Genomic DNA, 72089 nt, shown 5'->3' with positions numbered 1-72089 from the left:
TAATAAAAGAAGTATATGCATATTAGAGTTTTCCACAACTTTAATGTTTATTGGCAGAATTAAACCATTTCCACAACTTTGTCTATACCAATTGTTGCGGCAGAACTCACAATAAATCAAACCTATTCCCACAACTTTGCCTATACTAGCTGGGATTGGGCCCCAATATTTCTTTTGCTTCTTCAATGCCTTTGAAACAGATGTTGACATGCACTTCCATCTAACCAATAAAATCCCATTCACTAAAACTTGGTCACTAGTGGAAGTCACCTTTCAATGAGCTTAATTAGCCCACATGTTAGCATATACTAAAGCCAAAATGAGGGCTTAAGCCATCATTTTATTCCTTTATCACCATTTTCCAATCAAGTTTTCATTGCTTAATAACCATGATCAAATCAAAATATTGGCAATGCCTAGTTTAAGAAGTTTGCTCATTCAAACATGAGTGGATGGACTAATCAAGTATATGCTTATTTTAAAGCATCGATCCCTAGCTTGAATAGATTAATTAAAAAGCAATTAGATTTCTTTTAAATAAATTTGCCATTTTTATCATGAAACCTTTGAAACAACTAATTAAAAAGCATTCTAAAAAAAAAAACTAATATCCAACAAATTAGAATAATTTTTACTAGTTATTCTTCAATTTTGGAGGTGCTTCACTTTTATCCCTTATTTTCATTTTGTTACCACAAAATCCTTAAGTTTAAAAAATGTTACACTAAAAAATCTGATCAAATTTTCAATAAGATACTTAAATGAATGTGCCATGCACGTGTCAACAAATAAAGTAAAAAAGAGAAATGCCATGTGGAAAGGGGCTAGTGAAATGTGTTATATAGGTAGATGGAGATCGGTAAGGGAAGGGAGGGGAGGTCTAATCCGTGAGAAGAAATTGTGGCAAATGAGTTATAATGATAATTTCTTTTTTATTTTAATTTTTGATAGTATGGCACTGTCACGTCAGTGTCTTGTTTGAGAATTAATAGGATTCTTGTGTAAGAGATTTTTGTGTAATATTTTAAAATTTAAAAATTTTATGATAACAAAATAAAAATGAAAAACGAAAATAAAATATCTCATAATTGAGAGACAACTGATTAAAAATTACCCAACAAATTAATTGAACTCTTTTTCATCGTTAAATTGATCATAAATTAGAGCACAGAATAATATTCTCAATGTGGGTATTCTTTAATTGGATTGCCTTATCCCTTCCAATATATTGCTGAAGTAGAGAGTCATCAATTCACAATTCAATAAGTGACATGTAGATTGGTTATATATTTAAGTGCAACCATTGCTTTTTCCTAGATAATGACTCCAATAAACACTATGGACCTCTGGTGGATATATCATAACCAGTTATATTTCATCTCTTACTTTGCCATCATCATTATCATCTCTTCAGTTTGATTTTGCTCTATATGAACACTAAAAACCTACCCATTTATGTCCCTTTCTTCCACAAAATTAAAATTTCATTGGTGGGTGTAAGGGCAGCCCACTTGTTTCGTGCTACTAAAATATATATAAGTTTAACGAAAATTAATTATTTCGCATGCACACTGCACTAAAATTTATACATGCAAGTAGACTAGAGAAAATTAAAGGGTGAATGTTAATAAAATCCAACCTAATAATTTTATTTGATAGTTTATTTTTATCGAGTATTGTGAGGAAAAAAAAAAAAAAATATATATATATATATATATATATATATATATATATATATATATATATATATATATATATGAATTAATACTCACTTTCCTTAACGCCTTAATTAGAGTTGCAAAATGAATTAATAGGTTTTCTTTAAAAAAAATGGCGGCAGCCACCCCACTAATGATAACTTGATATTATTAAATTTATTATTAAATGACAATCTGACTAAAATTCTCAAGTGTCTATTTTCTAATTAAATTTGATAGTTCTAATTTAGTAGACAATTAAATTATTAATAATATTATTGTTATTAATAAAAATAGCTGATAATTATATAAAAATCTATTTCAAAATAAAAGGTAACATAGGTAGAATTTCATTTTTATACTGAATTTCATGATATGAATAATATCACAATAAAATAATCCAAATCGTAAATTAGTGGGGTGGTCCAAATATTATATTAAAATTTTAAATTTTTTTATATTTTTTATATTTAAAATTTTTAATTTTTGACACTCAGGTAAACACGATTTAAATATTTAATATGAACACTCTCTCTTGATATAGGCATGATACACATGATGGAACATTGGGGACACTAAATTTAAGGTGTATTGACGATTTTAAGATCATGTCAAAAACTTAATTCAACTCAAAAGTCTAAATTAATGGGAGGATGAGACCTAAAAAATATATTTAATATTTTTCTTATATAGTTGATAAGTATATTTCTTTTTGTATTATTAGTTATTTGTAATTGTAATTAATTTTAATGTCTTATTTAATTTAAACATACATATTTTTTAAAAGAAATAACTATTTGTGAAGTATAATTATTTGCTGGATTGGCTACACCCAAAAAGAAAAAATCAATGTGAACAAAATCCTAGTACTTATTATAAGATGTGAGACATTATAGGAGTTTTCTTATCTCTCTCTCTACTTTTAGAGAGAGAATATTTCTCTCAAAGTTTTTCTTTGTCGTTTCTCTCGAATCGTCAAGCTTTTCATCTGTTGAAGGCTTCCCTTGCCCTTCAGGGTAAGGAATACTCGCCTAACTGTGGTTTATCCCTCCTGCAATTGGGTTTAGAGTAAATAGTCTTTTAGGTGTTGTTTCTTGCAGACCTATGAGTCTTCATGGTGAGGGTGATAAGGAATAGATCTGTGTAGGGATTGCCATGGTCGAATCAGAGAATCGTTGGCCTTTCATGGTTGGGGATGAAATCTGGTGGGGATTAAAAAAGCTATAGGTGGTAGGTCCTTATGTCGTCCAATGTCCCCTTTTGACACCGATTCTGTTGTTCTCGACGGGTGGCTCAGCAAGGAAAGCTCAGATCTTTGAAGGGCTCATTGTCTTCTCAAGCGACATGAGAGAATGATTTGGCTACTAGAGTGCTCTCTTTGTTTATAGGTATCTCTGTGTTGATATTCTTTGTTTTGGGTTTGACTGGGTTTTGGTGTTACTGTGTAGTATGATCCATAGATATGGGGTTTGCCTATGGGTGAACTTTCAATCTTCTGATGGTGCCATATGGTAAAGCTATAGTTAAGGGTTCTATTTCATCTTCTTCAGCATGTTCTTGAGATTTCCTCTTGGGTTTAATTCAAGAAGACAACAACTTGAGTTCTTGAATTTCATCAAGGATGAGGATAAAACTATGGAGAGGGAGAAGACGAAGGGTGGCCGGCACAATAGGAAGAAGACTCATTTTCTTCTTCCTTATCTTCACTTAAATATCTCAATTAATATTAGTGAGCAAATATTGAATTCTAATTAGATAATTAAAATTCTTGTCCAATTTTCATTGGACCATTTGTCATCACTAACCATTAATTAAGAAATTAAGCCTTAATTAATCATCATTAATTATGCTAACTTTCAATCCTACCAATATTACTTATTTTTAATCAATATTCTTTCCTTTTATTAAGTAGGTCTTTCAATGGTTAAACCGACCAGATGAATCTATGGTTGAACCATTAAATAAGATTATGCTCATGGGCTATTCGAAAACCCCAGTTGCTAGGTTTTATATATATATATATATATATATTGAGGAACTATATCATTAGTTCCCTCTTCGAGTACGAATTTTTAAGTTCATTGTACTTAGACAATAAAATTTTAGCTATCACCTTACAATTTTTAGAATGTCGACTGCAATGACCTGAAAATTTAAAATATAGATTTTATATTTTTTTATAGCATTTAAATATTATTTTAATATTATTTTGTGATTTTAATATATTTTATAAGATTATTATAAAGTTTTAGATTTAATCTTTGGGATTATTAAATTTAGATTATAGTTTTATGTTTTAATATATTTTTTTAAATTTAGTATAATTACTAATATTATGAGTAATAATATTATTATGTTTAATTAATTTATTAAGTAAGAGTTTATTTTAAATATTAATAATAATTATATATTATTTTAAATTGGGATTTAATAAAGTTTTTTTAATAAAATATTGTATATTTTAAATGTTATATATATATATATATATATATATATAATGAAAGAAATGAAAACTTGATGGAAGTGACATTGTTGCAGCTTGGGCAGCGTGAAATGCAAGAATTAAAAAAAAAAAAAAAAGAAGGGGGAGAATTTTGAAACAGACCCATGCAACCCCCGCCCCCCCCCCCCCCCCCCCTCTTCTCAACTCTCTCTTTCACCCACTCCTTCTCTCCCTTTCTAAGCTTTTCCGACTGGCAAAGGACATCACTGCCAACGATGAAGACCGGTGAGTCTCCAGCACACTCCGATGAGCCTCAACGGCAGCAGGCAAGGCAGCAAAGGGCGGCAATGGAGGCTGGTTTCAAAGAGAGAGGGAGGTGGACGCATGTGCGAGGCCGCCACTTTCAAGCTTCGTTCCGATGTCATCCAGTGGTTGTTTCTAACGAGGCTAGGCTCGTTCAATTCTTGGCACAGCAAGCTTCAAGACTCAACCAGCCTCGCCTCCAACGGTGGTTAGAGGGAGAAGATCCGGTGAAGGAAAATTGGAAGAAAAATATATGGGTTTCAAGCTTTCCGGCCATTTTTTCGGCGATCCGACAGTCGAATCGGAAATCTAAGGCCACCAATGAACTCAGGGTGACAAAACCTTCAAGATGAGACTAGCCTCGCGCCGACCAGACGCCGTTTTAAAAAGACGATCATCGGACGGTCTAGATCCCTTGGTGAGAATTTTGAGTTTTTTTTATTCCCAAAAATTAAAAATAATTTCATGATAATTATTAATAATTTTTTGGCATAATTTAGGTGCGATCGGATTAAAGATAGCTCACTAGCGCTGGGACTGCATTTTCGACCAGATCCCGTTGTCCGGTAGCCTGTCTTGGAATGTGGTCGATAGTATAGTCAATCCTAGCATTTTCAGACGTTCTGGACACGTTTCAGGTGTCAGATTTGACATAGGTAAACCCGAACTCTATGTTGCTCAATTTTTGCTTTGTACTCAGTTAGAATAAAATTCATAAAATATTCGTGGATGATCAAGAAATTATGATTCCTTCTGCAATAGCCTTATAACCTTATTAAGGGCCATAGGGCAAAATTTTAGAATTTTTAGAGCTTGTTTGAGTGGATTTTTATAAAATATCAATTGTAGGGACTAAAACGTAAATTTTCAAGTTTATAACTATTGTATGATTTGAAGGGCCCATGAGGGGCCATATGATGTTGATGAGATGTGATTGTGAAAATTGAGATTTAAAAGTATTATTTGAATCTTTTTGCAGGTTAGGTAGGTACTAAGTATAAGGAAAACTCTGCCGAATTTTCGGCATAAATTAGGTTGTGTTTTCCCTTTAAAATTTATTTTTATTTGAATTAGCACTAATAAATTCATAATAAAATTATATAGGTGATCAAGGTCAACCATATTCCTTCACCCAACCTCTACAGTCGTCTCTGGTGTATTGTGAGTAAAATATTAATTTTACCTATAATTTCAATATTATTATATATCTTCAGGCCTGCCCATGGATCACTTATAAATATATATATTTATGTAGTTAAATACTAGGCACATTTTATATTGCATCTTTATTTGATAAAATGTTATGGATGTTGTTTTATAGTAATTTAGAGCAGTGTGCGTGTGATATTGGTTATAGACATGACGGGTAGACATGGCTGGAGTTTGACTTGCTGGGACTCGACCCTTTATGAATAAGTAGGGGTAGGCACGGCTCAAGATGATCTCGCTGGCCCCCACATTTGGTCTATTAAGAGAAAGTCTGGCTTGAGATGTACTCGCTTGCAGAGGTTGGATTTAAGAGAGCTATACAGGGAATCAGCTCCTATATATATATATATATTTTGCGAACACTATATGGGTGTGTGAGTGCTCCAAATTACTTTTTATTGTTTATTATGTGATTTGTATGAAAACTATAAAGGTGTTGCATTGCACTCTTTATGATGCATTAGCTTTAGATAGCTATAGAAATTGTACTTAAAATTAGTATTTTACTCTTTGAGTCGAATGCTCACTCCTGTTCACCTATTTTTCCAAGCTACAGGAGGAGACATTTTTTCGAAATAACCTGCTTCTTTCCTTGCAGGTTATCAATAATTACTTGATTGTATTACTATTCTCTAAATTTGTAATTTAGAACTCCGCATGTACTAGCAGTAGCATTAATCTTATTAGGGATTGCATGAATTTAAGTTTTTGTATTAATAAATGAAAAAAATTTATGATTTTTAAATAGTTTGTAAATGATGTAACAGGGTTGAGCTTGGCTCCCCTAATTTTAGTTTCTGATAATTATTGGGTTAAGGTGGCCCAAAATAAAATTATAATAGTTTAATTTAAATTATTTTATATGCATGTTGGGCCTAAATTGTGGGCCTAGTCATGGGTTTGGGAACATTAAAGCTTACAACGAGTCTCGAGGGTTTTATGCTGATCCAAGTCCTAGTGTCGGTCCGGTCCATAGGTTGGATCGTGACAAGAGTGGTATCAGAGCTTAGGCTTTAGATTCATGGGAAAGTGTGCACCTAGAGTTGTCACATGCGGAGTATAGGATTTTGTTTCATCTTCTTCTGTAATTCCTTGCTTCTAGATTCTGCGTTATTCCTCGGATAGTATAAGAGTGCTTCAATTTAGCACATTAGTTTTGTGAAGTGCATGGTGATGTGAAATAGATTTAGCAGATGTGTTGAGCTCTACCATGGAAATACATACTCTAAGGAATACTATGTTTCTACCAGTCTGGGTCCAAGTGGTGTGCCTATCTAGTGCAAGGAACGAGGACCTAAAGGTAATTTTTTGCAGTATAGCTGACCTAAACGGGAGTGAGAATATCGTTGCGGGCAGTGATCAGTGAATAGCCAGTCAAAGTAAGTTCATAGTATCTGTGGAGTCAACATAGATAAAAGAGTGGGTATCTTGGAGAGGATATAAGTTCTATTATAGGAACCATAAATTATTAGATCACGATGGATGTAAAGCCTTTGAATTGAATGATGGGGTTGGGTGCCCAGTATCTTAAGTTTTGGCTAATTGAGTAAACATGGAAAAAAAATAAAATAAAATAAAATTGCTGCAGAATCAGTTCTTGAGGTAGTAAGGGTATTATGTAGGTTAAAGGATAAGAATAGAGATCACACAATAAATGTATGATTGCAATTTCTTGAGTTCCTTTCTAACTTCATATTATTCAAAACAATAATATAATCTAATTATAATAGTGTTAAGAGTAATAAATTAGAGAAGATAAATCACAGAAGGCCAGTACATAGAGAAAGTGCAGAATAAAATTTTGGACAATTGATTACAGATGCAACATAATCTAAATGCCAGTGGAAGTACTAGCTAGAGTGGTCAAAGGACTAAATCTAAGTAGCACAGATATGTGATAACCTGGTAGAGACTCTGAAAGATATAGTTAGCAAGCACAGCTATCATATTAGGAAGAAGAATGGAACCAGGGATAGAATAGTCAAGTTCTATTATGGGTAAGATAAAAGAAATAAATGAAAGGACAACCTAAAGGGCGCAGAATAAAAGGAACAAAGTTAAGATATAGGGTAGGCTAAGTGTCATTCTTGGCAAGGTGAATGACAATGATGGAGTAGGTAGCAATGGGATAAGAACTATTTAAACTTCTAACAGTTTGAGGAAAGTTAGTTGAGGAATGCAACCAGAGCAAGTGAAAGTTATAGAATGTGCAATAATGTCTTGAACTATCCTATCAGAAAGAGGAGCGAATTAATAAGTAATAAGTTAAATAAAAGTAAATCTAATGGTATAACTAGGCATGACAAGCAAAAGGGATGGTGGAAAATGGTACATAGGCTTAGGTCCTGAGTAGAGATTATGAGATAGCAGTTATGGGGTCTCCGATCAAGGGTTAGGTAAGCATTTTCAGTATGACCAATATGGTCATTTTATAAGAAAACATGAATGAAAATAAGTGACAGAACGATAGTAGGAGATAGAACAGGAAGAGATACGTATGAGTGGTAGTCACAAGTCACTGAGAAGTACAAGGATAAGAGTTGCGGCAGTATATGTGAATATATTAAGGAGAATGAACACGTGAAGTATCTTGTCAAGAATTAAGGCATGGCACACATTTCCCACAACCATGTTAGTTTAAGTGAAACTTATAGTTTCAAGGGCTCCTATCTAACCATGATGAGTGATTTCCTACACAGGGTAGTAGGGAATGATAATATTCTGATAGTCAAGTTGGGAAAGAAGATACAAGAAGAATTTTCTATGGTCAATTACAAGTGTTACATGATATGAAGGATGTGCTTGTAGGAGCCAATTGTAAGGTTAGAATTTTAGAAGTAATAAAACTAGTAATTAAGATAGGACTAAAAGATAAAAAGAAAGTCAAAGTAGATGTTGGGATAGATATCCTTGAAGGAAAGCTATAAGGGTGAGAAAGGACAAAGGTTAAAGAATAAGTACAATAAGTTGGAAAGATATCAACACTAGCAGAAAAAAAAAAAGAAAGTGGATAAAATCCAAAGGATAGGTGAAAAGCTCAGCAGAGTTGGTTACAATGAGGAGGATAAGAAGGAATACGTATGTTAGGGACACACTACGGGATGTTTAAAACAAATTATAATAAAATGGTTAGTTAAAGGAATGATGGAGCCTCGATTTAAGTACCAATGTGTCAGGAAGCATGTTAGATAGTAAGAAGTTTCAAGCAAAAGTCAAGGAACTCTCCTTTCAGAAAAGAAGTAGGATATGATAAGTTATATTGACTAGGTGGTTTGGGAATACATAGACTTTTATCAGGTCAAAGAAGAGACCCAGTTCACTTTTTAATGTTGATAAATGGTACCTTGGCCCTTGGAGGGAACTCTACCTAACTAGTTACATAAGATTGACAGAGGTTGGTCTAAGTACCTTAGTAATGACACAAATAGATTGGAAATTTGAAGTATCATGAAAGTGAGAAGATGCACAGGTTCTAACCATTGAGGTCAAAGGACAAGTAAAGATTTAGAATAAGATGCCTATGATAGGTGCTATAGAAAACATCTTATAGAACATTGTAGGATAAAGAACATAAGTCTTATCCTTAGGAAGCAGAAGGTTAAGGGGTAAGCACCAAGGTTGATTGAAGTTATGAGACATCAAGTCAAATACAGAGAGGTATATACTTAAGATGTTAGAAAAATTGTCAATGAATAGCTAAGAGATAAGAGCATCTCTAGTAAGAGATGATGATAGTTAGGACACTACAGTAAAATCAGAGAGCAAAGGAATGTGATCTATAGTACACGAAGAGTTTGGAGAATAACGTGTTTTAATCATCTTTGCTTAGCTCGAGGAGTAAATGCTCGCACCTATCCCAATAGCCCTCTTTCCTTATTTCTTGTTTATTCGAAAATTCGCAGACGAATTTTTCTTAAGGGGGGGAAATTGTAATAAACTGAAAATTTAAAATATAGATTTTATATTTTTTTATAGCATTTAAATATTATTTTGTGATTTTAATATATTTTATAAGATTATTATAAAGTTTTAGATTTAATCTTTTGGATTATTGAGTTTAGATTATAGTTTTATGTTTTAATTTTTTTTTTTAATTTAGTATAATTATTAATATTATGATTAATAATATTGTTATGTTTAATTAATTTATTAAGTAAGAGTTTATTTTAAATATTAATAATAATTATATATTATTTTAAATTGGGGTTTAATAAAGTTATTTTAATAAAATATTATATATTTTAAACATATATATATATATATATATATATATATATATATATATGAAAGAAATGAAAAGTTGATGGAAGTGACATTGCTGCAGCTTGGGCAGCGTGAAATGCAAGAATTAAAAAAAAAAAAAAAAAAGGGGAGAATTTTGAAACAAACCCATGCAACCCCCCCTCGCAACTCTCTCTTTCACCCACTCCTTCTCTCCCTTTCTTCGCTTTTTCGGCCAGCAAAGGATATCACTGCCGACGATGAAGACCGATGAGTCTCCAGCACACTCCGGTGAGCTCCAACAACAGCAGGCAAGACGGCAAAGGGCAGCAATGGAGGCTGATTTCAAAGAGAGAGGGAGGCGGACGCATGCGCGAGGCCACCACTTTCAAGCTTCGTTCTAATGTCATCCGGTGGTTGTTTCCAACGAGGCTGGGCCCGTTCAACTCCTGGCACAGCAAGCTTCAAGACCCGACCAGCCTCGCCTCCAACGGTGGCCGGAGGGAGAAGATGAGAAAATTTGAAGAAAAATATATGGGTTTCAATGTTTCCAGCAATTTTTCTAGCGATCCGACTGTCAGATCGGAAATCCGAGGCCACCAATGAACTCAGGGTGACGAAACCTTCAAGATGAGACTGACCCCGCTCCGATCAGACACCGTTTAAAAAAGACGATCATCGGACGGTCTAGATCGCTTGATGAGAATTTTGAGCTTTTTCGATTTTCAAAAATTAAAAATAATTTCATAATAATTATTAATAATTTTTGGGCATAATTTAGGTACGATCGGATCAAAGATAGCTCACCAGTGCCGGGACTGCATTTTCAGCCAGATCCAGTTGTCCCGTGGCCTGTCTTGGAATATGGTTGATATTATAGTCAATTCTAGCATTTTTAGATGTTCCGGACGCGTTTCAGGTATCATATTTGGCATAGATAAACCCGAACTCTATGTTTCTCAATTTTTGCCTTATATTGAGTTAGAATAAAATTCATAAAATATTCGTGGATGATCAAAAAATTATGATTCTTTCTGCAATAGCCTTATAACCTTATTAAGGGCCGCAGGGTAAAATTTTAGAATTTTTAGAGCTTGTTTGAGTAGATTTTTAAGAAACATCAATTATAAAGACTAAAACATAATTTTTCAAGTTTATGACTATTATCTGATTTTGAGTGCCCAGGAGGGGCCATATGATGTTGATGAGATGTGATTGTGGAAATTAAGATTTAAAAGTGTTATTTGAATCTTTTTACAGGTTGGGTAGGTCCTGGGTATTTGGGAAACTCTGCCGAATTTTCGGCATAAATTAGGATGTGTTTGCCTCTTAAAATTTATTTTTATTTGAATTAGCACTAATAAATTCACAATAAAATTATGTAAGAGATTAGGGTCAACCATCTTCCTTCACCCAACCTCCACAGTCATCTCTGGTGTACTGTAAGTAAAATATTGATTTTACCTATAATTTCAATATTAGTATATATGTTCAGTCCTGCCCATGCATTACTTATATATATATATATATATATATATATATATATATATATATATATATATATATGTTGACCCCGTGTAGCTCAAAATGAGCATTGATTTTGATGATAACAAAACTCAAAGAGAATCTATCTAACCTAACCTTAAAGTGATGTGTAGATTCTTTGTCTTATGCATAAAGAACCTTTGAAGTTGTATCTAAGGAGAAAGGATACTCAAAGGTATTTCACGACAAATCCAAAATGAGAAAAAGGCTATGGAAATCAAGACTCAAAGCAAAGGTATGAAAAGCATAGTGTTAGAGTCTTAGGTCTTTTTGTGAAAAAGAATGGATGAGAATTTAGTCATATGGAGCTCAAAAATGAAAATTTATTTTCTGATTACTTTTTCTCATCATGACCTTGAGCACAACTATTGAAACATTTTTTAAAGGTCTAAATCATTTTGCATTGCAAGTTGAGACATGCAGCTGTTGACTTAGTTTGCTAACTGGTTTGCTAAATTTTTTAGTTTGCTAATGAGTTTGCTAAAAATGTTAGTTTACTAACCAGTTTACTGACTGCTCCTAAAATTTTATTAGTTTGCTAATTTATCAGAGCTGCTCAACTTCGCACAAAAGGACAAAATAACGGCTATTTTGTCTTGGGCAGTGTGTATAACGTTCCAAAAGGGTTTCAAACGGTCTAAAATGATTTGGGACTATAAATACACATTCTTCACTTCATTTACACTCAATGAAAGCTTACATTTGAACTCCAACATTGATTTTTCATTTATTGCTTTCATTCAAGAGCTTTAAAGATTTTGAGCTACCATTGGCAAATCAACTCATCTCTTCTTTATAGTTTGATTTGTATTGTGTAAGAGTGAGTGTTGAAACATTGAATTACATTCAAGAGAGGTTGTACAAGCACCTATTGAAGCTTGGGAGAGTTAGTGCTTGTGATTGCACTTGAGAAGGTTTCAAGCTACCTTGGTGTAAAAGCTTAGTGTTGAGAAATTGTAAAGGGCTTTTGGTCTCTTGCCTTCAAAAGAGCAAATAGTGGAGAGAAGACTCAAAGAGGGTTCTTTGAGAGAGTGGATATAGGCTAGTTAAGCCGAACCACTATAAAATCCTTGTGTTTGATCTCTCTATCCTTTACCTTTTACTTTTGTGCAATTTAAATTTTTTCCTCATATACATGATATTGAATGTTGGTTAAATAGATTGAGTTGATAAATTTGTGAACATATTGAGTGACTTGAGAAAATTGGTTGATGAATGCTTTGTTAGATATTGCCATAAACATTGATTGAGAATTGAATTGCAACTTAGGAACACATTGTTGAAGCACATATCATTTTCTTTTTATATAGAGAAGCACATAGTTGAACAAAGCCTCAATTTTTCATTAGGCTATAAGCAAGGGCCGAAAAATTGTTAAAGTCCAATTCACCCCCCTCTTGGACTATTTTGGGACAACAAATTGGTATCAGAGCCTGACTCTCTTGCTTAGGGTATTACAACCTTAGAGTGATCCATAATGGCTAGTTCATCTAGTAATACTGCCGGTATACCTGCACCTTTAGTTGAAGGCTACTCAATCACTAGACCACCACTTTTCAATGGCACTAATTATTCATTTTGGAAAGTAAGAATGAGAAATTTCATACAATCTGTAGATATTGATGCATGGAGAATTATTAAAAATGGTCCACATGTTCCTCAAAAGAATGGTACTGGAACTACAAAAGTTCCAAAACATGAAGATGAATATGATGACAATGATTGGAAGAAAATCTCTATAAATGCTAAAGCTATTAATATTTTGCATTGTTCACTTGACCTTAATGAATACAATCGTGTTTCAGGATGTCAATCTGCTAAGGAAATTTAGGATAAGCTTGAAGTGACTTATGAAGGAACTGATGTTGTTAAAGAGTCCAAAGCAAACCTTCTTATTCGAGATTATGAGCTGTTTGAAATGAGGCCAGGAGAATCAATTGCGGATATGAGTACAAGGTTTACTGATCTTGTGAATCTTCTCAAAGCGCTTGGTAAAAGATTTGAGGAAGCTGAACTTGTGAAGAAAATTCTTAGATCACTTCCAAAATCTTGGGAAGCAAAGACTACAGTTATCCAAAATACCAAGGATTTTAAGACTTTCACCTACGATGAACTCATTGGCTCTCTTATTGCACATGAGATGGTATACAAAAAGGATAAAGTTGAAAATGAGCAAAAGAAGAAGAAAAGCATTGCTCTCAAGTCAAACAAGGATGAAGATAAGAAGAAAGGTGTTGCATTCAAAGTTGACTCAAGTGACAACTCAAGTGTTTCAAGTGATGATGAAGATGAAATGGCTGTGCTTGCAAGAAAATTTAAAAGAGCTTTCAAGAAGGGTGGAAGCAAATACAAGAAATTCTTGAAAAAGTATACTCCCAAGGATAAACATTTCAAAGATTCAAAAGAAGAAATTGTATGTTATGAGTGTCACAAACCTGGACATATCAAGCCCAAATGTCCACTACTCAAGAAGAAGAAAGAAAAAGAAGATAGGAGCAAGAAAGCTATGAAAGTAGTATGGAGCAACAGTGAAGAATCTTCAAATGATGAATCAAGTGACAAAGAGGCTGCTCTCCTTTGTATGATGGCACTTGAAGAGAAAATCGAAAGTTCACAAAAGGAAGAAGAAAGTGACAATGAGGTAAACTCTTATGAATCTCCTAATGTAGAAGAACTTGAACTTGCATTTGCTAGAGTATATGATGAGTATAGAAATTACAAAAGAAAGTGCACTAAAATGAAGTTAGAAATTGAATCATTGAGATCACAAAATATTGCCATGTCCAATGTGTATAAAGAAAATGAATTTTACAAAGGACAAATTGCCATGTTTAAAGAACTAGATTTAGAGTTGAAAATCTCAAAAGATACTTGTGAAATGCTCATTGAGAAAAATAAAGTTCTTGAAACTAAAGTAGAGTCTTTGACAAATGATTTGGCAAAATTTACAAAAGGAAAAGAAACTCTAGATGTACTTCTTGGAAACCAAAGAATTTCAAATGAGAAATATGGAATTGGTTTTGATGGTTTCATGAACTATGACAAGTACAAGAATCATTTCATTAAAGCATCTACATCTTCCTTGCCTAATGTTACATGTTATTATTGCAATAAAAGAGGTCATATGATTAGCTCTTGTGCATTTAGGAAAGGTCATCTTAAGGTAAAGAAGGTATGGGTACCAAAGGGAACCTTACCTAAGGTCACTAACCCCCAAGGACCCAAAGTTGCTTGGGTACCTAAAGCTAAATGATTAAATTTCAGGTTTGTTGCAAAGGGATGAAGGAAAGTGATAAATGGTATATAGATAGTGGTTGTTCAAAGCACATGACTGGTGAAAAGGACAAGTTCTCAAAAATCACAATGAAAGATGGAGGATATGTAAAATTTGGAGATAAAGGGAAAGGAAAAATAATTGGAAATGGCACAATTGGAACCAAACCTTGTATTGAAGATGTATCACTGGTTGAAGGTTCGAAATACAACTTGCTAAGTGTAAGCCAACTCTGTGATAAAGGTTTTGAGGTAAAGTTTACTTCTTCTCTGTGTACAATCAATAACTTAGATAATGATACATTGTTCATTGCCAATAGATCCAATAATGTTTACTTGCTTGACATGAATAATTTTGAAACTAATCATGGTACATGTCTAGTATCTCTTGATAACTCTAGTTATTTGTGGCATAGAAGACTAGGTCATGCAAGCATGCATACACTCTCAAAATTGTCTAAGAAAGAACTTGTTAATGGTCTTCCTAAGATTAAGTATGAAAATGAATTTCAATGTAGAGCTTATGCACTAGGAAAGCATACTAGAGCATCTTTTAAATCTAAAAATATTGTGTCCACCACTAGGCCATTAGAATTGCTTCATCTTGATTTATTTGGACCCGTAACTCCTACTAGTCTTGATGGAAAGTCATATGCTTTAGTTATTGTTGATGACTATTCAAGATATACATGGACATTTTTCCTTGCTCATAAAGATGAAACTTTTGAAAAATTCACCTCTTTTAGTAAAATGGTTCAAAATGAAAAAGGCTTTTGCATATCATCTATTAGAAGCGATCATGGAACGGAATTTGAAAATCATTTATTTGAGAAATATTGTGATAACCATGGAATTAATCATAATTTTTCAGTTCCTAGGACACCACAACAAAATGGGGTAGTAGAAAGGAAAAATAGGACTTTGCAAGAAATGACCAGAACTATGTTGAGTGAAAATAATTTGCCAAAATACTTTTGGGCTGAAGCTGTTAATACATCTTGCTATGTGTTGAATAGAGTTTTGATTAGACCAATTTTGAAAAAGACCCCCTATGAGCTATGGAAAGGAAGGAAACCAAATATCTCATATTTTAAAGCATTTGGTTGTAAGTGCTATATTTTAAATAACAAGAAGAATAACTTAAAGAAATTTGATGCTAAATCCGATGAAGGAATCTTTCTTGGGTATTCAACAAAGAGTAAAGCCTATAGAGTGTTCAATAGAAGAACTTTGGTTATTGAGGAAACTATTCATGTTTTGTTTGATGAGACTAACCCTTCTATTAGAAGGAAAAATGCTTGTGATGATAATAATGAGCAGATTTTTGGAAAAGAAAATTCAATATCAAGTCAAGAAATGGAACAAGTTGATGACAAAGATGAGGAAACTCAATGAGAAACTACAATAGATGTCCATGATGCCAATGAAGATCAAATTAATGAAGAAATGCCAAATTTGGAAGAATTACAAGTAAATGAGCCCCAACATGAAGATTTACCTAAAGAATGGAGATTCCATAGAAATCATCCTCAAGAAGACATTATTGATGATCCATCTCAGAGGATGATGACTAGAGCTCAATTGAGAAGATATTTTGGTAATGTTGCTTTTGTTTCACAAATTGAACCTAAATGTTTTGAAGATGCTCAAAATGATGAATGTTGGATTCTTGCTATGCAAGAAGAACTAAATCAATTTGAGAGAAATAAAGTTTGGAATTTAGTGCCTAAACCAAAAGATCATTCAATTATTGGTACCAAATGGGTTTTTAGAAACAAAATGGATGAAAAAGGCAATGTTGTTAGGAATAAAGCTAGACTAGTGGCTCAAGGCTACAACCAAGAGGAAGGGATTGATTTTGATGAAACCTTTGCTCCGGTTGCTAGAATTGAAGCTATTAGAATGTTGTGTGCCTTTGCATGTTACAAGGATTTTATGCTTTATCAAATGGATGTCAAGAGTGCATTTTTAAATGGTTATATTGATGAGGAAGTGTATGTTGCACAACCTCCAGGCTTTGAAAATCATGAGCATCCAAATCATGTTTATAAACTTACTAAAGCCTTATATGGTTTAAAGCAAGCTCCTAGAGCATGGTATGAAAGGCTTAGTAAATTCCTTTTACAAAATGATTTCCAAAGAGGCAAAGTGGATACAACACTTTTTTGTTAAGAAGCATCATAATGATATGCTCATTGTGCAAATTTATGTTGATGATATAATTTTTGGTGCTACTAACGAATCTCTTTGCAAGAAATTTTCTAAGATTATGCAGAATGAATTTGAAATGAGCATGATGGGTGAGCTCACATTCTTCCTTGGACTTCAAATTAAACAAATGAAAGATGGCATCTTCATAAATCAATCAAAGTACATCAAGGATATGTTAAAGAAATTTAAGATGGAAAATTTGAAGAGCATGGGCACCCCTATGAGTTCAACAATTAAAATGGACAGTGATGAAAAAGGTAAAGAAGTAGATACCAAGCTTTATAGAGGTATGATTGGCTCTCTTTTGTATCTTACTGCATCTAGGCCAGATATACACTTTAGTGTTTGCTTGTGTGCAAGATTTCAATCATGTCCAAAAGAATCCCATTTAAGTGCAGTTAAAAGGATTTTTAGATATCTCATAGGCTCACAATCAATTGGTTTATGGTATCCAAAATGTGAATCATTTAATCTTGTTGGCTATAGTGACTCTGATTTTGCTGGAAGTAGACTGGATAGAAAAAGTACTTCAGGTACTTGTCAATTTCTTGGTCTTGCACTAGTTTCTTGGCACAGTAAGAAACAAACTTCAGTAGCTTTATCTACAGCTGAGGCAGAATATATAGCTGCTGGTAGTTGTGTTGCTCAAATTTTATGGATGAAACAACAATTGGAAGATTTTGATTTAAAATATAATCTTGTTCCAATTAAGTGTGACAACACAAGTGCCATAAACTTGGTCAAAAATCCAGTCCAACATTCAAGAACTAAACATATTGAGATTAGACATCATTTTATTAGAGATCATGTTCAAAATGGAAATATCAAAATAGAGTTTGTTGCCTCTGAAAATCAACTTGCTGACATTTTTACAAAGCCTCTTAATGAAGAAACCTTTTGTAGAATTAGAAGGGAAATTGGTATGTGTGAATCACTTGCTTGAAATCTAAGTCATAATAACTTCATGTATCTACATTTTATTGAATGTGTAATTAATCTGCTGTGATATTAGTTTGTTGAAAAATCCTTAAAGCATATTAGCTGACTTGTTTGTGTACTCGCGAAATTAGTTTACTAAGTAGTATGCTAATATTGCGTGACGAAAATTAGTTTGCTATATCTTGTACTGTTCAAATTTCAAACAGAAAGGTGATTGTTCTTGAAATTTTTCTGCATGTTCAGCAATGCATTTATCTTTTTTTTGATATTACATTCTCAGTGCTGTGTCAGTCATATAAAAATGTTTATATGTGTATATAGGGACAGATAAACTTGTTTGAAATATAATAAAATAAAGAGTAAGAAACCTGGTTCAGTTGAAAGTACAGTGACATTGAAAAGCGCGGGACTCAAGAGGACTTAAATCCTCTGCCACACGAAACCTCACGCGTTCTCTCTCTCCTCTGTATCGATTGCCGTCACCTCCCAAAACCATACCCAATACCTCTTTCAGGCGAAGCATACCCTAACTCACCAAAAAATCTTGTTTTCCTTTTCTCTTTCTCTCTTCACCCACCGAACTACCATTACCCGATTTCATTTTGTCTCAATGGCTCGCACCAAACGAAAATCCCCTGTTGTTGCCGCTGCTTCATCTTCCTCGTCCGCCTCCGATAATGTTCCTATCGCGGCATTGCGGAAGAAAATGAAAGGTAAGCAAAATGTGCCGCAATCAAAATCAGCTAGTGAGTCTTCTCACTCGTCCAAGGGTGTCGAATCCCCTAAATCGACGCCAGAAAAGAAAACAACAGTACAGAAGCAAGGGATGGATGCCAAAAGAAAGATGGGTATCGAAAAACTTTCGGGTTCAGTGGATAAAGCACTGTTGGATTGCAAATTCGTCAAATGGGAGAACTTTAATCAGGTAAACTTTCACTTTAAAGAGCTTTTTGAGTTTCAAGGCTGGTTGGATGTGTGCGAATGTGCAAATGAGTACTACCCTAGGCTTGTACAAGAATTTTATAGAACCATGAGAACTATTGATAATGAGGATCGATTTGAAGTGATTTTGAATACAAATTCATATAGTGTTTCTATTGAACTGATAGCCACTGCCTTGAAATTGCCCAATGATGGAAATAAAATTTCCTCCCATAAGGATGTTGCTAGGGTAGCAGGGTTTTATCTGGTTGAATTTGAAAATGAGGTGTTCCCTGCTAACACTGCCAAAAATGAGAAAACCACCAGTACCAAAGCCCTCCAGCATATCAAAATTATTCACAGTATGGTGAATTATGTGTTCTATCTGAAATCTGGCAGTTATGGCTATCTGAGTCACTTGGACATGTGTATTATGTGGCACATTGTGAATAAAGTTAGGTTGAATTTAGCTTACTTAATCTTCAAAAACATGTGCAAAGCCTATGGGATTGGGAAACTGCCTTATGCACATTTGTTAACTGCTGTGTTTAAAGAGCTAAAGGTGAATGTCACTAAGGAAATCTCTAGGGCTGACTTGATAGTGCTTAGAGAAATACATTCCGAAACTGATGGGAGAAAAACAAGATTTGAAAAGGGTGGTTCCTCCTCTGCTAAAGTTGATTCTGGTTCTGCTAGTGAAGTTTTGAATGAAATTCAAGGGATAAAGGCTACTGTTAATGAACATTTTAGTGCAACAAGTCAGTCCCTTGACATTCTCAGAAAATTTGTGGATGTGGTTGACTATAAAGTGAGTCACCTGCTCACTCAAAATGAGGAGTTAAAGAAGCTGATTCTGGCTCTTCAGCAGGCCAAGGAAATTGGAGTTCCAACTAAAGTTGAGGCTGCTACTCAGGTCTCTGCTGATAAGGGAGAAAGCAACAAAGTTGAAGAGTCTCCTGCTGATATGGCATGTGAAAATGGTCAAGTTGCTGAAGCAGAACTTGAACCTGTAGTGGATGCCCCTGATGAGCAAGCTAGTGACCAGGTTCTTGAACCTGAGATTGGTCCTACAACTGATGTACCTCCTGACCTTAATGGTAAAAAAGTTGTAGCAACTGAAAGTGAGTTGCCAAAGGAAAGTGAAACAGTTCTAGAATCTGAACAAGCTGTTGAACCTCCACCTGCACCACCAGTTGAGCCAGCTGCTGTTCCTACACAAAGACTGTGAACCTTCTCTCAAAGAACACCAAGCTAGTGCTCAAACTCAGCTATCTGCAGCTGTTGCCCCTGCAGCAAAGAAAGGTAAGAAAAGGTACAAGTCAACCGTGTCAAATCCGTACCAGACCCTCGCTGCTGCTCTTCAACCCCCTTCTGAAGATGATGAGGCCGAGAAAAATGATCAAGTGGCTGACCAAGCACCTCCGGCACCTGTTATTAAACTGCCTAGGAAGAAAATGGTGCCTTCAAAATCCACTCGCAGGAGTAACAGAATTAAATAGCATCTCATCTGGATTTTTAGTTTACTGATTGCATTTTTAGTTTACTAGTCTGTGTGCTACTTTTGGTTTTTAGTTTGCTACTGTCTACCTTACTGCATTTCCATTTTGGCTAACATGATTCTTTTTGGGTATTTTCTCCTGTTTCCTTTTTGATTGATGACAAAAAGGGGGAGAATGGTTATGGATATGTGAATATGTGTTGATGAACATGAGACTATGGAAATGTGTTGATATACTTGTGAAGTGTGATGATATGTGAATGTGTGTTGATGTTTGTGAGATATATATATGTGATGATACTTGTGTTGCTGGATATATGCTTATACTTGTGATTGATACTTGTGAAGTGTGAATATGTTTGATAGCATAATTTCAGGGGGAGCTTATGTACAGAAAATGGATTTCTTGGATATTGTGTGCATATATTTAGGGGGAGCTTTTTCGGTATACTATACTTGGATTTACATACTCACATAAATTCTCACACACTTTTATTTTTGACTGTTGATTCAGTTGAGTTTTGTCATCATCAAAAAGGGGGAGATTGTTGACCCCGTGTAGCTCAAAATGAGCATTAATTTTGATGATAACAAAACTCAAAGAGAATCTATCTAACCTAACCTTAAAGTGATGTGTAGATTCTTTGTCTTATGCATAAAGAACCTTTGAAGTTGTATCTAAGGAGAAAGGATACTCAAAGGTATTTCACGACAAATCCAAAATGAGAAAAAGGCTATGGAAATCAAGACTCAAAGCAAATGTATGAAAAGCATAGTGTTAGAGTCTTAGGTCTTTTTGTGAAAAAGAATGGATGAGAATTTAGTCATATGGAGCTCAAAAATGAAAATTTATTTTCTGATTACTTTTTCTCATCATGACCTTGAACACAACTATTGAAACATTTTTTAAAGGTCTAAATCATTTTGCATTGCAAGTTGAGACATGCAGCTGTTGACTTAGTTTGCTAACTGGTTTGCTAAATTTTTTAGTTTGCTAATGAGTTTGCTAAAAACGTTAGTTTACTAACCAGCCATCGATCGCTCCTAAAATTTTATTAGTTTGCTAATTTATCGAAATGCTCAACTTCGCACAAAAGGACAAAATAACGGCTATTTTGTCTTGGGCAGTGTGTATAACGTTCCAAAAGGGTTTCAAACGGTCTAAAATGATTTGGGACTATAAATACACATTCTTCACTTCATTTACACTCAATGAAAGCTTACATTTGAACTCCAACATTGATTTTTCATTTATTGCTTTCATTCAAGAGCTTTAAAGATTTTGAGCTACCATTGGCAAATCAACTCATCTCTTCTTTATAGTTTAATTTGTATTGTGTAAGAGTGAGTGTTGAAACATTGAATTACATTCAAGAGAGGTTGTACAAGCACCTATTGAAGCTTGGGAGAGTTAGTGCTTGTGATTGCACTTGAGAAGGTTTCAAGCTACCTTGGTGTAAAAGCTTGGTGTTGAGAAATTGTAAAGGGCTTTTGGTCTCTTGCCTTCAATAGAGCAAATAGTGGAGAGAAGACTCAAAGAGGGTTCTTTGAGAGAGTGGATGTAGGCTAGTTAAGCCGAACCACTATAAAATCCTTGTGTTTGATCTCTCTATCCTTTACCTTTTACTTTTGTGCAATTTAAATTTTTTCCTCATATACATGATATTGAATGTTGGTTAAATAGATTGAGTTGATAAATTTGTGAACATATTGAGTGACTTGAGAAAATTGGTTGATGAATGCTTTGTTAGATATTGCCATAAACATTGATTGAGAATTGAATTGCAACTTAGGAACACATTGTTGAAGCACATATCATTTTCTTTTTATATAGAGAAGCACATAGTTGAACGAAGCCTCAATTTTTCATTAGGCTATAAGCAAGGGCCGAAAAATTGTTAAAGTCCAATTCACCCCCCTCTTGGACTATTTTGGGACAACAAATTGGTATCAGAGCCTGACTCTCTTGCTTAGGGTATTACAACCTTAGAGTGATCCATAATGGCCAGTTCATCTAGTAATACTGCCGGTATACCTGCACCTTTAGTTGAAGGCTACTCAATCACTAGACCACCACTTTTCAATGGCACTAATTATTCATTTTGGAAAGTAAGAATGAGACAATCACTAGACACGTTTTATATTTTATCTTTATTTGATAAAATGTTATGAATGTTGTTTTATAGTAATTTGGAGCAGTGTGTGTGTGTTGGCACGCATGTGATGTGTGATATTGGTTATAGACATGACGGGTAGATGCTGCTGGAGTTTGACTTGCTGGGACCCGATCCTTTATGGATAAGTCAGGGTAGGCACGGCTCGAGATGATCTCGCTAGCCCCCGCATTTGGTCTATTAAGAGAAAGTCCAGCTGGAGATGTACTCACTAGCAGAGGTTGGATTTAAGAGAACTGTACAAGGGATTAGCTCCCATATATATATATATATAGTGTTCACACAATATATATATATATATATATATATATATATTGTGTGAACACTATATGGGTGTGTGAGTGCTCTAAATTACTTTTTATTGTTTATGATATGATTTGTATGAAAACTATGAAGGTGTTGCATTCCACTCTTTATGATGCATTAGCTTTAGATAGCTATAGAAATTGTACTTAAAATCAGTATTTTACTCTCTGAGTCGAACGCTCACTCCTGTTCATCCTATTTTTTCAGGCTTCAGGAGGAGATCTTTTTTCGAAATAATCTGCTTCTTTCCTCGTAGGTTATCAATAATTACTTGATTGTATTACTACTCTCTAAATTTATGATTTAGAACTTCGCATGTACTAGCAGGAGCATTAATCTTGTCAGGGACTGTATAAATTTAAGTTTTTGCATTAATAAATGAAAAAATTTATGATTTTTAAATAGTTTGTAAATTATGTAACAGGGTTGAGCTGGGCTCCCCTAATTTTAGTTTCTAATAATTATTGGGTTAAGTTAGGACGAAATAAAATTATAATAGTTTAATTTAAATTATTTTATATGCATGTTGGGCCTAAATTGTGGGTCTGGTCATGGGTTTGAGAATAGTAAGGCTTACTACGGGCCTTGGAGGCTTTATGCCAGCCCAAGTCCTAGTGCCGGTTTGGCCCATAGGTTGGGTCATGACTGGACTATCACCTTAAACTAGAAAATGGTAGACTATCGCTTTAGCTGGATTTTTACATTTCATTTACTTATCCTGGCGGATTATTGCCTTGATTAGGCTAAGCACTTTTATTTTTTAGCCCTAACGGACTATCGTCGTAGATGGGCTAAGCATTCTTAGTTTATTTAGCTTGACGAACTATCATTGTGAATAGGCTAAACACTCTTTGTTTTATTTACAAAAATAATATTTTGTATAAGCATTTTGTAAAGATAATTCTATATAATATATGTTTTGAATTTGCTCAATAATTTCATCAAATAATATGATGTATAAAGTGTATATTGCACATCTAACAACTAACAAATTAGATGGCAAATTTACAATAATAGACTAATGGCATCATAAAATGTAATATCACAATGTCCAATTGCCCATCAGTTACAAATAACATAAAAAAACAGTTGAAATTGTAAATAATTTGGTTCTCATATTTATTTTTTTATTTTTTTAAATGTCAAATCTTTGTAAAATAAAATATGAAAATATCGCCTGAAGCACGTAGGTTATATATAGGCATGTAATAGCAAAAAAGAAAGAGTGATGCAATGATAAAGTATTTATACTCACTACAACAAGAATGTCATTGATTGATGGCAAATATAAAACAAAACTCATGTGACTGTAAATAGATTTTTTATATTGTACCTGAGTAAATTTAGAAATTTATTAAGCATGACAAAAAATTTTTGGCTTGGTTGTTGCAAACCACAAGTTGTCTTTTCACTTGGTTCATTCTCCAATTTCGAGTTTAGAACATAAAAAATATAAAAAAGAGACACATCTTTTTGTGTTGTTTTCTACAGACAGCGCAATTGCTGCGGTCCATGGAAATTTCTTATGGGTATGGATCTGCAAAATAGAAAATAAAATGGGTCAGAGGTCCATCGAATATGAACCCAGTGAGGACCTTCCGACGCTCAAGTTAGAGCTAATATGAGAGAATAGTATATCAGATTGATTAGAGAGAAAGAACATATCTTCATAAATGATCTAATATAACAAACATCCATAGATGATCTAATCTCTTTATATGGGATATAGAAAATAGTTTGTTATGATAAATCAACTATGTAATTATATAAATATTATTAGCTATCATAATTATAAGATTATATTTTTATTTATAGTGTATAATTATAAGGATTGCTATATTTAGCAATCTTACCAATATTGCTTATCATTAATCAATATTCTTTCCTTTTATTGAGTAAGTCTTATAGTAATTAAACTGACTTAACGAATCTTATGACTAAACTATTAAATACGATTACACTCATGGATATATTGAGGAGCTATATGAGAAATAAAGAGAGATAATGGGTGAGTTGCAAAAAGGCCTCAAATTTTTAGTGGTCCAGACCAAAAGAAAACAATTATCTGTCATAAGGATATGGTAGTAGGTTTCCCCTGACAATTATTTTAGCTTCCTTCTCATGAAATTGATTGATCAGTAACTATTATGGGATGCTTTCTAAGAAAAGCGTGGGCCATGTATGAATGGGTTGCCTCTTTAAAGGTCAAATTTCACCATGTACTACTCCTGCAAACACCACCACTGACTGGAAATTATTACCATTTACAATAAGCAAAGGGTGAAATTCCAGGAAATTCCAGAGGTTTTTTTTTTTTTATAAGCAAGAAAATTTTATTAAAGAGCTAGAAAACAGACCAAAGAGGAAAAAGAAACAGAAAGCAAAAAAAAAAAAAAAACAAAGAAAACAGAAGCCACAAAGGAAGGATCCCTTGTGTTTGGACTTGTAAAACCTTTAAAGCTATGGCTGATCCTTTGTGTCTGGAAGGCCTTGCTTGCCATGAAGCAATTCTACTAGCTAAAGGTTTTCGTAAGGTGGTTATTGAAGGTGACTGTCAGATAGTCATCAGGTTAATCCAAAGGAGTAGTGTTTCGGTGTCTATTCAGGGCATTACTTCTGAAATCAAAACTCTATCTGCATCCTTTGTCTATCTCTTTCCACTTTGTTAAGAGGAACTAAAATCGTGCAGTTCATACTTTAGCTTTGCGAGATTTATCTTTCTTGTGTAATCCTTTAGAGTAAGTGTTCTTTGTTTCAACTCTTTCACCTTTGTATTAGTTTATTGTAGGTTGCTATCTTTTAAAAAAAATTCCAGGAAATTGAAGATTAAAAAAAAGGTTCTTCATGTCAAGATTACACTGACAGTTACCAAGATTCATGATAACCTTTTTTTTCTCATGGAACCACAAGAGTCCAAAAGTAAAAGATGTGATAAAAGACAACTTGAAGCCCCAAACGTGATTGAAGAAAATCCCTAGAAGGAGCTAGCCTTCAAATTCTACTAACAGTGGGACCTCCTAAGGCCTATAATTTTTGAACTTTTATTAGGGCTATATATGTATTGACTAGATATTAACTCAATTGAGGATCAAATTAATTATGAAAAAGGGTATTTGGGTAGCTTTACCTTTTCAAGTGTTAACCATAGAAATTTTGATGCCATCCTACCTAGTTGTTTAAAGAATCAAGATCTAGTAGCTAAAGGGGAAAATCTTTGTCAAGAAAGTAAAGAAGAAAACGGCAATGTTGTGCTACTGTTAACGAAGTGTATATTGAAGCTAGCTCACCATTTGACTTGTAGCAAACAAAGTGAAGATGAAGCATGCATGAGCTGGTTCCAAGCTTAATTAGAGATGTGAAATCTCTACCAGATATCCTTTTCGGTAAAGTCCAACTTGTTCCTAAAGCTTTGTTTTATCTTATCAACTTTAAATAACCCATCAAAATATGCTCATCATTATTAGTATTATTATTCCAAAAGCTCTTTCTTGAATAAAGGAAGCTACATTGCAGCTGACACATGAAGCTTTACTCATTTTGACGTTCACATGCAGCTAGCTAGGTTATATTGAAACAAAGTAAATGTAAATTTAGTCTAAAGAAAGGAGGAATTAAAGAAGTATATTCAATTGTTGGGATAAAAATCAATGCCTCTATGTTATAGGCAACCATGTAAATTAGTTAGGCTGTCTTTTTCTTGCGGAGAAATGAAATGGCATGGGACCGGACATGAAGCTTTGGAAGTAACTTAGAATCTATTTGGAAATGTTATTCTAATATGTTTTTTTGAAAAAACATCATTTGAAATGTCATTGAAAAAAAAATAATTAAATTTTTTTAATTATTTTAGAGTTTTTTATGACTATAATATGTTAAAATTAATTTAAAACTAATTTTAAATGGCTTTTAACTAATATATTTAAGGTGATAATTTTCTAATTAGCAGTTTAACTAATAATTCCAAATAAATTATTAATATGTAAAAAATGTAAGAGTGATGGATAGGATATTTGTCCAGGAAAATAAAACGTAGAGAACCCATCAACAATGTACCTGCAGGCTTCTACCATCTATTATCTTTTCTGTGTAATGTTTCTATCACTTTAAGATTCTTCATGGAACCAATATGCAAATTAGAAACAAGAACCTTTTACAAGGACAGCCCCTACGCTTTCTCCTTTTAAAGAAATGCGGCAAGCTCCTACAAATTTAAGGCATTAAATGTGTAGGCATATGCATGTACTCTTTGCTTTTTATTCTTGATAGAGATTGTGTCGAAGAATAATGTGAAACCATTTTACTGCTTTTCGAAGTCTCTAACCATGGCTTGATCTTCGAAATTGGAACAATGTCTTAACCAATATCTATGAACTTATTAGGTAGGATTTTTATTCCTCCAATGCAAACTTCAGCACCAGAAACAAAATAATTAACAACCATAACACCATAACCCATTCAACTGGACGAGAATATATAAGGGTTACCAACCCATATATTTCTGTAGTGCATACAAAAAAAAAAAAGAAAAAAAAAGATTTTGCACATCTAGAAACCGAAAAAGAAAAATGTTGAATCCTATATCGTTTCTTGTCTCAAAGCTAAGCCACCAAATTTCACAAAATAAAAGAGTATAAATCAATCAAAATGTAGGCTATCAGTAACGGTTATCATTTTTGCAACTGGGGTTCTTACTCTCCTGCAAGTGGGGCTGGCCCAGAATAAGGCTGTTCATCAACTTGCAGCTGGTATTGGGTTTTGTTCTACTACAACAGATGGTGCATCTTATTCTGGTTCAATTGGGACTCATGGTCTACTGACTGTTTTCTTGCCCACATCCATAAATGCAACGCCTTTTTGCAGCCAAATCAGTCCAGCTCTTGAAAAATCCTAGTTTTTCCTTGCTATGCTCTTTCCTCGATAAGGCCCAGTGCACCCTGTTCTGTAAACTGTAAGTCCAGCCCTCTTCAAAGCCTTTGTCTTTTAGCTTGCTGAAAAACCTGTCCAATTGCAAATATATTCTTCAAGGAAAATTTCAACCAAGAAAAATAAAATAGACGTTTAAAATCATTTCTAAAAGAGTAAATGAATTAAATAGTAGATTTAATTAAATTTTAGCAATTAAATTATTAATAAAATAAAATTTAAATATTAAATTATTTTAATATTAAAAATAGAGCAGAAGACATTTTAATTTTTTTAATTATAATTAATGGTAACTGTGACTAAAATAAAGATAAAAGATAGGTAGCAGGTAACCGAATAACAGACCTTAATATCCGGATATTTAATCAAAGAAATTACTCTCCAAGATACACCAAGCGATACTTGAATCACTACCAAGTATAAGGATCCCGAGATATCCTAATTACACTCCATGTCAGAACTCATAATCTTAATAGGAAACTATCTTAACGGCCTATATATATCAGGTATGCATACTAAGCTATTTGATTATTATTGTGATTACTACAATTCAGTCATTCTATTATTCAACTCTCATTACTAATTTAAGCATTGGAGTGATAATCATCTAACTCACTTAGTGTTCTTTTTATTTGTAAATTCGATCTATGAATTCAGTATCCATTACCAGCCAAAGAGGATAATAACATCACTTAACTAGATTCTAAAAGTATAAGCTAATTTATATGATTAATAAATATTAAAAATTAAATTATAAATTTAATTAAATTTTAAGAACTAAATGATAATTTATGTAAGTTGGACGTATGAAATGTTTTATAACATCATCTCCCTCTTAGGCGCGGATGAGGCGACCCATGTAAATTACGTATTGTCAATTACGGACTGGGCTTTATTTGGACCAAACTGTTATTTTAAACCGCTCGGACCAGTTTACCGGTTTGATCAGTTACATTAGATTTAGGTGTTTTCGTCTTTTTTTTTTTTTTTAAAATTTCCAAATTAACAGAAAAAAAATTGAGAAGAACATAGTTGAGAATTCAAACTTCATATTTCACCTTCCAATTTCAATTCATTTCAAAAGATTACCCAATTTTAATATAATTACAAGATGTTTCTCTGACTGAATTTAACCAATTTTGGATAACAAAATTAAAAATAGAGAAAGATGATTAAATAAAAAAATTTAAAAAATGTGACATGGCATGCCATAAGTGTAAAAAGTTAAAACTCCCACGTTGATTTTTGAATTTTAGATAAAAAATTTTTAATTTTGAAAGTTATTATTAAATTATTTAAAATTAATAATTTTAAATATAATTAGCAATCAAAATAAAGATTTGGATTTATTTAACCAAATGACTTTTTTTCAATTATATTTTATAACAATACATTATTAGCCTAAACTAAAATAAAAATAATTTTTTATGATTTTTTTTTAAAAGAAATTTTCTTTAAAATATTTTTTTTAGAAAAATCAAAATTGTTTTTGTAATTTTTCTTTAGGAAAAAAAAATCTTATTAAAGGATGATATTTATGAAATTTTATAATGTTTTAAATATTTGATGGTTTAATAATTATACATATTGAAATTAAAAGTTTTTTCAAATTATTTTAAGTGTATATTCATCCATATAATCTAATTAATATATTCAAAAATTTTTAAATGCTTCAAATGAAATTAAATTATGACGAACAAGGAGACATTCTTTTCTATTGACTGATCTCACTCCCTTACATTATGAGATGTGAAAAAATAATAGAAGTTTATAAAAATAAAAAAGAGAGATTAATAATAGGAAAAAGAATGGCTCATTTTCTTATCAGTTAATTCAAAGAAATAAAAATTTTTCTCCACACAACAGATTTGACAACAAACTAAAAACCCCAGAAATATTCTCCACAATATATAAATTCCGTGGAGATCATCAGCACCATTAATTGAAAAAATAAATAGTCAAACAAAGAATTTGGAATTGAAATTTTCAGACGCCATTATAGCTAAATTGATTCCTGCCTTTGCATTCTCATCTCTTGGTAGAACCTCTCAATAAACCTCTCAGCCCTCTGATCAACGGACTCTTCCTGATCATACCCTAAATCCAATGGCTGCAAATATTCCTCAGGAATGGTAGCTGCAGGAAGTGTTTGCAATGGCAATGCAAAATCTACTACTTCTCCTTCTTCGGCTTTCATTCCACCCAAGCGTCTACAGAGGAAAAACATGGAGTATATATTATCTTTATAGCTACCATTCTTGAACTTTTTTTTGTAGCGGCGAATGAGAGGATTACTTGAAGGAGAGAACTCATAATCTTTGAGAAACCCATAGCTGTTGTTCTGCTTGAGTAACATGAACCTTTTAAATTTTCTTGTTTTCTTGAGGAAAATGAGCTTGGGAATGGCAGGTTTCCTCATTTTAGAAACAAGAATGGAGATTCTAAGAAGATTTGAGACCTTGTGGAAAATGAGTAGTCTCTTTTTGGGCAAATTTTGCGGCTGCTGCATGGTTTTTGGGAGAAAGGAGTGCAATCTTTTGAGTTGCAGAGAGGGATTGATGATGTTGTTGGTAGGGGTTGAGTCATGAGTCATGAGCAAAGGGAGCTTTTTAAGAATAGAGAAAAGGGAGAGCGGAGTATGAAAAATCAGAGTTGGTGGTGGGGAGCCTTTTTGCCAAGCTGTAAAAAGTTAAAAAGAAAAAGATGGTCGGTTGCAATTTGGATTTATTATAAAGGAATAAGCAAGTAGCCGTTGGTCTTGACCCTCTGCGACGAGTCTTCCACGTTTGAAAGAAGTTGAAATTGGACAGCTTTAAGTTATTTCCTGTTGAGGAGGCAGCCTCTCTTAACTGATTATAATCATAAATATTATTGCATTAATTTTTTTTCCTTAATTAAATTTGGAATTCATTAGTGAGTTTTCAAAGAATTAATAAATAATAATTAAATATATATATATATACTTATCAATCATGTGATAAATATATAATATATAATATTAGGATATATAAATTTTATATAATTTATATGAGTTATTCATATAATAAATATTGTGAAAATAAAAAAAATAAAATATACAAGTTTTTTAATAAATTTTTATAAAATTATTTTTCTTTTTCTTTTCTCTCTTTTCTTTATGAAAAGAAAAATAAAATTGTAGAATCATATATATTTTTGTATTGAGTTTTTTTTTTCTCATTTCTCTTCAATTAAAATTTGAACTTTAAGGAGTTTTTCAAAAATTTAGTTAAAAATCAATGAAAAATTTTTTATTCAAGTTTAATTTATCATGAAATGTAAATATCCATTAAATAAAATATACATGTTAATTGCATTAAATTATATATATAACAAACATTTTATTTAATGGATGTTATAATTCATGTGTGATACATTCTTTTTAATTAAATATTCTTTTTAAAATTACTTTATAAAAAGGTATAAATTTATTTATATTTTATATTTAGATATATAGATTTATTTAGCTCGATTCAAAAGATAATTATATTAATTAAAATTAATAAAAATATTTTAGTATAAAGTTTCAATTAAAAATAAATAGAAAATATATTTTAATTTTAAATATAATATTTAATCAACAGATTCAAAATTCCAAATATTTATAATAAATTACGATTATATCCAAAACTTTTATTTGTTAATCAAATAAAACTTTAATAACTATATTATAATTTATTGTTAACTTTTAAAATTTAATTTACCTACAAATCTTAAAGATTTTACTTATTTCACACAAAATTAAGAACTATGAATATAAATATGAATTGATATTATAAACGTTTAACATTTTTAACTCAATTGGCCTTATTTTTATTGAAATTTTGATAGGGCACAAAGCTTAATTTGTCATTTGAATTTATAGTCTATGTATAGTGTTGCTCAAATAATTTTCAGTCAAATTAGGACATAATTATCCCAATTAACTCATTTAAATTCAATTAAGGGTGCGTGTTTCTCATAATCTATATATAAAAAAAAAAAAAACAGGTATAGAGCAAGATATCCCTGAAATTCTACGTGTGTTTTACCTACAATGCTCTTTGAGCTTAAATGAGATTATTGGAATAAGTGTGTCATAAATTAGGATGAAAAGTTTGATTTAAAAGGAATTTTTTTCATCTATACCAAGGTATACAAACATCTAATCAATAAAAAAATTATATTCATATATTTTTAAATGAGATTCAACATAATTTGAGTTAAAATAGCAATCGATAAATGACTGAATATATACAATCGGATGTAGACAATAATTAATCATTTTAAAAATTTTGGACATAAAATATAAGTCTAATAGTCAAATTAAACTTGTTAAATTACAAGTTAATTTATATATTTTATATTTTTAGATAAATAATTTAATTTCTTAAATTTAATTTCGTTAATAAATTAATCATTCGTCCAAATTTATTGAATCAATTACATATTTCAAGTTTTACTTTGTTAACAAATAGTCTCTCCTTCAAAGTGAATCACATAAATTAGAACTCTGTTAAAGAATCTCTATTAAAGAATCTCTCTCATATTAGCACTCTATTAAAGAATCTCTCTCATACTCTACTTCGTCTTAAGTGGCCCTTTGCTTCTTCTTCTTTTTTTTTTTTTCTTTTTTCTTCTTTGGTTTTTAACTATTTTCTTAGTTAATAAAAATAATTGTTCCATATTGATGAACTCTCATGGATTTACATAGCTTTTTTTTTAGATGACCATCTATTTCTTTATTTCTATCATTTTTATAGGATTTCCATTTTTTTTTTAAGTTCTTTCTACATTTTTTAAGATATTTTCACATTTTCTTGAATGTTATTGCCTCAGTTTATCCGATAGATAATGTGATTTTCAAGTAAACTGTAGACATTTATATTTTTTTGCCCTTATAATGCAAGATTTGTAAAAATAATGAGGAGCCATGTGATGAATTGATATAACGAGGAATCTTAAAGTACTCAAAAAATTTTATAATGACAGAAATATTTTTAGTTAATCTATTTAATTTGATTTTGATCTTATAATTGGGAATATAATTTTTTTTTTTTAATTGAAAGAGTCTAAAAGCCCAAATTATTTAATTAGACTTAATTTAGTATTTTTAAGACTTCATGTGAGCCTAAAAAGTAATTAAAAAAGTTTAATTGAATATCTAAACACATTAAATTTATTAAAATTTTCTAATGTAAAAGTGGATTTTTAATGAAATTTTGACTTAATTATACTTTAAAGCTTTTTAAAAATATTTTAAGATAAAAATGAAAAAAAAAATATAAAAAAAGAACAAAAAAATATATATTTAAGTGATAATTATCCCCTATAATCAATTAATTAGAGAAATAATTATTTCCTATTTATCTATTTTAGGCAAAATTTTGAAATTATACGAGGGATAACTATTGTCATTTATTTTATTTTTTTTAATTCAAATAGATTGTAAGATTTTTTTTTTATTATTATAAATATCCTTATCCAGATCATCTGAAGAGGAGTACTTTAGGATATTCTAAATTAACTAAAAAAACTCTCTTTTGAGCCATTAGAGCTATAATTATCCATCTTTATACAAAAATTACTGTAGTTAATTTTTTAAATTTAATTTCAGCGCAGCTATCAAATTGACCAAAATCACATATCCATTGATATGGACATATTCTCATTATTTGGAGGTATTCATGAGTGCTCTAAGAATATTTTAATCTAAGAATTGAAGATCAATTACGAGGTAAATATAATTAAGTAAATCTTTTTTTTTATGTATTCAAATATATGAATCAAATTTATAACTTTGGGTAAAAGGTTTTTATTTTAGCATTTTAAAATTGTTTGTTAATATGTCAATCTTAATTCAATGTCTTTAGATTTGCAATAAACTTAGTTTTTTTTTAATATATATATAAATTCAATTTGATTGATATTCTAAGTTTCGCATATGCAATAAATATGGTATGTCACTCTCATTTGATTTATTTTATTGGCCAATCAATTTCTTGATAGTGTCATATTTTATTTATTTATTTATTTATTTTTATCTCATTGTACATTAACCCATTTTTTTTTATTGATTTATTCTACTATTTTGGATAATTTTAGATGTAAACACAAAGCAATAGCCCATACATTATATTTTTTTTCTTATATTGTATTTAATTTTTTCTTATTTTGATTCCATACTAACTTTATTTATTTTGCTGTGTATGAGTTCAATATTTATCTTTTGAGAACATTATACGATTGAACAGAGAAATTGAGATTGAAGTTCTAAATTTAAGATCAAATATTTTAAATAAGTTTTATTTATTTTGAGCTTTTTTTTTATTGTTCTTTTGGTTTTAATATTTTTTCTTTTGAAAACAAAATATGGTTAAAAGAAAAAATGAAATAAAGATTAAAATGAAAAACTGAAAACTTAAACAAAATGAGCTATATCAGAATTGTGGGCCCCTTGTATGGAGTAAAATTTAAAAGGTCAGATAATAATTGTAGGATTTTTATTGGGTTTAAAAAAACCATTTTAATTTTAGATCTCTTTTGTCTTCTATTTTCTTTATTTGTAGGTTTTATTTATTTTACTTTAATCTTTTAATTATTTTAACCATATAGAAATGGACTTAATTAATAGTTAATTCTTTTTACTTATTGTGTGAATGTAAAACAATTTGTATGAAATTAAACTAATTAAATATACATGGAGGATAAGGTGGTAAAAGGGTAATATTATTAAATTAACAACTTGGCATATTAGGAATTACTTGTGCATGTACATAGTTGATTTATTTAAATTAATTGTGTGTGTACCTTTACACTATGTTTGGGAAGGGGGAAGGAAAATAAAAGAGGGAAGGAAAATAAAGGAGAGAAAATAAGGAATGAAAATAAAAATTATTTTCCTTCCCCTTGTTTGGATTGGGAGGGGAAAATATTAGAGGGAAAGTTGTTTTATGAATAGTAAAATTACAACTTTACCCTTAAATTAAAAAAAAAAACTATTAAGTATAGGGATATTTTTGTATTTTTTCCTTACTTTCCCCCCATTTTGGAGAGAAAGGAGAAAAGGACAAAAAAATTTTATTTTCCCTCCAATATTTTCCCTCCCCCTTTATTTTTCACTCAATCCAAACAAAAGAATGGAAAATAAATTTATTTTCCCTTCACATTTTCCTTCCCCTCTCACTTTCCTCCCTTCCCAAACATACCCTTAGACTTACATAAAATGTATAAATAAGAAATTAAATAAAAATAATAATAAGACAGAATTTAGAATCATTAGTAGAAACTAATACTTGTTATAAGATGAGTTCAGGTAAAGAGAGTGTCTAACACCTTTTCTCTTTTGTACCCACTATCTCGAACTTAGGTTATTGGGCTCATAAAAGAAAGGTAGTGGACCTCTGTAAGAGTTAAGTTGTCACCCACATCCCTTTTTACGAATTTGTCCCGATTATTACTGGAATGTCAACTCCTTTCTCCATCTATCATGGTAGTGCTATAGAAAGATATGCTAAACCAGATTCGAGAGTCTCACATAAATATTAAAGTGAGCTTTTGTGAAACTATCAATCTACAAATTGTAGAGAATTTTTTGATTGATCTACACGGTGATCAACACGTTTCTTACCCATTTACGGTATTTATTTATGTATAAGTAGATAAATTATTTTTTAATTCTCTAGATCTTTATAAAGGATCTTTTTTTTTTAATTTTTTATGAGTATAAATGTATGAGTAGTTTATTGTTCTTTATTTTATGAATTTTATCCTATTGTACTTTAATTATATGTATGAAATTTTCTATCTTGAGAAAAAAATAAAAAAGTGTCCCTCCTAAATTTTATTTTTAAACAGTTATGAATTTTTAAATATTATTTAGAAATTTAATTAACTCTTATGGTATATAATTATTTAAATATAAAAATATTTATACGAACATAAATTTGTTTATAAAAATGTAAAAAAGTATTTGTTATAAAAAAATCCTTATATAATTGTTTAATATATATATACATTTATTAAATAAAAATAATTATATAATAATTAATAATTTATTAATCATATTAATAAATATAAAATTAAAAATTTATCATAATTTATATATACAAATGAAATTTAAATTAAACTATAATTTTTAGATTATTTATAATTACAAATAAGTTAAATTTTTAAATAATATATGTATGATTATATATTGTCAAAATAAATTACATTAATCACATAACAATGATGTTGTTTTAATTTTGCTTTATAATGATAATAAAATTATTTTCAAAATTAATTTTTATTAAAAATATAACTATTAGACAAAATTATAAACGATAATATAAGAAATTTAATAAATAAAAAAATATATTATTTTCTAATTAATATTTAAATGAGTATATTATACATAAATAATCAAATATTTTAATTATATGATATTTTATAATGTAAAATTATAATATAAATAGTTATTTATATACAAAATTTGAATTACTGGACTTTTTTTTAAACAAATTTATATGAAATTTAAACAAATTGATAACGTAATTTCAAGCTTAACATTTCATTAATTAATTTCTTTTTTTTTTGTTTATTTAAATGTTATTTAGTTGGCAGATTGAAGAGGTGTTTTTGCATATTGATTCATTAATGCCCACCTGAGATTTCTTTCCTTTTACACATTCTTTCTGTTTGTGTCACTTTCATCAGTTTATTTATTAGCAATCTTAAGATGCTTTGACGATTTGCTGAAGAATGAGCAAACTAATTACTAAAGGAATCAATTAATCGACTCTAATTCAGTTTGTTAAAACTTTTTCTTCCCCCACATGAACATTGGCAACACACTTTCCATTGCTTTGCCTACACTCAATCTCTCTAATTTGTTTTCCTCTGGGCTTACATAATTAAAACTTAATTTCACCCCAAATAAATTTAATCTATAATTACCGAATACATTTCGATTGATATATATATTTTTTTTAATAGATAAAACATATGCATACAAGAATTAATGATAGAAATAGATCGCTATTAAAATCATGATAATTTTAATAAAATTTTTATTCTTATATAACTCACATACATATATATATATATATATATATATATATATATATATATATATTCTACATTCTACATAAAATCTTGAAAGATTAATTTTTGAGCACATTTAACTCACTCGTAAACCTCAACTAGGATTACACCTAGATATTTAATTTTTCTTTGTCAATTGATAAATAATTAATTATTTACCTCTTAGCCTACAATATGAGAACAAGGAACGACAACTCTTCTTAAATATGAATACAAATGATTGGAATGTCCTACAAACTCTTCTTAAATATGAATACAAATGATTGGAATGTCCTACAATGGAGTTAACGTGCACACTTGTATAAGGGAAGAATTAGGCTAAGAGAGGCTAACTAAACATATTTAGCAAGGAATGACACCTAATCAACAATTCACATCATATTCTTTTCTTTCACCATCCATCTCAACCATCCAATTTTTCCCAAGATATATGTATTGAAATTTGTCAATTAAAAATCAATTTACTCTTTATTTTTTTTAATTAATATCCAAATCTTTGGATTATATTATAAAAAATGATTTTGACAATTTAATTTAAGTATTTACTCTTTATTTTTAATTACCTATTTTTTAAATGCTTTTGTGTTGTCACTGTAAACTCATTATCTGAAGAGATTTAATTTACCACTTTGATTAGTGATTCAAAACTCTCCATATGGAAAGTTATCACTAAATCAATACATGAGGTTATGAGCACAAATTTTGATGGAAATTAAATTAATTATTTTTTTTTTAATCAATTAGCATTTTATGTTCACGCAAATTCATTTCTTCTAAAATTTGAAAGCGCTTCTCCATTATATTTTACTTTTGTGATTTAATTGTTTAGGTTTTACTATTTAAATTTCAGATATTTGATTTAAAATTTAAAATTAAAATTTAAAAATTTAAAAATATTTTATTTGATTAATAAAAATAATTTTTGTAAGGTGTCTAAAAATTATGATAGCATATGAAGCTGGTACATTTGATTATAGAAAGATAAATTTTAAATGATAAGGTGAAATTAATTACTTTAAATTTTTAATTTTTAAACTTGTTAATAAATGAATATATGGGATTTGAATTAAATTCAAATTTTTTTTTATTTAGAATAAAATCTACATAATATATTTAGTCAAAATTTAAATTTACAGGATTAAATTTCTCAATTCAAATGTTGGCTTTAGTCACCGACCGATTTTAAATCAAAATCAATTTTAAAATATTAATAATTCATGTATTCGAATTAAATTAAAATCATTTTAGAAGAAAATTAGTCCACCAATGTCTCAATTCAAATAAGCCTTCTAAAAAAATTTAATTAATGAATTGACTCGATGCAAATCAAATAATAATTAAATTAAAATTAAACTGAATTCGAAATTGATCCCTGCAGTATGATCACTAAACCTTTAATTCTACAAACTGAAATCATTGGCGTTGACGAAGAATCGACCCATGGCAGCCTACCCCAATCAATGAAGAGAAATTATTAGGTGCACTCACTGCATATGCATCATTTCTCGTAATCACGTGGAATGATTCATTTTTTTTTGAAAAAGAAAGTATTATTTTTTAATATTTTTGGTGTATCTAATAATTAGCCATCTATGAAGAAATTATTAAGTGCACTCAGTGTACATACATCATCCCTCGTAATCATGTGAAACTCACTTTCTATATGATAGGAATAACTCACTTTTTTTGTGAGAGATGCAACACTATTTTTTAGTGCTCCCAGTGTATCTAATAATTAGCAATCGACGAATAAATTATTAGGTGCACTGAGTGCACATACACCATCTCTTGCAATCATATGAAATCTATTCTCTATATAATAGGAATAGCAATCGACGAATCATCTTTTTTTTTTCTTGCATAAAATAAAATTTATAATAAGAAAAATTATTCAGGATTTCTAACTCATAATTTTGCAACATTAGACAAATTTAAACCCTTCTCTTTTGTAATTTTTTTTAATAAAAGAAAATATTAATGATAAAAATAAAAGTTCTGAATTTAAAATTTAGTTACAATTTTATCCAAACCATCAAAGTTGTTTATCATCATTTTAAATTAAAAAATTAATCAAAATTATAAAAATATTATTCATTTTAAATTTAAAACTTTATCTAGTTTCAGTCAATTAAATATTTTAAAATAAGAAAAAAAATAATATTAAAAATTTAATAAAAAAAAAGGCAAATAAGGGGAAACGTGGAAAATTAAATATTACAATAGCTACAAATGAAAAATATCTAATAATAGATTTTGCCCACTTACCTTGCAAGCCTTTAAACGCAAAAGTTTTTTTCAATGAGTTTCCTTAAGAATTGATTAAGATTTCTTTTTTTCTCTTCCCTATGCAATTAATTTCAATGGGAATTTAATACCTAAAAAGTTTGAAAATGGCTATAATATTATTGAATTAATATTTATTATTAATTATAAAATTTTACTTATTATAATAAATAAACTCTTGTTGTTACTTCTTAACCAATACTTCAAGAACACTCGTTAGAGAATTTCTTTAAAAAAAAAACCATACATAATCATTGAGATTTAAAATTATAATTAAGGTAAGCATAATTTAGGAAAAAAAAATAAAATTTTAGGCTTATTTAAGAGTTAATTTTTTTATATCTCATTCTTAAACTTTGTTCTGTATTTTATTTTTATTTTTTAATTTTAATTTATTATTAAAAAAATTTTAAATTTTAATTTTGATTTCATAAAAACCTCTTTAATTTGCTGGTTCAAAAAATAAAATTATCTTTTTATTTCATTTTCTCTCACACTCAAATAATATTGGTTATTTCAATCACTATATAAATTTATCACAAAAATATAATGATTTATTTTTTGAAAATGAGGAAATTTTTTTTTTATTAGAAAATGTTAAAATTGTATTTGTAACTTAGAGATATTTTTTTCAATTTAAAAATTTATTATTGCAGGTTAAATTTTTTTTTTAAATTAAAATTAAAATTTAAAATTTTTTTAATAATATATTAAAATTAAAAAAATTAAAAAATAAAATAAAATTTTGGAGACAAACTATAAAAATTATCTTTATTTAAGCCTATTTCATCTTTTAAATTAAATAGGATTTTAACCCTTCCTAAAAAAAAAAGTCATAGGATTTAAAACTGACATTCCCTCCATAATGACTATATATACCTTTTTATTGTACCAAGCTTCTTAGTGTCACCCATTCCAAATACATGCCTAATTAAGTATGCTAATTTCAGTGAATTATACCATACCAATCATTTTCAAAATTTTTATATTTTACAAATCATTCACCTATTTTTAAATATTTTATAAAAATTATTTCTATATAAAACAAATTTTATAATGATCCAAATTTTGATGTAAAAAAAGTTTTATTTTATGTATATAATAGTAAGATAACATAGCATTAGATCAATATCTTTGATTTGATTATTATTATTATTTTTAAATTATGGTAGGGATAAGCGGTGATTCAAAGTAATTTTTCAATACACAAATTGAGAATCAATGCATGGTTAAATTTACTTTATAAAAAATAATTAATTTCTGAAAATAAAACAATTAATTCCTGGAAAGAATTAATTAAAATATTTATAAAATTTTGCCTAAAGATGTATTAAATTGTATTGTTTTGTTTTTCCTAAATATCATTTCTAAGTTCAGTGGGACTGGATTTAATCTACGGCTAGAAGAAGAGATAAATGGGATGAGCAAATATCCAACGGTAGTTACGCCAACCATCAGCACTTGAAAATGACGTATTGCCCGGGAAAACCCACATCGTCACCCTTTACACTCCAGCGCACTTTAGCCGCATAAAATTTTAATTACCAAAACACCCCCGAGCATCCAGGATTCCGCATCGCCCGAACGTTAAAACCGCCCTCTGCCTTCCCTTGCCTATTCCCTCCTATATAAGCTTCATCTTCCCGGCGATTTCCAAAACAACACAAACACTCAAAATCACAAACAAAACTTCTGAATAATATTTTCCCAAGAAAGTTTAAAATCGTGAGAGACAAACAGCCGCGGCAGATTATATAGAGGGAGTGAGCTTGTGATCTGAGCTCTCATTGGAGAGTACGCGTGTGTTGTGAGATTTCAATGGTGTGTTCTGGAGAAACGGGAGAGAGAGTGAGTGGGTTGGTTATGGCTATGGGAACAGAGAGATCGAAGCCACCGCTTCACAATTTTAATCTGCCTTGCTTGAAGTGGGGGATTCAGAGACACCTCCGTTGCATGAAAGTCTCAGATTCCGGTGCTTCCAAGGATAAGAACATCAGCAATGGAATTTCCACCGATCGCCTTCGCAGTGGCCGATCTCCACCGTCTAAATTTGTCGCCACTACGGATTACGAAATCCGCTCATTCAAGAAACTAAAACAGAGAAACGACGGCGGCGGTGACGCGGGAGGGATCGCTGAAGTGAGAGAGAAGCTGATGTTCGATTTCAAAACGGCGGCAGATAAGATGAAAGATGCAATTTTGAAGAAAGGAGTGTCAGATGAAGGCGACGAAGTGCGGGGGGTTCCGCCGCATGAGAAGATGGAGGATGAGGATGAGGATGAGAAGGAACAATCTGCCTCTCCTGTTCCACCGGCGGCGGTTGTAGCGGAGACAGAGCAAGAGGTTAGACCGTGGAATCTGCGAACAAGGAGAGCAGCCTGTAAAGCTCCGATTGCCGGGAATTTAGTTACAGGGAAGGGCTTGAAAATTGAGGAGAGGAATGTAAGTAATTTTTCGCCGTTGAGGAGTGAGAGCGGGAAATCTCCAAGGCTGAGAGGAGAGAAAAAGGAAAGAGAGGATGAGAAGGAAAAGGAGACAGCGCAGATGAGAACGAAGTTTGCGTTGGCGCTCTCGAGGAAGGAGATCGATGAGGATTTTAAGGAGATGATAGGCCACAGACCAGCTCGGAGACCCAAGAAGCGACCCAGGAACGTGCAGAAGCAGTTGGATGTAAGTCAATCGAAGGATTGTATTCTGTGTTTCTTGAAAGCATATGTTTTTGTGTTTCTTGAAAGCATATGTTCCTGTTTTGGCATTCATTTGGTGTTTTTGTTTTTGGTCGCAGATGCTCTTTCCTGGATTGTGGTTGACAGAGGTTACTGTTGATACATATAAGGTGCCGGAGATCCCTGATAATGGGAAGGTAATTGCTTTGCTTCGTTAGCCTGCATTTGAATGTTTGACTGGTTACTGGGAAATATGTGCGATGAAGCAGGATTTTTCTCTTTTTTTTTTAATTGTTATATTTCTTTGTTCTTACGATGTGAAGTTTGTCATTTTAATTGCCTAAACCACCAACTGGGGCAATTTGATTTTCTGACAGTACATGCTTTTTTTTAGTTCGCACAGATGGGGCAATTCTGTTTTCTGTTAGTAAATCTGTAAATGATTATTAGATTCAACAATATCTGACTTGATATTTTTTACCCCTTTCACAGAGGTAATTTGAATGGCGGGTATTACTAAAAGTTTAAAATTTCAAGGCTTCTTCTTGCTGGCTACTCTGGTAACTTGGAACTCTAGCGAGCGGTATACCAAAGCAGCACACCATCCTTGTGAATTAGGGATTTGATTTTATAAATTTCCTGGTTGCCCATTGAGGTGTAAGTTCAGTTGCTGTGAAATTGCAAATTTTGTTCTCTTTAATTATGATTCTTTCTATCTTTTTTCTTTATCAGAATAATGTTAATGTAAAGAAAGGTGGCTAGATGTTCTTAACTGAAAGGGAATGCCTTGTTCTATACTTTTCATAGTGTATGCTTACCATTTGCTTTGATTTTGATGAATCCATTCTTCACCTTTAACTCTGGTGTTGTTTGTTTATTTTTAAGCTAAGATTAAGCATCAATGCTAAAGCACGTGCTGATTTTTCTTATATTCTTCAAAATTTTCCACGTTAATATGGCAAAAATGTTGTGATATATGAGGGAATTTTAGCTTGGGAAGTATGAACCTTTTATGGGAATTCTTATGGGGCTTTATCAAGCTATCCCCATCTCTCTGTATTCTATGTTTAGCTGATCTTAGGAATAATTTATGAAGTTAAAAGTCAATCTTATTGCTTTGAATGGCTTGGTAGCATAGAGGAAATGGAAGAATGTCGGGACTCATAATTACACCTTCTTTTGCTTATTTAGGCTACACAAATGAGACAAGTTCATTTCAGCTTAAAAGAAGATATTCTGTGCTACTTAATGTTTATTTGCCTGTGAGTGTTAAACATTTGACATAGTTTTGTTATTGGGCAGCTAAATTAGGGCCTCTATTGTGGCTGCCATAAAGTTGACGCTGCAGATCACTTTTGTATGCTACAGTGAGAGCAACTCTGTTTTCATTGATAATTAATGTTTGTACCAATCGAACTTTTTGTTGCCCAATTTTTTGGGGTCCTAGTATTTTCATGAAAATAGTTGGAGGTGGATTTCTAAACTACTATATTTACATATGTGGTATTGGTAGTAGGTGCTGCTCTAGCATCTTGGAGAGCTTTAAATTGCAGTTCAACTATATTTGAGTATTAACTAGATCAATCGGTGATTTTTTTTTTTTTGAATTAAGTAGTTTGTTTGCTTACATTGATGTCACCTGGGGATAGATTTCTTGGGGAACTTGAGGACATTCTATTGAGATAAAGGATTATTCTGCGTAGGAGGGAACACTGATGCAGTCTTTCTTTTTCTCTTGGAAATGCCATTGGGCTTCCACGCTGCCATTAAGAAGAATAAGAAGATTGTAGTGTGTGTGTTCTGTATAAACGCTAATTTTTTTTACTTTGGTATCTCTCTGATTTTGGAAGAGTGATTAAACATGGTTTAGATTGGATGCTATTTCAGGCTTTCTGGGTGTCTTTTCTTTTCCTTCCCCCTTGTATAAGAACTTGGTACATTGTAGCATGGGAAAACTGTATTCATTTGTTTCAAGTGTCTTCTAAAATCTCTCATCCCAGCTCAAATTGCACTACTAATATAAGCACCAATTCCTCTAGTTTTTCTCAGTTAAGGAGGGGGAGAATCAAGTCACTTGAGGGCCTGTGGAGTTCTTCTTCTTGTCCTCCTCCTTTCTTTAACAAGCTAAAATCCTTTCGAATCATTAATATAGAGTGAAGTGATGACATGTTTTTGAACTTTTTTTGCCTGAAAATTTATTTTGTTCTGAAATCTGAAACGATGAACTCTGGTGCGTAGAAGGGAAACATAATATGATGCTTCCCTTATGTAGTTTGACCTTGCTACAGAGGAGTGCCCGTCTTCTTGGTAGTTAATAAAACATGGAAATCAGATGGCAAATTTAAAGTTACGACTTTTTTTGTCTGTGGGCACTAAAAATATTGACATGTTCAGGAACTTGGAAGGGCTGCTATATATTTGATTGACGAGTTGACCGTAAATACGCGTGTATGCCTAATGCCCATTGCCCGACACTTTTGAATGAATCAATTGTGAAGTTTTGGGCCCGCTATACCCACTGCTTGGAAAGTATCTACAGAGAGGAAAAGAAGACCCTATTCTTTATCCGCTAATTATTTTTTTTTTTTTAAATATTTAATTATAATTATTATTTTCTGAAGTGTTAAATTAAAATTCTAATTTTTCTATTTACTCATGAAATATTTTAAATTAATGGTATTGTATGCACCACTCAGAAAAATAAGGAGAAAAAAATATAAAAACTGTTGATGAGAAAAAAAAGGAAATTGTTTTTGTAAACAGTGAAGGTTCCCATTTCATTTTCAAATAAAATGAATAAATATAGGAATAGGTTTAATTTATTTTCCCCTCAAGGAGAGAGAGTGAATTATAGACCCCACATTTTTTTTTTTTTTTTTACTTCTTAATTTTCTTTAACAAGACAATTATGGTAAATTCTTTTATTTTATTCCCTCTTCTCATTTCTCTCTTATTTTCTATTTTCCCAAACATAGTTTTAATCCCCAAAACTTGGATCCATTTCTGGCCCATTATTCATTAGCCTCAAAGGGATCCAATGCACATCAAACGGCTCCATGTTGTATCGTTTTGTGCTTCTTGAGCTTCTTAGCCTATATGATGATGGACCAATGTCTGTCCTTTAGTGGGTTAACTCTTTGAAGCAGAAGGCAGAAGTAGAACAGAAGCAGTGGGATAATCTGAGAGTTGAGACTGGTCCCAACTCCCTAACTAGCTAGTCTTCTTCAATTAACAAATGTTTGTCCCTTGTTGAGTCAAAACATTGTTTTGGCAAAAAAATTAAGCGAAGATTCTCATCTTTTGCAGCTCCAGGTGGCATATAATAAAAGTAGAATGAAGCATCCCTCGTTTGTTGAGATAGGTTCTGACATTATCGAGCCTGCTAATTCGCCTCATCTCAAGGGAGTTAGATATACCAAATTTGAAATTCAGAGAGAGAGAAGAAACGTTTCCTTTTTTTGAGTTGAAAAAAAAATGAAAATCTTTTATGCAAGTGTCAGTTCTCCCTTGGAGTCACCTTCGGCTCACAATTGTGAATGGATACATGTCAATGTACTGAATAATCACCCCGAAAAGTAACCTAAGCTTTATGGCCTTGGTGTACCAAACACAACGCAGAAACAATAAGGGCGGGGTGCTGTGTGCTTTCCCCTGTGGTGCTTGATCGGTAAGGGTTCATGGTGTATAAATGGTGCTTGTAGGCTATGATTTATTGAATATAATTCATTTAAATAATTTGATTATTTTTTTTAAATTAATGTTGCAATCTTAAAATTAAGATAAGTTTATGAAATTATATTTTAGTCTATGGATTTAATTTTTCTATAATATTATGATTTTCGATTTAATAATATTAAAAACAAGAAAGGAATAATAACAGAATTCACAGTATACTGATTTTCGATTTTTTATCCAAATGCTTCCAGAACCTGTAGTGCCTATGTGATTCTCCAATCTCCATGGCAACAGTTGTTTGCTTCCTTTGAACTCGTCCTCTGTGGAAATCCCATCTCTTCCTAATCTCTCAAATAGAAATTTTGATCCTAAATTTTACCCAACGATGAGATGAAACGGTGTGTTTTGGTCTTTTAAAATTTTTTTTTTCTCGTTGGCTTAGAAAAAAACATAATTTAAACATAAGATTAATTTGTCAAATAAAAGAATAAGAGATTCCATCTAATGAGGAATTGCAGATCCAAGAGTTGGTTGTGAAAGATAAGCCAGAGCCACTTCATTGTAGCAACTGTTTTGTCTCCGATCAAGATGTAGAACAAAAAGGCCTAGACCAGAAGGACCCCATATGGTAAAAATTGAAGAACATTTTATATTCTATGTTCAATAAAAAAAAATTAAAAAAAAAAAAAGCCAAAGGGCAGCCTCAATGAAAGTTGAAAAGAACAAAAGAGAGCCATAATTAAAATGGTTGAGATCAAGAAAAAAATTGAAAAAGGATAAAAAGAAGCCAAGGCATATATGGAGTAGCAAATGAAATTAAAATACCTTGATTATATGTCTCCCAATTTCTTATCATGTTGATAGGCATCAACAAAACTATCACCATCATCCAACATAGCCAATTCCATTCCTCCACTGTAGTTTTCACTTTCCATATTTTAATGTTTTGCATTAGATTCTCTTTCTCAAGATCTAATCATTTCTTCAGTAGAATTTTTCTTCGATTTGCAGATATCATCACATGCTCTTCCATGAATGAAAATGATAGACTGCTAAAATAAATCTGTACTTGAAAAGATTCAGTCATAAATGGAACTCTCAACTTAATAATCATCTCTTCTTCTTTTTAACCTTACCGTTACAGAACAGAGAACGAAGACCAAAAAGATGCACAGTTCCTCTGGAAATGTAAGGATGTGGTATGTTCAAGACAGGATTAATTCTAACCCCATTCCCATAAGATCCACACTTCCTTAATTGCGGATGTTTCTGCCCTGAATTATAAGAGTAGAATGCCCCTGAACTTGCCGCCGGTGATTTTCTGCTTGGAACTGAATGTTGTTTTTGTAAACGTGGTTTCGGAGTTTCCTTAGAAAACACTGCTTGTTTTGGAGGATTTGGAGCTGACCCTGTAGAGTTGCTTCTTGAAAGAAACTGTAGTGACCTAATTAGGCCTTTACTTCGAGAACTTTCACAATTCAGACTATTGCTTCTCTTGAACTGCCAAAAAGATTTCGATGCAGGCTTTTCATCTGCATCAATACTCATTGACAAGAACTCCTTCAGTAGCTTCTTCTTCTCTGTAGTCTCTGTAGTAGTTTGCACAGGACGACCGGAAGCGACCGGCTTTGGTTGATCGGTATCTTTAGTTGAAACTAACTGTTTCTTGATTTCAATAGGAAGGATCTTGCCATTAGAGAAGAGCTCATCCGCAGAAGACAATTCTTGGATAAAGCTGCTGCTAATGCAGAAATCAAAATCTGAATCCAATAGAGATGAGTCTAATCTAGGATGGCAATCTTCAATGGATACAGCATCTGCAGTTTCGTTGAGATCATGGGAGAATGAAATTCTTGGACTAATTCCAGCGCTTGAAATCTCTGAGCAGACATCTATAGCCATGTTTGCAGCTTGGGAACACTCTTATCAACAGAGACAAGAACTACTCTAGCACATTACGTGAATTCAAGAAAGCGGGCAAAAGCTTTTCAAAAGACCAAAAACCCAAGAACCGCAATAAATGCGGGAGATTTGGAGTCAAAAGAAAGCAAAGCAAAACAAAAAGGAGAGAGGGAGTGACAGAGGGAAAGGAATTATGGGAATGAGAATAAGAAGTCAGCAATTGCAGCTTTAGATTTTGCTTTTTGTCTAAGCTATAAGAGCATCTGCTTCCAACATCCAAGGATAAGGATATGATTCCAATTAAGCAAAAGATTGAAGCAGAGAAAAATTCGATTCCATTCTTGAAAGATATCAGTGCAAAAAAGAAAGGATAAAGAGAATGAAAGTAGAATTCAAGCACCGAAAGGCTATAAAAAAAAAAAAAAAAACAAGGAATCCCTCTCTAGGATGGTTTCCAAAGAAAACTTTTACTATGAGAATTCCATTTTTGCCTATATCCCAAGTTACGCTCAAACATTGAAACCTCCTTCACCTTCTATTTACTCTACAAAAACAGCTTCAACTTCAGTATATTTAATAGATTCCTGCAACAAAATACACATGTATTTTATATGCTTGGATTCCTTTTGGTATCATATAACAACAAATGGGATTTAATAATTAATATTATCAACGCACATATAGTAGTATTATTTCTGGCCATTAATGGGAGATTGGCTATTAATGGAACCATTTTTTCACAGGTTTGACAATCTGAAAACCCCATTTTAAGGCAACCTAATACATTGACAATTTGACATAGAAGCTGAGAAGTTACTTTCTAATTGTTGGAGGCATGCGAGGTAGGGTCCATAGAGAAATAATTGGCATAGGCAACATTATAGAAGAAATAATACAGGGTGTTATTGGGAGTATTAATCAAAACCCATGTTTTAATTTGTATTATATATGAGTTTTTTTCAATTAATTAAACAAGAGTATGTAATTAATCTATATGGCTAATAGACAAAACAAATTAACTATGTAAAGGCAGAAACGTGATATGTCCCTAACTTCAACTAAATACAACAAGAGTCCTTCCAGACAACCTCTCATCGTACACCGACAAATTATATCAGACTCTATAGGATCCATCATAATTTAGCCTCCAACAATTTGTCGTCCGGCATATTATTGCTTTTACTAGAGATTTTTAGATAGATTCAGTAAATATATCATATCATCTATAGATTATGAGAGTGTTTGCGGGGTCGGGGCGGTCCAGGAGACCACCATGGCTTCTCTTTTCTCGAGAAATTCTCATGCATCTCCTATTATATTATATAGACAATTATCACTCGAGCACATATTTAAATTTGGCTTTAATAGAAAAATAAAATAAAGCACTTAATAACGTATTTTCACATATCATGAGATCACCCTTTTTTATTCAGGAGTGACGGAAGGATCATACCATTTAAGCTTTTGTCTTAACAAATCAAATTATAAAATTTAAAAATAAGTTTATTTATTTGTTTATAACATTTTTTACACCTGGAAGGTTAAAAAAAATAAGAAAAGACCAACTTTTAATTTGGTGTTTAAATTGGTTTGATAAATCATTTTATTATATTACCTTCATAAGTTATTTATTTATCAATTAAATTAACAGCTTATAATTAGTAGCTTATAAATGTTTTAACAAAAACATGTAATTATTTAAAATTTTAAATATTTATAAACTCAAATTAACTAATAATACTTATAAGTTAACTTTTTATAAATTAGGTTAAACACCTCCTAAATTAATTAAATCACTCTTGTTGATATTTATCAGTGATTTTATTATTACAAAATAGATATTAATTTAATTTGCAAATTACGTAATAAACTAAGTCTACTTAAAATATCCTCTTTTAAAATAAGGTATGAATGAGTTAAGTTATAAATTAATTAAATTTTATTTTCAACTCGATTTAAAGCAATGAATTAGAGCCAAATTTGAAGTTTACGATACTTAAATAATTTGAGAGTTTAATTCAATATTTACATTTTATAAAATATATTTTTATAATAGAAAAAAATTATTTGTAAGTTATTTTACTAGTAATTGAACAAAATCAAACTTAAACATTAAAAAATAAAATTGTATTAAGCCTATTATATACCCATAACCTCTTATAACCTATTAATTTATAAAAAAAAAAAAAAAAAAAAGAATTCAACTATCAATTGAGTTATATTTAAACCACAAAATTTAATAGTTGTTTGCCCAAAATATTAGGTCATTTAGAAAACCAAGAATAATTGGTGCTTAGCGGCCGGCTTGCAGTTCGCTGCAGTTTATTAGCATATAATTATCTTATTTTTTTTTAGTAAACATCTCCTGACCTATTGGATTAGACCGGTTCGCATCAAGGAGGCTCATTATGGGATAAAACGCTCATGGTGGGAATTTTATTTATTCACAAAGATCGAACACTCAATTTAACTTAAAAAATATATAATCTTTTACCACTCGTATCAACCTCATTGGTTATCTTATTTGTTTTTTAAATAAGTTTTAAAGTTTTATTTCTTTGTGTAGATTATAAAATGGAGACTTGAACTTAAATTTTTTAGGTGAGGGCATATTATTTAGCCTGAGCACTCGAACAGTATATGTATTTAATTGTTAGACCAAATCAGGTTAAACAGCAAAATGTGTTTAAATTAACATTGAGTAATATATATATATATATATAAAATTGTAAGATGTTGATGGAAGATGGCAATGCATAAGATCCAGAGGGTCGTGTCTATCTGTCTAGTACCCATTCATTTGTAACAACCACAAAAAAAAAAAAAAAAAAAATTGAATTGACCTTGGCATGTGACAGTGGATTTCCACTGTCACACTGCCAACTTTAAAAAAAAAAAAAAAGGTTCAAAAACGGGAGGAGGAACTCCCCCCCCCCCTTTCTCTTCTCTCTCCTCTCATTCCCTCTCTTCTTCTTCTTCCTTTCTCCGGCGACCGGCCGGCGATGTCCCAAGTAGTTCCCCACCCGGCAGGCGACCCTCCGGCGACGGCCAGACCACCAGAAACGGCGGCAAGAGAGGGAGAAGAGAGAGAAAACGCGCGCACAATGGGCAGCGGCTTTCCGGCGCGATTCCGGTTTCGTCCGACGTCCGATCGAGGCGATTCTGATGGCGTTGGAAAGATTGTTCCGAGAGCTTTCTTTTGATACTAATTTTGAAGCAAATGGAGGTCGGATGAGTGAGATATGGAGGAGAGAAGTTTCGGGTTTTTCAAGCTTTTTCGTCAGATCTACGACGATCCGACCGTTGGATCGACGATCCGAGACCACCTATGGACTAAGGAAGAGGAGAGGAACATGGTGGTATGATCAGATCCTGCAAATGTCGTCGGCGACCGGCGGCCGGCCACCGTGCGCGGTGGTTCCGACGGTGGCTCCGGTGGGCTATGGAGATGATTCAACTTCCAGAGGCTTCCTCGTAAATTTTTGGAATTTTTGAGACACAGACAAACTTCGGGTAAGACAGTTTCTATTATTTCTCTGTCTGTGGAGCATAAATAAGTGTTTCTTTAACAGGAAAAATTGGAGAAAAATTCTAAGAAAAATATATGATGAAAGTAAAATTATTTGGAGATATTCTATGGTGTTTGTTGAATTTTTGAGTGATTGTAGAATATTTTTGAAAAATATAGATGGATTTTAGTTAGATTTTTAGCATATGGGCATATAAGATTATTTGAAATTAAGATAATTAAATTTTATATAATTGGTTGAAGCTTGAGGATGGAGGTTTAAATATGTAAATATTTAATTAGGTTGAATTAAGAATATGTTAGATGTTGGAATCTTATGAAATCGAGTAAAATTCTTGAATAAAATATTCATGGGTGATTAAAAAATTACAATTCATTTTGCAATAGCCTTATAATATTATTAAGGACCGCGGGGCAAAATTTTAGAATTTTTTTGAGCTTGTTTAAGTGGATTTTTGAAAAATGTCAATTATAGGGACTAAAACGTAACTTTTGAGATTTTGAGTATTGTCTGATTTGGAGGGCCCAGGAGGGGCCATGTGATATTGATGAGATGTGGTTGTGGAAATTGAGAATTTAGAAGTGCTATTTGAGTCTTTTTGCAGGTTGGGTAGGTCCCAGGTATAGGGGAAACTCTGTCGGATTTTCGACATGAATTAGGCTGTCTATTGCCTCTTTAGAGTTTTATCTTAACTTAGTACTAATAAAGTTATAATTTAATTATTAGGTGATCGAAGGCAGCTATTTTTCTGCATCCAGCAGCCACAATAGTCATCGGTGTATTGTGAGTAAAATATTAATTTTAATTGTAATTTTGATATTATTATATGTTCAAGCATGCCCATGCATCACTTATATGCATATATTTATGTAGTTAAACTCTAGGCACGATTTATGTTGCATTCATAACTGTTAAAGTGCCATGGATGTTGTTGTGGTAATTTGGAGCAGTGTGCGTGCGTTGGCGTGCGTGTGATGTGGTGTGGACTATGGATAGGACGGGTAGTCACGGCTTGAGTTCTTCGCTGGGACCCGATCCTTCGGGGGGTAGTCACGGCTTGAGTTCTTCGCTGGGACCCCCGATTTGGTTTATAAAGCGAAAGTCCGGCTTGAGTTCTTCGCTGGCACCAGGTTAGATTTAAGAGAGCTGTATAGGGGATCAGCTCCCATATATTATGATTGATATTACAGGGTGCGTGAGTGCTCCAAATTACCTTTTTAATGTTATGATGTGAAAATGTTGTTGATGTTGCATTTCACTCTACAGGGTGCATTAGTTTTAGATAGTTATAGAGATTATGGTTAAAATTGATATTTTACTCTCTGAGTCGAACGCTCACTTCTGTTCAATATTTTTCCAGGCCACAGGAGGAGTTATTTTACAGAGCAACCTGTTTTCTTCCTCGCAGGTTTAACGTCGATTATTTGATTGTATTATTATTATCTAAATTTATAATTTAGGACTCCGCATGTGCTAGTAGTAGCATTAAGCCTGTCAGGGACTGTATGAATTCAAGTTTTTGTATTAATAAATGAAAAGAAAAATTTTATGAGTTTTAAATGGTTATAAATGAGGTAACAGGGTTGAGCTGGGCTCTCCTAATTTTTGTTTCTGATAATTTCTGGGTTAAGTTGGCCTGAAATATAATTTTAACAGTGTAATTTAAATTATTTTATGTGCATATTGGGCTTAAATTGTGGGCCTGGTTATGGATTTGAGGAATAGTTAGGCTTACTACGGGCCTCGGGGGCTTTAAGCTGGCCCAGGTCCTAGTGCCGGTCCGGCCCATAGGTTAGGTCGTGACAAATGTGGTATCAGAGCTTAAGCTCTAGATTCATGGGAAATAATATAATTGGGAGTGTAAAAGGAGTCTTGTTAGGATGTTACATGCGGAGTATAGGATTCTGTTTCGTCTTTTTCTGTAATTCCTTGTTTCTAGATTCTGCGTTATACCTCGGGAACTATAAAAGTGCCTCAGTTAGTGTCTTGATTTTCGTGGAGTACATAGAAAGGTGAAATAGAGTTAGCAGACATGTTGAGGTCTATCATGAGGATATGTACTCTAATAAATACTATATTTTTGTCAGTATGGGTTTAAATGGTGTGCCCATTTCGTGCAAGGCACGAGTACATAAAAGTGATTCTTGAAAGTACAATTGGCTTAGATAAGGATGAGGATACCAATGCTGGCAATCATCAGTAGATGACCCAGTCAGAATAAGTTTTTGATAATATAAGATTCAAGAGAGATAAGAAATTGGGAGACCTAGTCTGTCAGGACGTATCGTAGTAACTATACAATGTTCTCGATGTTTACTCTGTAAGCTACAGATTACAGTACCGACATGAGATTATTGTGTAGAGCTACGTGCATCCCCGTGGTGCTCCATAATGAGGGTGTTTGCGGATGGCTTCTGTTTTGGTACAGTTATGCCAGAATAGAGTTCTATATCTGCAGAGGAGTTGGGAACTCCTAGTTAGGGGTCTAGAGTTAGAATATTGAAAGGTCACAGTTGGGTGATAACTAGAGTCAGTGACTCAGTTACCCTAGCATGAGCTAGAGTTACAATAAGAATTGCCATCAGACCAGAGGTTTTGGATTAATTGCAAAGTAAAGGTGACACCTATAGAGTGAGATTATCTAGTATTCGGTATGGAATTTTGGATGGTTTTTGCAGTATGACAAACATTTTACTTGGAGCTTAGTGAGAATAGTATACCTTGTGTGTATCAGTATGGAATAAAGTACAATCCTACTACTTAGAGAAGGTCGAAATTATGAATTGATGATTTACAGAGCTATGATATGATAAAAGAGACATTAATTTGACATGGTTTTGGGCAAGGTGGTAAATGTAGTACCTTTGTTACAGCAAGTTAAGGTATAGACCTATCTTTTCAGAAGGGATCGAAGGTTATTACTGATAATAATGACTTATAGAATAGTGTCCCAGATGGGACTGTAGAGTGTGGTAGAGAGTAGTTGGCTCGGGTATCCTGCAGAGGATACAAGTTTCATTATAGGAATCATATATAATCAAATCACGATGGATGTAAATCCTTTGAATCGGATGACGGGTTTGTGTGCTCGGAATCTTAAGTTTTGGCTAATTGAGTAAACATGGAAAATAATAATTGTCGCAATGGATTTTGCGGTCGCCTGGACGATCACTCACCGAAGTGGGAAAGAGTGAGGAGTCGCCACCTTAGTTTTGAGGGGAACTAAAGAAAACCATTTGAGAAGATGAATAAAGAATGGAACCACTTCAAGACAGAGATTCTAGGTTCGGGGTCCGTAAACGAGTGGGGAAGGTGTTAGGCACCCCACCTCGTCCCTTAATAAGGGTAGGTAGATTTAATTTTGCGTCCTTTATAAATTAGTTAGAAGGGCTCGGATGGGAATGTTAGTCCTTTTGGTAAAAGGAATATTTGATTTTTCACCGATCAGGATCACTCAGATACATAAGTAAATGAGACAACCTTAGTGAATTACTTTTGCATGTTAAATTTACTTAAAAAGGAATGTTTTATTTAAAGTTTAATTTAGAAGATCGGATAAGAACTCTCCTCCAATCTTCTTTTAGATATTAGAATTTTGGTTGGGGATCGGATAAGGACTCTCTTCCGATCCCTATTAAATATTTATTAGAGATTTTAATTTGGGATCGGATAAGAACTCTCCTCCGACCTCTTTTAAGTATTTATTAAAATTTTAAGCTGAGACTGGATAAGAACTCTCCTCCAATCTCTATTTATTAAAATTTTAAGCTGAGACCGGATAAGAACTCTCCTCCGATCTCTTTTAAATATTTATTAAAATTTTAGGCTGAGACTGGATAAGAACTCTCCTCCAATCTCTATTTATTAAAATTTTAAGCTGAGACCGGATAAGAACTCTCCTCCGATCTCTTTTAAATATTTATTAAAAATTTTGAATTGAGGTCGGATAAGAACCCTCCTCCGATCTCCTTTAAGAGTTGACTTAAAACTTTTAGGCAAGGATAGGATAAGGACTCTTCCGACCCCTTCTATTTTGATGGGACTCGGACAAAGACTTTTCCGACCTTTAAAAATTTAACCACAGCTACGGGTCTTAAGAACCTAAGACTAAGAATTCTGACCTTCAAAAATGCCGGGGATAAGGTTTATGGATATCCTGTGGCTGAACGGGGAACTCTAGACTTGATTCACTGACCTTTTCATGTAGTCATTTTACCAATATCTATTAATAATCGATCTACTCTGTTTCGTTTACTTTGGTCTTATTCCACTTCATGACATCTTTGTCGAATCGCTTACGCCAACCTAATAGTTCGGCTATCTTCCCGACGTGTTATTCGTGTCCTCTTTTTAAAGGAGACCTCTAAGTTGCAGCTACCTACGTTTACCCAACCATTTACATACTACAAAGAGTTAGAAAACTGGTTTTCAGAAATGACGGAGATCAATAAAATGAACTGATCACTAAAAAAATGATTTGAGAGTGACTTTCTTTGGGATTGCTTGTGCAGAAATGGTCTAGATGTAAGAAGAACAAGGAAAATGCGGGAAATAAACGTAGACACTTAATAAAACAGTAACATGAACTCTTATAACAATATTTTCTCTTGGGTTCTCTTGTACAAAATAACCTTGAAGAAAGTTGCAGATGTATGAAGAACAAAGGAAGTGCAGGAAACAAACGTAAACAGTAGTGTGAACTCTTACCTGTGAGGAGCCAAATATATTGAAATAACTGTGAAGTGGTAAATAGTGATGAAGATGGCGGATTGATCAGCCTGAGAGTTGATGTCTGTCGTGAAACCGAGAGATGCTTTAGCTAAAAGGTAACCGGGTAAGAACCAGGTGAAAGGAAGTTGAGCTTGAACAGAGGAAAGGAAAGCAGAGATGATGAGAGTATGACGGATAATGAACAAACTGGAAATGTAGAGTTCCAATATTCAAAATCTTTTCAAGAAAACACTCGAAAACTAGTTTCAAAAGTCTTTTAATCACTACAAAAGCAGAGTAACAAATGAATGAAGTTTGAGTTCCTCCACGATAATAGCGACCTCTTGCCTATATTTTTTTTTCCGTCCCTTGAGCTTTTTCATGCGGTATTTATAGGAATCGGGTGCTCCCATGAAGGGTCGTGGATTTATTTTGAGGAAGATGGAGGGTCAAGATTTTGAAGTACATGATCGGATGTTCAGGAATTAAAGAGAATCAAAACGAATGGCTGAGATCGCTTCTCGGAATATTTGTCCTTTTCCTCTTTTAATCTGACGGTCTTGAATCCTCTTGTCCGGAACGATCTGAGGGCTAAGAGTGAAAAACGCTGGTATTGTCGTCTTCTCTTTTGATCCAAGGGTTCCGGATTCATCCTTACAAGTGAGATCAACGGTGGAGATTGGGATGTACAGGACTGTCATGACATACCACGGCACTGTCGACGTGCGGGCGATTCTTAGGCGTCGGTGGAGATCTCGTGCCACGCTTTAACTACCTCGGCTCGATTCGGCGACGGTTATTGGAATTTGTCTTATTCTTTTTGTCTTCCGATCCCTCCTAGCTCCTATTCCGATCTCTCATGCGATCTCCTATCTCCGATCTCTTTTATCCCTTGATCGACCGGATTCGGTCTAAGCATTAATTACATCTCGATTCTCAAGCGTCCGCCGTTTCCGCTCGACATTAAATGCTCATTTTCCCTATATATACCCACATCGATAGTGGCATTTCCTTCATTCGATTTTCTCTCTTTCTCCTTGTTTCTTGGTTCTAGCATTAGGGAAAGTTCCGGCTACAATCGTGGTTTTGATCCTCTTAGATGGAATTCCTATTCCTCATTGAAAATTCTGACCGGTGATGGCTTCCTCAAGTTCATTCGGCTTTTCTCCACATTGAGTGTTCCGACGGTTTTCTCCCACATTGGGTGTTCGACACGGATTAAGCTTCGGTCGGCAATATCCTTGGGATCGATTATAAATCGATCCTTAGATCTCTGGGAGTATCCTTGGGATTAGTTATAAAGCGATCCTTAGATCACTGGGAGTATCCTTGGGATCGATTATAAACCGATCCTTAGATCACCTCTTGAGATAGGATTTTTCACGGTCTCTAGAGATCATCCAAATGATGTAATTTTTCAATGTAATCGATCTCTAGAGATCACCACATGATGTAGCTAGACCTTTATTGTAATCCGATCCTTAGAGATCGCCCAAATGATGTAATCCGATCTTTTGAGAATAAAGACTTTATTTTGTCGGTTATCATCTTATTTTTGCATTGATTATTTTCCGATCTCTAATGCGTTTATCCGATCTGGTTCTTTACCTGAATGACACTTAACTGATCCTTTATTCAAAATATTTAACTTATTATGCCGATCTCCAATTAACCGATCTCAGAACATTTGGATATTTGAGAAAAGTGTCGAACAATTGCCGAGTCCCACCAATCAATGCGCCGCTTAGAACCTCGCGAGCATTAAATGCTCTGACTAGTATAAATAGGGGTGGGAGGGTTAGCCGTTGCTCTCTCATTCCATTTTCAATCCCTGCTCACAACTTCAAGTTCTCTCATTTTCTCGTTTCCCGACGATCGGACTCGGTAAGGGCTTTAATCCTCTTTTTAGTTTAAGTTCTTTGTTTTTCTTGAAAATGAGCTGCCAAGGTCGAGAGCGGCGAGCCCTCCTTCCATTCAGTTCTCATGGTCATCGTCGATGAAGAAGAGGCGATCGGGCCCAGCGTGCAACCTAAACCCCTAGGGTCTCTGCTCCAGTGCCTGGGCCTGGTCATACCATCAAGGCTTGCACCACCTTCAAGGAGAGACCCTTCCTATAGACGAGCTTCCATCGGTTCTTCGGGAACCGACCGCAATCGCTTGTTCAAGAATACAATATTTGTCCCGATTCATATGAGTCGATCAAGTGCCATGGCGATCTTCGTGTCGATCACTCTTTTGAAGAGGATGACATGGTCATGGTGTACGAAGAACGATTAAAGGCCTGGCCCGAGGTTCCTCTAGCCGATTTCTATAAGGAGGTCCTAAAATTTCACCGAATATCCATTGTTCAAATCCACCCCAACTCGTGGCGGATCTTGGTTGCTTTCCGAGGTCTATGCCGAGCTAAGGGAATCAGACCTACGGCTAAGGTGTTCGCCGAGCTACATGCACTAACTCACGAAAGGAAGACGAACATCGGTTCTTTCAGTGAAGCCTCGTTGCGGACTCTTTTCCGACCGCCTCATCCCTTAAGAATTGGAAGAACCGGTTCTTCATTCCGAGGAGTAAAGATCCGAGCCGCTGAGGACTTTCCTCGTAGTTGGTGGTACCAAGGGCCTCGCTCAAGCACTTTACCCCGAGTCAAGAGGAAAGCTTGATAGTGATGGAGTGAAAAGTCGCCACCACTCTAAAATATTCTGTCCAAATGCGGTGATCGCGAATCGCACCATTGGACCATGCAATCGATCACGGCCGAGATCGCGAACTTCCGCTCTCGACCTCGGCATTGGTATTTTCTATATCTCGGTTCAGACCTTAGCGATCTCACTAACCTCTTTTCTGTGCGGTGTATGGCGGGTGGTGAGGGTTCTAGGAAGCGGAAGAAGGAAAGAGATCTCCGGAAGGTAAAGGAGATGAAGCGTCGAGCGTCTTCAAACACCCGGCCACGAACCTGGGAGATACAAAGAGACCCGCCTCAACCTTGGTCCGCCGACCATTGAGGTCGCCGATCTCCTCCTAGATCGGAAGAGCGCCCCGCCTCTCTCGCTTATTCCAAGCACGGAAAGGGAGCCTTCTCAATCTTCCGGGAGGACCTCTTCTCGTGGCGCTCGACATCTTGACCGATCGCTTGAAGAATAACCGATCGTTAGGGAGAACCCCGATTTTGACAAAGTCCTGGGATCTACCATCTTCTTTCAAGAGGATCCGGACAGGCTATCCCAGAATGGTCTCGATGATATCTTGACTCGAACCATGAGCTAGAATGTGGAGTGTCCGTGAACCGCACCATGATTCGAAAAGATTCGGCGTGCAGGTAAGGAGGTTGGGAAGAAAAATCGAATTGACTTCCCTCCGATCCCAACTCTCATCCGCCGGATTATATATCTCAAGTCGAGGGACGGCGAAGTACCATGAAGACCACCGGCCGAAAGGTCTCGTGACTGGCCGAAAGAGAACGGGCTCTCGAGAGAGGTCCGCACTTCGTGCCAATGAAGCCGCCAGTCGCCCAACTCGTCGAAGAGCTTAAGGAGAAAGACGAGGAGCTTAAGGCAAAAGATGAAGAGAGGGTGACAGGGATAGCCGGGGCCTATGTGAATGCTCACAAGGACCTCTTGGCCGAACTCCAAAAGCGCTACCGTGAGGAGGACTTCTCCTGGATGGACGACTGCTCCGGGCGATGGTGAAGATAGTGAGGAGGAGGGCGAGGGAGAGAGAGAGAGTGAGCAGAATGTAAATCAGTCGGGGGTGATCCTCACCGAATAACTTGTACAAATAATGAAATGAAAATTAATATATCTATTGTTCAAAGAATTGATGTGATTCGAAAATCTTAGAATATGCCTAAGTATTATAATTTATGAGCAAAGCGAAACATAAACTAAATTCAAATAATAATCTAAGTATAAAAGATCGGAAAGCACAATAAGCATGAGATCGGTGGGGGAGAAATGCTGAACGGGACTTGGTTAAAATTGAAAATTTAACTTGAACACTTAAGATCGGAACCCTCGTTAAACCGAACCCAAACTTTAGCTCTTAATCTTCCGAAAAGGAGGGGCAATAAAATGTAGGAAAAGATCTAGTGCGATTCATTTTATTTATCAACAGAGATCGAAATATACTTGACAGTCCTAAATTCGACAACGGGTTTGAGAGGTCGGTAAATGATTTGAGAGATCGGCGAGGCTTAATGAATATGAGGACTCAGTATTAATTCAATTTTTGTGAGGAGAGATCGGAAATGTGACCGCCTAAAGAGGGATCGGAAACGAGATTAGCTGTTCAAAGAAGAATTTTTATTGATTCTAGGGATCGGCCAAAATATGGTGTCGACAGCTGCCCCTCTTTACATAATTTCTATTAAAGGAAAAATTTCCGTATAGGAATTATGTAAAGATTCAGACTCATATTTTGGACGATTAGGTGTTCGAAATTAGGGAACTAAAGCACACCTAAGTTAATGACCTCGAACATTAAAATCAACTTGGATCTAGAAACCAGAGGTTGATAACAGGAATTAAAATTGCATGAAATTAAAATCAACTTAGATCAAGGAACCAGAGGTTGATAGCAGGTAATGTAAATTGCATGAAATTAAAATCAACTTAGATCAAGGAACCAGAGGTTGATGGTGGAATTGCAGGAAATTAAAATCAACTTAGATCAAGGAACCAGAGGTTGATAACAGAAATGTAAATTGCATGAAATTAAAATCAACTTAGATCAAGGAACCAGAGGTTGATAACAGGAATTAAAATTGCATGAAATTAAAATCAACTTAGATCAAGGAACCAGAGGTTGATAGCAGGTAATGTAAATTACATGAAATTAAAATCAACTTAGATCAAGGAACCAGAGGTTGATGGTGGAATTGCAGGAAATTAAAATCAACTTAGATCAAGGAACCAGAGGTTGATGACAGGAAATGTAAATTGCAGGAAATTAAAATCAACTTAGATCAAGGAACCAGAGGTTGATAGCAGAAATGTAAATTGCAGAAAATTAAAATCAACTTAGATCAAGGAACCAGAGGTTGATGGTGGAATCGTAGAAAATTAAAATCAACTTAGATCAAGGAACCAGAGGTTGATAGCAGAAATGTAAATTGCAGGAAATTAAAATCAACTTAGATCAAGGAACCAGAGGTTGATAGCAGAAATTAAAATCAACTTAGATCAAGGAACCAGAGGTTGATAGCAGAAATTTAAATTGCAGGGAATTAAAATCAACTTAGATCAAGGAACCAGAGGTTGATAGCAGAAATTAAAATTGCATGAAATTAAAATCAACTTAGATCAAGGAACCAGAGGTTGATGGTGGAAATTTAAATTGCAGGGAATTAAAATCAACTTAGATCAAGGAACCAGAGGTTGATAGCAGGTAATGTAAATTGCATGAAATTAAAATCAACTTAGATCAAGGAACCAGAGGTTGATGGTGGAAATTTAAATTGCAAGAAATTAAAATCAACTTACAAAGCAAACCTAATCTCGACACAAGAAGTTCTTCCCCGATGAAGTGTACTTAACAGGATCCCGAAAACCGATGATTAATGGAGGACGAGTTACAAGACTTGGCCTACGACCTCATTTCTTCGGATGCCCCTTTTCTGTTCTTGACTTTCCTCAAAAGCGCCCATGGTTTTCACTTTCCTTTTTCCCTTTTGACTAGAAGCGCCCTTTCGGGTTTTCACCCCTAGTTTTTTTTTTTTTTTTTTTTTTTTTTGATAGCTCACTTTTTCAGGATGCCCTTTCGGGTTTTCATCCTTCACTCATTTTGCAGAAGGCGCCCTCTCGGGTTTTCACCCTCTTTCACACATTTTACTAGGAGCGCCCTTTCGGGTTTTCATTCCTACATTTTCTTCTTCTTCTTCTTCTTCTTCTTCTTCTTCTTTTTTGTTCAAGTCCCAACTTCCCATATCAATAGGTTGTGTGTTCACTGCTTAGTCATTCCCTATAATTCTCAATGCAATGTATATAAAGTTACCTGTGTTTAAATTCTTAACTCATAATAAAGCATTAACAAGTTAACAGCGCATGTTCCAAGGTAAATGGGCTGATGGAATATGAGAAAAATATGGTTTTTAATAACAAAGAATAAGGATATGAATTTGGAAGAAAGAGAAATCTCACGAATTCCTTTATTAACTTTTCTAGACCCTTTATTGCCCCAAATACAAATAGTCTGAGAAGAATCCTTGTGCCATGGTCCCTTGCTACCTTTTGACTCCGTTTTACATTCTCAATAAGGCTTCATGTTGCTAGGCGCATCCTTTGAGGTTTTCAATCCCGATAACTCACTTTTTCAGGATGCTCTCTCGAGTTTTCATCCTTCACTCATTTTGTATAGCGCCTCTCGGGTTTTGACCCTCTTTCCATCATATTTCAATGTCCGCCCTTAAAAATTTTAACCCTTTTTTTTTTTTTTTTTTTTTTTTTTTTTTTTTGTTCAAGTCCCACATTTTGTAGTATTTTCCTTCGATATAAGATCTCTTGGTTGGAGCTCCCGAGATTGTTCATTCTTATTCAAGCACCCTAGCCTTTCTTCTTTGGTATAACCGTCCATGGTAGATTTCGAATCTTGTTTTGACCTATTCGATTTCATCTAGCTGTTTCTCCATTAAGATTCACAGAGAAGGAATTTCCATCTTTATTGGCAAAACTGCTTCACATCCATATACTAACGAATATGGAGTTCCTTAAATCAATCATCTTTTAGATCATTAATTTGAGAAAATTGTTTACATTTTACATGTCGATGTTCATTTGGGGCAGATAAGATGATGAATTAAGATGAATAACCCCGAGGCTTCCGATGACATCGATGCCCCGCATTGCAATCGATCATGGACGTTTTTCCACCAACATATGTACAAAGACTTGTGACATTTTCAAACATACTGACATGCTTTTTCTTAGCCATCGTGTTCGCTAGCTTGCGTGGCATAGTTTCCCTTTATCAGAATCACTAGTATTCAGGGCAATTATTGGTCCTTCAAAGTTAACTTCATGAATATCATAGTTGATTGAATCATTATGTATTGGTTGGAAATGGGGCGGTTACAAGAGGAGAATTAAGTGGTTTTATTAGGCAAAGAAAAGGCTAAACAAAAGAAGTAATCGGATATGAAAGTTTGGAAAAATGCGCGATTAACTTACTAATACTTGATCATGAGAGAAGGTCCATTCACAATCCACTTAACACCATGGACAAAGTGGTCAAGTGTAGGTAACCAAATATTCACTACTCAGAGAAAAGTATAAGGATATCCTTTGCCCCCCAAGTATCAAGCTCTTGATTTCTTTTATTTGCACAATCAGATTTCTGGTTCCAACGCATCTCCTATGCATTCTATTATGTGCACATTGCCTCTTTTACCGCTTCGTGGTTAGGCAATGGATTAATTTCAACATTAGAATTGCACTTTCACTTTCCATCTCCAACCACCCATTTCGATAAGGGATCAGACCTTTACCTTTGAAAGCTCCACAATTGTATGTTGAGTGACCAATTGCCCCCTATAGTATTCACAATGAGCATTTGGATCACACCTCATTGGATATAGGGATTGTAAAAGGTCGAGTGGTATGGGGACTATCCGGTTTATGCTCAAAAGGTAACAATAAATCTCGCTAAGGGCATAGGCGTGGTGGGTCGGGATTGGGAAGTGGGTGATTTAGATGAACTAATTTGTTTGAGTCAGACGTGAAGTGTAAGCAATTGGTTATGGGACCTATTGTGGTTGGGATAAGAAGAAATTTTGGTGGAAAATTGGCTACCATTAGGTTTTGGGAAGAAAATCGAGAACGGTAGGTGTTTTGTGGGGGCATGGTTGATAGGCTTGTTACATCACATTGTGCACCTCCTTCCATTTTCTTCTCGGATTTATCGTATTTTCACCGAATTTTCTCTTACCACTTCTGTAACCTCCCTAGTCTCAAATTTGCCTCAATTCTCTCCCACTGTATAATGTTAGCAAAGTTGTTGGAGGTGTTCCCGATCATCAAATAGAAATAAGGAGCTTTCAAGGTCTCAATGAAGAGAGAGCAAAGCTCATTGTCAATAATCGGAGGGTATATTTCACGCTTTCTCTCCATCTTTGGGCATATTCTTTGAAGCCTTCCTGTCTCTCTGCACTGTTCTGGAGGTCCCTTCTTGTGGGGCCACATCGCAGCTTAAATTTGTACCGCTTTAAAAGGCCTCGCTAAATCCTTCCAGAGCGCAGCTACCTCTGTCTAATTGAACACACCACCTCGAGCCGCTCCAGAGGCTCTCGTGAAAGAAGTGAATTAATCTGTCATCATCATGTCATAGAGGACATCTTGGCAATATAGGTGGCCAAATGAATTCGAGGGTCCGAATTCCCAAGACTTGTCAAAATCGGGGACCTTGAATTTGGGCGGCACCACCACATCGGGAACCAATCTTAGTGATGCCACGTCAATCGAGCCATACATATTCGTGCCCTCTATAGCTCTCAATCTCTCTTCCAGAGCGATACTTCTCATTTTCTCTCATCTTACTTTCTCCTCCTGTTGTGAGGTGCTCCCCAACCGGGAAATGAGGGGCGTAATGAATTGGAGGGCTCGGGACCGAAGGGATGGTTCAAAGATTCGGGATGGTGGATATTAAGAGAAAGGAGGTTCATTAGTCATGACGACCGGATTGACAGTGACTGTCGGGTCCGGGATGGGGGATTGAAAGGTAAAAGAAGTTGAAGCTTGGTGAGGATCATTTGTTGGAGGTGGTGGAGGAGGTAATAGTAGGTTAAGGTCTGAAGCTGGCTTATTTTGGGACATCTCCCTCATCAGCTTCATAAGTTCTGAAACCTGGTCTTTTAGTTCAGAAACTTGCCCCTGTAGGTTCTGTACTTGTTCCTGATCTTCCATTAGTTTTCTTGTTCGAGATCTTATTAAGTACACTCGCTGGGGTTGAATCGCGTGCTTGGTCAGACTTGCCTTGTTTGAAGTAATGTTTGATTTTCTGGGGGGAGTAAAAAGGAAAATTTTCAATGAATTTTGAATTAAAAATTAAAAGGGTCCTGGTGTGGACAAAGGATACGATGGCATCTGAGAGCCATCACTAGATACAGTTTTTCTTAGCCATCGTGTTCGCTAGCTTGCGTGGCATAGTTTCCCTTTATCAGAATCACTAGTATTCAGGGCAATTATTGGTCCTTCAAAGTTAACTTCATGAATATCATAGTTGATTGAATCATTATGTATTGGTTGGAAATGGGGCGGTTACAAGAGGAGAATTAAGTGGTTTTATTAGGCAAAGAAAAGGCTAAACAAAAGAAGTAATCGGATATGAAAGTTTGGAAAAATGCGCGATTAACTTACTAATACTTGATCATGAGAGAAGGTCCATTCACAATCCACTTAACACCATGGACAAAGTGGTCAAGTGTAGGTAACCAAATATTCATTACTCAGAGAAAAGTATAAGGATATCCTTTGCCCCCCAAGTATCAAGCTCTTGATTTCTTTTTATTTGCACAATCAGCATTTCTGGTTCCAACGCATCTCCTATGCATTCTATTATGTGCACATTGCCTCTTTTACCAGTTTCGTGGTTAGGCAATGGATTAATTTCAACATTAGGAATTGCACTTTCACTTTCCATCTCCAACCACCCATTTCGGATAAGGGATCAGATTTACCTTTGAAAGCGCCACAATTGTATGTTGAGTGACCCATTGCCCCCCCCCCCTATAGTATTCACAATGAGCATTTGGATCACACCTCATTGGATATAGGGATTGTAAAAGGTCGAGTGGTATGGGGACTATCTGGTTTATGCTCAAAAGGTAACAATAAATCTCGCTTAAGGGCATAGGCAGTGGTGGGTCGGGATTGGGAAGTGGGTGATTTAGATGAACTAATTTGTTTGAGTCGGCAGACGTGAAGTGTAAGCAATTGGTTATGGGACCTATTGTGGTTGGGATAAGAAGAAATTTTGGTGGAAAATTGGCTACCATTAGGTTTTGGGAAGAAAATCGAGAACGGTAGGTGTTTTGTGGGGGGGCATGGTTGATAGGCTTGTTACATCACATTGTGCACCTCCCCTTCCATTTTCTTCTCAGGATTTATCGTACTTTTCACTGAATTTTCTCTTACCACTTCCTGTAACCTCCCCTAGTCTCAAATTTGCCTCAATTCTCTCCCCAGTCTGTATAATGTTAGCAAAGTTGTTGGAGGTGTTCCCGATCATCAAATAGAAATAAGGAGCTTTCAAGGTCTCAATGAAGAGAGAGCAAAGCTCATTGTCAATAACTGGAGGGTATATTTCCGCTGCTTTCTCTCTCCATCTTTGGGCATATTCTTTGAAGCCTTCCTGTCTCTGCACTGTGTTCGAGGTCCCTTCTTGTGGGGGCCACATCGCAGTTAAATTTGTACTGCTTTAAAAAGGCCTCGGCTAAATCCTTCCAGGAGCGCAGTCTACTCCTGTCTAATTGAACACACCACCTCAGAGCTGCTCCAGAGAGGCTCTCGTGAAAGAAGTGAATTAACATCATCATCATCTGTCATAGAGGACATCTTGGCAATATAGGTGGCCAAATGAATTCGAGGGTCCGAATTCCCAGTACTTGTCAAAATCGGGGACCTTGAATTTGGGCGGCACCACCACATCGGGAACCAATCTTAGTGATGCCACGTCAACTGAGCCATACATATTCGTGCCCTCTATAGCTCTCAATCTCTCTTCCAGAGCGGATGACTTCTCATTTTCTCTCATCTTACTTTCTCCTCTGTTGTGTGAGGTGCTCCCCAACCGGGAAATGAGGGGCGAATGAATTGGAGGGCTCGGACCGAAGGGATGGTTCAAAGATTCGGATGGCTGGATAATAAGAGAAAGGAGGTTCATTAGTCATGACGACCGGATTGACAAAGGATCGCTGGTCCGGATGGGGATTGAAAGGTAAAAGAAGTTGAAGCTTGGTGAGGATCATTTGTTGGAGGTGGTGGAGGAGGTAATAGTAGGTTAAGGTCTGAAGCTGGCTTATTTTGGGACATCTCCCTCATCAGCTTCATAAGTTCTGAAACCTGGTCTTTTAGTTCAGAAACTTGCCCTTGTAGGTTCTGTACTTGTTCCTGATCTTCCATTAGTTTTCTTGTTCGAGATCTTATTAAGTACACTCGCTGGGGTTGAATCGCGTGCTTGGTCAGACTTGCCTTGTTTGAAGTAATGTTTGATTTTCTGGGGGGAGTAAAAAGGAAAATTTTCAATGAATTTTGAATTAAAAATTAAAAGGGTCCTGGTGTGGACAAAGGATACGATGGCATCTGAGAGCCAAGATGAAATCTGCAGAGGGATAATTGCATCCCTTTCATCATGGCATCGTTCGATAGTCCGACGGTGAATGACTGGATTGAATGCGCATTTATGGTACTTGTCCATATGGCGCATTCAATTTTTTGCATAACCCTAGCGAGGGGGTTCCTACGGGAGTCATACTATTCATTCACAATTTTGCTAAACCATGGCCCGAACCGCCTCATAGGTTCAACAATGGTTTAGCATTCTGTTCTGGTCTAAAAAACTTCCTCTGCCGACTGACTCGAGGATGCCATGTTAAAAATGATGCTTATCCTTTTACAGACCTTATTTTGGTGATGCCTGTGGAAAAAATTCGTTAGCAAGATAAATTGGGGTAATTTTGAATCATACTGTTGACAAGGTGACACATACACATTTATCAAAGTAGGAAAATGTGTAGGTGTTTCAGTAGTATTCAAGATTACCCTTATAAAATGAACAAAAGGAAATCAAAGCAGAACAAGGTAAGAGTAAACATGTCCCTTTTTGTCCTATAATAGGGAGACTCCTGATACCGGATAAGCGCTACCTATTTGGGATAGTTCTATCTTATAAGGTAGCTTACTACGGCTTTCAGCTATCGTGATAGTTAAGCTCAGGATCTAATTTTCTAATAGCCACAGGTTCCCAAATTGCTCCTACTGTAAACAGTAGAGCCCCATTCTATCCCCATGATATTATTGGGAAAATTCCACGGATATCACGGTAAATAGAATGAGTTTCAATTTGAGCAGAAGCCTTCACGGATACTAACGGGGTAAAACCCACGGGTACCGCTACATGACCCCCTCATACTTTCCTAAAAGGGTAAGAAAGCCCGGGTTAGGACCATAGTGTGTGAGGACATTGTGTAAGTGTTCAGTGTGTGAAGGGACACCTTTACCTCTTCCCAATTCGGGGGATTTTATTTTTTCATTTTTCCCCTTTTTTGAAACGAAGAGCACTGTGAGGATAGGACAGGTAAAACAAACAAAATAGTTAGTAGCAATAATAATTAACGCATACAACATCGCCGAATGAGCCTATCTAACTATAATTTGATCGGGCAAAATTTGATCGGACAAAATTAAATCTACTTTTGGACCACTAGACTTGGGATACGTCCCCAGTGGAGTCGCCAAGCTGTCGCAATGGATTTTGCGGTCGCCTGGACGATCACTCACCGAAGTGGGAAAGAGTGAGGAGTCGCCACCTTAGTTTTGAGGGGAACTAAAGAAAACCATTTGAGAAGATGAATAAAGAATGGAACCACTTCAAGACAGAGATTCTAGGTTCGGGGTCCGTAAACGAGTGGGGAAGGTGTTAGGCACCCCACCTCGTCCCTTAATAAGGGTAGGTAGATTTAATTTTGCGTCCTTTATAAATTAGTTAGAAGGGCTCGGATGGGAATGTTAGTCCTTTTGGTAAAAGGAATATTTGATTTTTCACCGATCAGGATCACTCAGATACATAAGTAAATGAGACAACCTTAGTGAATTACTTTTGCATGTTAAATTTACTTAAAAAGGAATGTTTTATTTAAAGTTTAATTTAGAAGATCGGATAAGAACTCTCCTCCAATCTTCTTTTAGATATTAGAATTTTGGTTGGGGATCGGATAAGGACTCTCTTCCGATCCCTATTAAATATTTATTAGAGATTTTAATTTGGGATCGGATAAGAACTCTCCTCCGACCTCTTTTAAGTATTTATTTCCGACCCCTTCTATTTTGATGGGACTCGGACAAAGACTTTTCCGACCTTTAAAAATTTAACCACAGCTACGGGTCTTAAGAACCTAAGACTAAGAATTCTGACCTTCAAAAATGCCGGGGATAAGGTTTATGGATATCCTGTGGCTGAACGGGGAACTCTAGACTTGATTCACTGACCTTTTCATGTAGTCATTTTACCAATATCTATTAATAATCGATCTACTCTGTTTCGTTTACTTTGGTCTAATTCCACTTAATGACATATATGTCGAATTCATACGTCAACCTAATAGTTCGGCTATCTTCCTGACGTGTTATTCAGGTCCTCTTTTTTAAAGGAGACCTCTAAGTTGCAGCTACCTACGTTTACCCAACCATTTACATACTACAAAGAGTTAGAAAACTGGTTTTCAGAAATGACGGAGATCAATAAAATGAACTGATCACTAAAAAAAATGATTTGAGAGTGACTTTCTTTGGGATTGCTTGTGCAGAAATGGTCTAGATGTAAGAAGAACAAGGAAAATGCGGGAAATAAACGTAGACACTTAATAAAACAGTAACATGAACTCTTATAACAATATTTTCTCTTGGGTTCTCTTGTACAAAATAACCTTGAAGAAAGTTGCAGATGTATGAAGAACAAAGGAAGTGCAGGAAACAAACGTAAACAGTAGTGTGAACTCTTACCTGTGAGGAGCCAAATATATTGAAATAAATGTGAATTGGTAAATAGTGATGAAGATGGCGGATTGATCACCGAGAGTTGATGTCTGTCGTGAAACCGAGAGATGCTTTAGCTAAAAGGTAACCGGGTAAGAACCAGGTGAAAGGAAGTTGAGCTTGAACAGAGGAAAGGAAAGCAGAGATGATGAGAGTATGACCAGATAATGAACAAACTGGAAATGTAGAGTTCCAATATTCAAAATCTTTTTCAAGAAAACACTCCTGAAAACTAGTTTCAAAAGTCTTTTTAATCACTACAAAACAGCAGAGTAACAAACTGAATGAAGTTTCAGAGTTCCTCCACGATAATAGCAGCCTCTTGCCTATATTTTTTTTTTCCGTCCCTTGAGCTTTTTCATGCGTATTTATAGGAATCGGGTGCTCCCATGAAGGGTCAGGATTTATTTTGAGGAAGATGGAGGGTCAAGATTTTGAAGTACATGATCGGATGTTCAGGAATTAAAGAGAATCAAAACGAATGGCTGAGATCGCTTCTCGGAATATTTGTCCTTTTCCTCTTTTAATCTGACGGTCTTGAATCCTCTTGTCCGGAACGATCTGAGGGCTAAGAGTGAAAAACGCTGGTATTGTCGTCTTCTCTTTTGATCCAAGGGTTCCGGATTCATCCTTACAAGTGAGATCAACGGTGGAGATTGGGATGTACAGGACTGTCATGACATACCTCGCACTGCCAAAGATTGCGGCGATTCTTAGGCGTGCGGTGGAGATCTCGTCGCCACGCTTTAACTACCTCGCTCCGATTCGACGACGGTTATTGGAATTTGTCTTATTCTTTTGTCTTCCGATCCTCCCTAGCTCCTATTCCGATCTCTCATGCCGATCTCCTATCTCCGATCTCTTTTATCCCTTGATCGACCTGGATTCGGTCTAAGCATTAATTACATCTCGATTCTCGGCGCCCGCCGTTTCTTCGACATTAAATGCTCATTTTCCCTATATATACCCCTGTTGATAGTGGCATTTCCTTCATTCGATTTTTCTCTCTTTCTCCTTGTTTCTTGGTTCTAGCTGTTCCGGGGAAAGTTCCGGCTACAACTGTGGTTTTGATCCTCTTCCGATGGAATTCCCTATTCCTCGACTGAAAATTTACGACCCCGGTGATTGCTTCCTCAAGTTCATTCGGCTTTTCTCCACATTGAGTGTTCCGACAGCGGTCTTCTCCCACATTGGGTGTTCCGACAATGATTAAGCTTCCGTCGGCAATATCCTTGGGATCGCTTATAAACCGATCCTTAGATCTCCGGGAGTATCCTTGGGATTAGTTATAAACCGATCCTTAGATCACTGGGAGTATCCTTGGGATCGATTATAAACCGATCCTTAGATCACCTCTTCAGATAGGATTTTTCACCTGGTCTCTAGAGATCATCCAAATGATGTAATTTTTCAATGTAATCGATCTCTAGAGATCACCACATGATGTAGCTAGACCTTTATTGTAATCCGATCCTTAGAGATCGCCCAAATGATGTAATCCGATCTTTTGAGAATAAAGACTTTATTTTGTGTTATCATCTTATTTTTGCATTGATTATTTTCCGATCTCTAATGCGTTTATCCGATCGGTTCTTTACGAATGACACTTAAGCGATCCTTTATTCAAAATATTTAACTTATTATGCCGATCTCCAATTAACCGATCTCGGAACATTTGGATATTTGAGAAAAGTGTCGAGCATTGCCGAGTCCCACCAATCAATGCGCCTAGAACCTCGCGAGCATTAAATGCTCGGACTAGTATAAATAGGGGTGGGAGGGTTAGCAGTTGCTCTCTCATTCCATTTTCAATCCTCGCTCACAACTTGAAGTTCTCTCATTTTCTCCAGTTTCCCGACGCCATCGGACTCTAAGGGCTTTAATCCTCTTTTTAGTTTAAGTTCTTTGTTTTTCTTGAAAATGAGCGGTGCAGAAGGTCGAGAGCGGCGAGCCCTCCTTCCATTCAGTTCTCATGGTCATCGTCGATGAAGAAGAGGCGAGGGCCCGCGTGCAACCTAAACCCCTAGGGTCTCTCGCCAGTGCCTGGCCTGGTCATACCATCAAGGCTTGCACCACCTTCAAGGAGAGAGACCCTTCCTATAGACGAGCTTCCATCGGTTCTTCGGGAATCCGATCGCAATCGCTTGTTCAAGAATACAATATTTGTCCCGATTCATATGAGTGATCAAGTGCCATGGCGATCTTCGTGTCGATCACTCTTTTGAAGAGGATGACATGGTCATGGTGTACGAAGAACGCTTAAAGGCCTGTCGAGGTTCCTCTAGCCGATTTCTATAAGGAGGTCCTAAAATTTCACGAATATCCATTGTTCAAATCCACCCCAACTCGTGGCGGATCTTGGTTGCTTTCCGAGGTCTATGCCGAGCTAAGGGAATCGGACCTACGGCTAAGGTGTTCGCCGAGCTACACGGACTAACTCGCCGAAAAGGAAGACGAACACGGTTCTTTCAGTGAAGCCTCGTTGCGGACTCTTTTCCGACCGCCTCATCCCTTAAGAATTGGAAGAACCAGGTTCTTCATTCCGAGGAGTAAAGATCCGAGCCGCTTTGAGGACTTTCCTCGTAATGGTGGTACCAAGGGCCCTCGCTCAAGCACTTTACCCCGAGTCAAGAGGAAAGCTTGATAGTGATGGAGTGAAAAGTCGTGCCACCACTCTAAAATATTCTGTCCAAATGCGTGATCGCGAATCGCACCATTGGACCATGCAATCGATCACGGCGAGATCGCGAACTTCCGCTCTCGACCTCGGCATTGGTATTTTCTATATCTCGGTTCAGGACCTTAGCGATCTCACTAACCTCTTTTCATGCAGGTATGGCGGG

General features: G+C 34.3%; 4 protein-coding genes and 1 long non-coding RNA gene across 5 annotated transcripts; 3 read left to right on the top strand and 2 right to left on the bottom strand.

Moving 5' to 3' along the window:
* Positions 1-18451: 18451 nt before the first annotated feature.
* LOC131175252 (uncharacterized) lies at positions 18452-19990 on the top strand. The gene has a single exon (XM_058138953.1). It carries the CDS (start codon positions 18452-18454, stop codon positions 19988-19990), a length of 1539 nt encoding a protein of 512 aa, XP_057994936.1.
* Positions 19991-29350: 9360 nt separating this feature from the next.
* Positions 29351-30361, bottom strand: LOC110659480 (uncharacterized). Its single transcript, XM_021817432.2, has one exon. It carries the CDS (start codon positions 30254-30256, stop codon positions 29666-29668), a length of 591 nt encoding a protein of 196 aa, XP_021673124.2. The 5' UTR covers positions 30257-30361; the 3' UTR covers positions 29351-29665.
* Positions 30362-40618: 10257 nt separating this feature from the next.
* LOC110658132 (uncharacterized) lies at positions 40619-42533 on the top strand. The gene is made up of 3 exons (XM_021815620.2): positions 40619-41697; positions 41813-41890; positions 42186-42533. Exons 1-3 carry the CDS (start codon positions 40846-40848, stop codon positions 42189-42191), a joined length of 936 nt encoding a protein of 311 aa, XP_021671312.1. The 5' UTR covers positions 40619-40845; the 3' UTR covers positions 42192-42533.
* Positions 42534-46400: 3867 nt separating this feature from the next.
* On the bottom strand, positions 46401-47992 carry LOC110658123 (uncharacterized). Its single transcript, XM_021815614.2, has one exon. It carries the CDS (start codon positions 47268-47270, stop codon positions 46479-46481), a length of 792 nt encoding a protein of 263 aa, XP_021671306.2. The 5' UTR covers positions 47271-47992; the 3' UTR covers positions 46401-46478.
* Positions 47993-50211: 2219 nt separating this feature from the next.
* LOC131175568 (uncharacterized) lies at positions 50212-52360 on the top strand. The gene is made up of 3 exons (XR_009145746.1): positions 50212-50783; positions 51527-51583; positions 52161-52360. It is a non-coding gene; the product is annotated as an uncharacterized LOC131175568 (long non-coding RNA).
* The last annotated feature ends 19729 nt before the right edge of the window (positions 52361-72089 follow it).

This window comes from Hevea brasiliensis, chromosome 17 (genome assembly GCF_030052815.1).
Source record: "Hevea brasiliensis isolate MT/VB/25A 57/8 chromosome 17, ASM3005281v1, whole genome shotgun sequence".
In the NCBI taxonomy this organism is placed as follows: Eukaryota; Viridiplantae; Streptophyta; class Magnoliopsida; order Malpighiales; family Euphorbiaceae; genus Hevea; species Hevea brasiliensis.
Note: the sequence above shows the minus strand (reverse complement) of the source record. Positions and strands in the feature narration are given on the sequence as shown.

Excerpts from the sequence above, each read along its gene's own strand:
- LOC110659480 (XM_021817432.2), bottom strand. The coding sequence starts at position 30,256 with ATGACTCATGACTCAACCCCTACCAACAACATCATCAATCCCTCTCTG.
- LOC110658132 (XM_021815620.2), top strand. The coding sequence starts at position 40,846 with ATGGTGTGTTCTGGAGAAACGGGAGAGAGAGTGAGTGGGTTGGTTATG. Across the intron at positions 41,698-41,812 it reads ACGTGCAGAAGCAGTTGGAT|ATGCTCTTTCCTGGATTGTG; the intron begins GTAAGTCAATCG and ends TTTTGGTCGCAG.
- LOC110658123 (XM_021815614.2), bottom strand. The coding sequence starts at position 47,270 with ATGGCTATAGATGTCTGCTCAGAGATTTCAAGCGCTGGAATTAGTCCA.
- LOC131175252 (XM_058138953.1), top strand. The coding sequence starts at position 18,452 with ATGGCTCGCACCAAACGAAAATCCCCTGTTGTTGCCGCTGCTTCATCT.